The sequence below is a fragment of the Mustela erminea genome, chromosome X (assembly GCF_009829155.1).
Source record: "Mustela erminea isolate mMusErm1 chromosome X, mMusErm1.Pri, whole genome shotgun sequence".
Classification (NCBI taxonomy): domain Eukaryota; kingdom Metazoa; phylum Chordata; class Mammalia; order Carnivora; family Mustelidae; genus Mustela; species Mustela erminea.
This window is the reverse complement of record NC_045635.1, coordinates 29,584,716-29,656,804: the sequence shown is the minus strand read 5'-3', so window position 1 is coordinate 29,656,804 and position 72,089 is coordinate 29,584,716. Positions and strand designations below refer to the sequence as shown.

The window sequence follows — 72,089 nt, the reverse complement described above, 5'->3', positions numbered from 1 at the left end:
GACCAGTTTTTTGTTCTATCACATTGATTGATTTGCGAATGTTGAACCATCCTTATAGCCCAGGGATGAATCCCACCTGGTCACGGTGGATAATCTTTTTAATGTGCTGTTGGTTCCTGTTTGCTAGGATCTTGTTGAGAGTCTTAGCATCCATATTCATCAGTGATATTGGTCTGAAATTCTCCTTTTTGGTAGGGTCTTTGCCTGGTTTGGGGATCAGGGTAATGCTGGCTTCATAGAAAGAGTCTGTAAGTTTTCCTTCTGCTTCAATTTTTTGAAACAGCTTCAGGAGAATAGGTGTTATTTTGTCTTTGAAAGTTTGGTAGAATTCCCCAGGGAATCCGTCAGGTCCTGGGCTCTTGTTTTTTGGGAGGTTTTTGATCACTGCTTCAATCTCATTACTAGATATTGATCTATTCAGGTTGTCAATTCTGCAGGTAATGAGTCTTTTGTTTCTTCTTTTGTGATTATGAAATATTTTTCTCTATCTACTGAATAGAAGTAAATATAAAAAACATAAAATTTATTCTGGTCTTGATATTTTTATTCAGGGAAAATTATCAACTTATCTTTATGATGCATGCTCAATTTTTTGGTTTTGTTTTTTTGAATTTAAGAAAACTTTTATTATTCTTGCCTTGCTAATAGCTTTTTGTCATGAATGGATATTCATAAGTAGATATTGAGTTTTATAAAATGCTTTTTCATGAAACTGTTTGATAATCATAGGATACACATACTTTTGAAATTTTTCTTTTAATGTGAATTGTATTGAATAATTTTCAATTTATTGATATTTATTTAGACTTTTGCATTTATAGTCATGAGAAAAATTGGTCTGCTCTTTCCTTTTTTTTCAACATCTTTGTCAGGTTTTGTTATCTAGGTTATATAGATCTCATTAAATGATTTGAAATATGATCCTCCCATCTCATACTTTTGGATAATCTGGATGAGTCTGAATAGTTTGGTATTTTTTTCCCTAAATATTCGAGAGAATTAACCAATGAAGCCATATATTCAAAAGTTTGTGTTTGTGCGTGTGTGTGCAAAAGTCTCTAAGTACAGATTAAAATAATGTAATAGATATAACACTGCTCTGTTTTGTTTTGTTTTCTTGTGCCAGTCTTAGTAAATTGTGTGTTTCTGGGGATATTTTCTCATGTAAATTTCCATACTTATCTGTATAAATATATTCATAAAATATTCTTATTTTATTTTTTAAATCTTTAAAATCTTCATTTATGCTCTCTTTTTCATCTTGATAATGGTTATTTGTCCCTTATACTTATTTTTATTTTCTTTCTTGAAGTCAATGTTTCCATTTTCTCTGACCTTGAATTTTCTCTTTGACTTTGTTTTTCAATTTCATTGTGCTATGACTATAGGTTGGCTTTTATATTTACCCTGCTTAGGGTGTAGAATTTCTTGAACTTGTGTTTTGATGCTGTTAATCAATTTGGGAGAAAACTCAGTCCTAATCTTTTGCATTACTACCCTACACTTTCCTCTCTCTTTCATGACTCTAACTGCTTTATCTTAATCATTTTCAGGTGTCTTATATGTCTCATGCTCGGTTCTATATTTGTCACTGTTTTTGCTGTTGTCTGTTTTATTTGACTTTTGATCTTTTTTTGATATACTGGAAATTGTTCTTAGGAATTCTACACATTGTGTTAAGTCTAAGTCTCTGCACAATGCTCTTTTCCTCTAGAGTGGCTTTACTCCATCATATCCTGATAAACTAAGTGTAGGATGATCTTAATTTGAACAAGGACTCAGAAGAGTAAGACTGGGTTACAGTTTCTGACAGGTTTATTCTATTTTCATTTCCCATCTCTCCCTCAAGATAGTATTCTTACAGTTCCAACTAACCCCCTAGGGCATTTTCTAGGACTCCTTTTTCCATGGTATGTTCTGATTACCATTTGTACCTTCTTAACATCAAGAGATTGTTGAAACCTCTACTTGAATTTTAGCCACTTTAGCTTAGTTTCTCTGCCTTTTGTCCACAAACAGCTTAATTATTAAGCAATATCTCAAGTGAAACTTGACTTCATATTCTGCCTCTTCTTTCTTATTAGGTATGTTGGTCTCTCAGGTCCTGGAAGCCTTAATAGCCCCAAACTTACATGTTTTTCCTCTCTTTTTGAGGCTGCCAAAAGCTCTTCTGGCTCTACTGCCTCTAAGGAAAAAAAAAAAAAGTGGTGGTTGAGTAGATTTGCAGCATCTTCCTCCATGCCAAGAATTAGCAAATGTTCTCTAAAAAAATTCAGTTCACAGAATATCTGCTCACTTACCTGCAGTTGACTTATTAGTAGGGATTTGGTTCCTCAGTTTCTATCAGATTCAGTAGTAATCTGATGAGATGCCATTGAAGATATATGTTTGAATATATCTTTTTAAAAATCTGGCTTTTTTACGTGTTTTGTAGCAGGAACATTGGTTTTTCACAAGCTATTTTTTTTAAATTAACACACAATTTATTATTTTCCCCAGGGATACAGGTCTGTGAATCATCAGGCTTATACATATAAAACCACTTACCATAGCACATACCCTCCCCAATGCCCATAACCCAACCACCCTATCCCTACTGCCACACCATCCAGCAACCTTGTTTGTTTCGTGAGATTAAGATTCTCCTATGGTTTCACTACCTCCTGACTCCCAGCACTGCCTCTCAAATTCCTCATATCTGAGAGATAATGTGATAATTGTCTTTCTCTGATTGACTTATTTTGCTTAGTGTGGTACCCTCTAGTTACATGCACGTCACTGCAAATGGCAATGTTTTATTTCTTTTGATGGCTACATTTTATATATATATGTTTATATTTATATATAAATATATTTATATTTATATAGATATTTATATATTTATATTTATATATTTATATTTATATAATATATGTTATATAAATATAATACATATATTATATTTATTATGCTATATATTATATTATAATATTATATATTATCTCTATCCTGTTCCATGGATCTATGTGTCTGGCCAAACTATGGAAAGAGCCTAGATGTCCATCACCAGATGAATGGATAAAGAAGATATATTTATCACATCTTCTTTATCCATTCATCTGGTGATGGACATCTAGGCTCTTTCCATAGTTTGGCTATTGTGGACATTGCTGCTATAAACATTCAGGTGCATGTGCCCCTTCAGATCACTACATTTGTATCTCTAGGGTAAATACCCAGTAGTGTGATTGCTGGGTTGTAGAGTAGCTTTACGTTCAACTTCTTGAGGCACCGCCATACTGTTTTCCAGAGTGGCTACACCAGCTTGCATTCCCAACAAGAGTATAAGAGGGTACCCCTCTCTCCACATCCTCACCAACATCTGTTGTTTCCTGACTGATTAATTTTAGCTATTCTGACTAGTGTGAGGTGGTATCTCACTGTGGCTTTTATTTTTATTCCCCAATGCCAAGGGATGTTGAGTACTTTTTCATGTGTCTGTTGGCCACCTGGATGTCTTCTTTGCAGAAATGTCTGTTCATGTCTTCTGCCTGTTTCTTGATTGCATTATTTGTTCTTTTCTTTGGGTATTGAGTTTGATGAGTTCTTTATAGATTTTGGATACTAGCCCTTTATCTGACTTATCATTTGCAAATATCTTCTCCCATTCTGTCAGTTGTCTTTTGGTTTTGATGACTGTTTCATTTGCTGTGCCAAAGCTTTAGATCTTGATGAAGTCCCAATAGTTCATTTTTTGCCCTTAATTCTCTTACCTTTGGCAATGTTTCTAGGAAGAAGTTGCTGCAGCTGAGGTCGAAGAGGTTGCTGCTTGTGTTCTCAAGGATTTTTGATGGATTCCTGTCTCACATTGAGGTCTTTCATCCATTTTGAGTCTACTTTTGTGTGTGGTGGAAGGAAATGGTTCAGTTCATCCTTCTGCATGTGGCTGTCCAATTTTCCCAACACCATTTGTTGAAGAGGCTGTCTTTTTTCCATTGGATATTCTTTCCTGCTATGTTGAAGATTAGTTGACCATGGAGTTGAGGGTTCGTTTCTGGGCTCTCTATTCTGTTCCATGGATCTATGTGTCTGTTTTTGTATCAGTACCATACTGTCTTGATGATGACAGGTTTGTAATAGAGCTTGAAGTCAGGAATTGTGATGCCACCACCTCTGGTTTTCTTTTTCAACATTCCTCTGGGTATTTGGGGTCTTTTCTCATTCTATATACATTTTAGGATTATTTGTACCATTTCTGAGAAAAAAAAATGGTGGTACTTTGATAGAGATTGCATTAAATGTGTAGATTACTTTAGGTAGCGTAGACATTTTCACAATATTTGTTCTTCCAATCCAGGAACATGGAACATTTTTCCATTTCTTTGTGTCTTCCTCAATTTCTTTCATGAATACTTTATAGTTTTTTGAGTAAAGATTCTTTACCTCTTTCGTTAGGTTTATTCCTAGGTACCTTCTGGTTTGGGGTGCAATGGTAAATGGAATGGACTCCTTAATTTCTCTTTGTTCTGTCTTGCTGTTGGTGAATAGAAATGCAAGTGATTTATGTGCATTGATTTTATATCCTGACACCTTACTGAATTCCTGTATGAGTTCTAGCAGTTTTGGAGTGGGGTCTTTTGGGTTTTCCACATAAAGTGTCATATCATCTGCAAAGAGTGAGAGTTTGACTTCTTTGCCGATTCGGATGTCTTTTATTTATTTTTGTTGCCTGATTGCCAAGGGTAGGACTTCTAGTACTGTGTTGAATAGCAGTTTTGATAGTGGATATCCTTAGCAGAAAAACTCTCAGTTTTTCCCCATTGAGAATGATATTCACTGTGGGTTTTTCATTGATGCCTTTGATGATATTGAGGTATGTGCCCTGTATCCCTACACTGTGAAGAGTTTTGATCAGGAAGGAATGCTGTACTTTGTCAAGTGCTTTTTTTCAGCATCTATTGAGAGTACCATATGGCTCTTGTTCATTCTTTTATTAATGTGTTGTATCACATTGATTGATTTGTGGATGTTGAACCAACCTTGCAGCCCGGAATAAATCCCACTTGGTTGTGGTTGGTGAATAATCCTTATAAGGTACTGTGGATCCTACTGGCTAGCAGTTTGGTGAAAATATTTGCATCTGTGTTTGTCAGGGATATTGGTCTGTAATTCTCCTTTTCGATGGGGTCTTTGTCTGGTTTGGGGATCAAGGTAATGCTGGCCTCATAAAATGGCTGTGGAAGTTTTCCTTCCAATTCCATTTTTGGGAACAGTTTCAGGAGAATAGGTATTGGTTTTTCTTTAAATGTTTGGTAGAATTCCCCTGGGACGCCATCTAGCTCTAGGTTTGTTGGGAGATTTTTGATGACTACTTCAATCCGCTTACTGGTTATAGGTCTGTTTAGGTTTCCTATTTCTTCCTGGTTCAGTTTTGGTAGTTTATAGGTCTCTAGGAATACATCCATTTCTTCCAGATTGTCCAATTTGCTGGTGTATAGTTGCTCGTAATATGTTGTTTTGATAGTTTGTACCTCTTTAGTGTTGGTTGTGATCTGTCCTTTTTCATTCATGATTTTATTAATTTGAGTCCTTTCTATTTTCTTTTTAATAAGTTTTGTCAGGGGTTTATCAGTCTTATTAATTCTTTCAAAGGACCAACTCCTAGTTTCGTTGATTTGTTCAACTGTTCTTTGGGTTTCTATTTCACTGATATCTTCTTTTTCTTCTTCTTCTTTTTCTTTTTTTAAATTTCTTTTCAGAGTAACAGTATTCATTGTTTTTTGCACCACACCCAGTGCTCCATGCAATATATGCCCTCTCAAATACCCACCACCTGGATCCCCCAACCCCCACGCCCCGCCCCTTCAGAACCCTCAGGTTGTTTTTCAGAGTCCATAGTCTCTCATGATTCACCTCCCCCTTCCAATTTCCCTCAACCCCCTTCTCCTCTCCATCTCCCCTTGTCCTCCATGCTATTAGTTATGCTCCACAAATAAGTGAAACCGTATGATAATTGACTTTCTCTGCTTGACTTATTTCACTCAGCATAATCTCTTCCAGTCCTGTCCATGTTAATAAAAAAGTTGGGTATTCATCCTTTCTGATGGAGGTCTAATACTCTGTAGTGTATAGACCACATCTCCTTATCCATTCGTCAGTTGAAGCGCATCTTGGTTCTTTCCACAGTTTGGCGACTGTGGCCATTGCTGCTATAAATATTGGAATACAGACGGCCCTTCTTTTCACTACATCTGTATCTTTGGGATAAATACTCAGTAGTGCAATGGCAGGGTCATAGCGAAGCCCTCTTTTTAATTTCTTGAGGAATCTCCACACTGTTCTCCAAAGTGGCTGAACCAACTTGCATTCCCACCAACAGTGTAAGAGGGCTCCCCTTTCTCCACATCCTCTCCAATACATGTTGTTTCCTGTCTTGCTAATTTTGCCATTCTAACCAGTGTAAGGTGGTATCTCAATGTGGTTTTAATTTGAATCTCCCTGATGGCTAGTTATGATGAACATTTTTTCATGTATCTGATAGCCATTTGTATGTCTTCATTGGAGAAGTGTCTGTAAATATCTTCTGCCCATTTTTTTATATGATTATCTGTTTTGTGTGTGTTGAGTTTGAGAAGTTCTTTATAGATCCTGGATATCAACCTTTTGTCTGTACTGTCATTTGCAAATATCTTCTCCCATCCCGTGGGTTGCCTCTTTGTTTTCTTGACTCTTTCCTTTGCTGTGCAGAAGCTTTTGATCTTGATGAAGTCCCAAAAGTTCATTTTCGCTTTTGTTTCCTTTGCCTTTGGAGACATATCTTGAAAGAAGTTGCTGTGGCTGATATCAAAGAGGTTACTACCTATGTTCTCCTCTAGGATTCTGATGGATTCCTGTCTCACATTGAGGTCTTTTATCCATTTTGGGTTTATCTTTGTGTACGGTGTAAGAGAATGGTCGAGTTTCATTCTTCTACATATAACTGTCCAATTTTCCCAGCACCATTTATTGAAGAGACTGTCTTTTTTCCACTGTATATTTTTTGCTGTTTTGTCTAAGATTATTTGACTGTAGAGTTGAGGGTCCATATCTGGGCTCTCTACTCTGTTCCACTGGTCTATGTGTCTGTTTTTATGCCAGTACCATGCTGTCTTGGTGATCACAGCTTTGTAGTAAAGCTTGAAATCAGGTAATGTGATGTCCCCAGTTTTATTTTTGTTTTTCAACATTTCCTTAGCAATTCGGGGTCTCTTCTGATTCCATACAAATTTTAGGATTATTTGCTCCAACTCTTTGAAAAATACCGGTGGAATTTTGATCGGAATGGCATTAAAAGTATAGATTGCTCTAGGCAGTGTACACATATTAACAATTTTATTCTTCCAATCCATGAGCATGGAATGGTCTCCCAACTTTTTGTGTCCTGTTCAATTTCTTTCATGAGTGTTCTGTAGTTCCTTGAGTACAGATCCTTTCCCTCTTTGGTTAGGTTTATTCCCAGGTATCTTATGGTTCTTGGTGCTATAGTAAATGGAATCGATTCTCTAATTTCCCTTTTTGTATTTTCATTGTTAGTGTATAAGAAAGCCACTGATTGAGATACCAATCTTGAGATACCACCTTATACCAGTTAGAATGGCCAATATTAGCAAGACAGGAAACAACGTATGTTGGAGAGGATGTGGAGAAAGGGCAACACTCTTACACTGTTGGTCGGAATGCAAGTTGGTGCAGCCACTTTGGAGAACACTGTGGAGATTCCTCACGAAATTTAAAAGAGAGCTTCCCTATGACCCTGCCATTGCACAACTGGGTATTTACCCCAAAGATACAGATGTAGTGAAAAGAAGGGTCATCTGTACCCCAATGTTTATAGCAGCAATGGCCACGGTCACCAAACTGTGGAAAGAACCAAAGTGTCCTTTACTGGATGAATGGATAAGGAAGATGTGATCCATATACACTATGGAATATTATACCTCCATCGGAAAGGATGAATACCCAGCTTTTGTATCAGTATGGACGGGACTGGGAGAGATTATGCTGAGTGAAATAAGTCAATCAGAGAGAGTCAATTATCATATGGTTTCACTTATTTGTGGAGCATCACAAATAACATGGAGGACACGGGGAGATGGAGAGGAGAAGGGAGTTGAGGGAAATTGGAAGGGGAGTTGAACCATGAGAGACTATGGACTCTGAAAAACAACCTGAGGGTTTTGAAGGGGTGGGGGTGGGAGGTTGGGGAGCCAAGTGGTGGGTATTAAGGAGGGCACATATGGCACGGAGCACTGGGTGTGGTGCAAAAACAATGAATACTGTTATGCTGAAAAGAAATAAAGAAAAACACTTAAAAAAAGATTTTTAAAAAGTATTGATAAGATAAAATAGTTCAAAAACCTTAAAATAGGAAAGAGGAAAAACTAAATAAATAGAATTAAAAAATAAAGTTAAAAACATTTAACTTTCGGGCGCCTGGGTGGCTCAGTGGGTTAAGCCGCTGCCTTCGGCTCAGGTCATGATCTCAGGGTCCTGGGATCGAGTCCTGCATCGGGCTCTCTGCTCAGCGGGGAGCCTGCTTCCCTCTCTCTCTCTCTGCCTGCCTCTCTGACTACTTGTGATTTCTCTCTGTCAAATAAATAAATAAAATCTTTAAAAAAAAAAAAAACATTTAACTTTGACAGACTAAAGTTTCATGGGAAAAAAATGCCATGAATTCTATTTGTTGCTTTCCCCTAGCTCTGGAGTTCCATAGTTCTCATTTATTAGTAAACTTGGTCTTGGCTGTAGGTTCTTGCCGATCTCTGGTAAAGAGGCCTGTTGCCATGATTCTCAAATGTCTTTGCCTAAGGAGGAATTGCATTACCCTTGCCAGGGGCCAGGCTAAACAATTCATTTGGGTTTGTTCTCAGTAGTTTTGTTACCTGAATGCTTTTTGTATATCTTTGGAGGAGGAGAATAAAGATAAAAGCCTCCCAATCTCCAGTTTGTTGGAGCCGAGAGCCCTCAGAGGAAACCAATGAGTCCCATTTCCCTGGTCTCTGGCCGTGCTCCATCTCACCCTGCCTGTGACTGAGAATTTCTATCTCCGGTGCCTGGCCTGCTTGGAGTCTCCAACCCCAGCTGATTCCTGCAGCACTCTGCTGCACTGCTATTCCTGGGGGAAGAAGGAGGGAGTCTCTCTGTATCTTCTGCTTGTGGAGTCCCTGCTTGAAGAGCAGTGGTCCGACTGTGCCTCCGATCACAGTTTAAGGTAAGCCTGAACTGAGAGCCCACTGCTAGGCTCTGTCTCTGGCTTCTCTTCTCTGGTACCTGGGGTCTCTGCCACACTGAGACACCTCTGCTCTTTTTGTGTTCCCATGTGTCCTGAGACCACCCTGTTCTAGTAACTGCTCCACATCCAGTTAGCCTCTGGAGCAACGTCCCTCAGTGGAGCAGACTTCTAAATGTTCAGATTTTGTGGCAGCTGGCACCTCCTCACCATGGACTATCTTCCTGTTGCTTTGGATTCACTTCACTGCATGTCCTACCTTCCAGCAAGTGGTCAATTTTCTCTTCCTAGAATTGCTGCTCTTCTTTTCTTCTATCTCCTGTTGAGTTTGTAGGTGTTCAGAATGATTTAATAACTATGTAGCTGAACTCCTGGGACCTGAGGATATCTCAGTCTCCCACTCCTCTGCAATCTTCTTTCTTTTTTTTCACAAGCTGTTTTTGGGTTTTTGTTTGTTTGTTTGTTTATTTGAGGATCAGAAACACAAGTGTCATCAAGGCACACTTGATATTATTTGACTGACACCCCACCAGGTAACGGACATAGTCATTAAATTTATCTTTAAAACTCTAGGCAAAATCAACCTTAGAAGCAGGTACACTCCCTGTTTTCCAGTGTAAAGGCCAGAGAAAGAATGCCTTAGGGTGGCTAGAAAGTTCTTACCAGTGTTTATTACTTTCTATCTTTGCTGTTTTTTTTTTTTTGTTTGTTTGTTTGTTTTTAGTTACCCTTACTACATTATAGGCAATAACACTAGTGGCCCCAATGATTTGGACCATTCTGTAGCTGAAAAACATGTTAAAATTTTCCCAATGTGTCGTAGTTCATTTGGGCTGCTCTAAGAAAACACCACAGATTGATTAGCTTATTTTCCACAGTTTCAGGGCCTGGAAATCCAGTATCAGGATGCTGGCATGATTGGGTGAAAGCCCTCTTCCAGGTCATAGACTTTTTGTATCTTCACATGATGGAAGAGGCTAGGAAGCTCTGTGAAGGACCCAGCATGGAGCCTGACATGGGGCTTCATTTCAGAACCTTTCGATCATGACCTGAGCCAAAAATAAAGAGTCAAAGCTTAACTGACTCAGGTGTCCCTACAGCCTCTTGGTTTAAGATCACTAATTTCATTTATGAGAGTTCCACCCTCATGACCTATGTATAACCCAAAAGCTCTATCTCTATTACTATCATATTGGGCATCAGAATTTCAACATATAAATTTGGGATGGCACAAATATTTAGACAATAACACAAGGAAATGAGAAACAGCAGTGGTGGGAGGTTTTTTTTTTTAAGACTTTATTTATTTGACAGAGAAAGTGTGCACGGAAGTGGGGAAGAGCAGGCAGAGGGAGAGAGAGAAGCAGACTTCCTACTGAGCAGGGAACCAGACGTGGGGCTCTATCCCAGGACCCTAGGATCATGACCTGAGCTGAAGGAAGAGACTTTAGCCCACTGAGCCACCCCGGTGCCTCCTGTAGTCAGTTTCTTGTACTATCAACCTCAGCTCCTTCCTAGCTCAGACTAAAAGCGTACAACCCCTCAAACTTCACCCCTGCACACTAGGGCAAAAGGATCTTTAGTCTCCTTAGTGGTTTCTCATGAAATTATAGGTTAGTTCTTGAAATGTTTATCTTCTTCCCCATTCTAAAATTTCCATGTAATTTTTTGGTGATGTAACCAGTACTTTTAAACATCTTGGCAAGAAGTTGAGACTTCTGTGCAATGATTTCCTTTTATTTGTTTCCCCTCCCATGGTCTACAGAAAGCAGTGTTCCTCTTTGTGGTAGGAAAAAAATGACTCTCCAACAATGTTCATGCCCTAATCTTCATCCCCAGAACCTATGAATATGTTATGTTACACAACAAAAGAAACTTTAAAGATGTAAATAAGATTAACAATCAGTGACATTAAGGAAGAGACAGTCTCTGAGATTATCCAAGTAGGCCAAATCTAACTATTTGTATCCTTAAAAGCAAAAGAACTGGGACACCTGCATGCCTCAGTAAGTTGAGTGTCTACCTGAAGCTCAGGTCATGATCCCAGGCACTGGGATCAAGCCCCATGTCTGGCAACCTGTTCAGCGGGGAGCCTACTTCTCCCTCTCCTGCTCCCCCTGCTTGTGCTTTCTCTCTCTCTGTCAAATAAATGAATAAAATCTTAAAAAAAAAAAAAGCAAAATAACCTTCTCCAGCTGTGGGCAGAAGAGATGCAACAGAAGGATGAGTCCAAAATATTTGAAGCAGGAGAAGGTGTTGACTGTAGTTTCTGATTGGAAGATAGAGAGGCAACATGTTGAGGTAGCCATTAAGTTAAGTGCCCAGCTGAGAGCCAGGAGGAAAATAGGAACTTGGCCTTTGAAGAGGAACTAAATTCTGCCAACAACTTACATAAATTTGGAAAAAGATTCTTTCTTAGAGCCTTCAGAAAAAAGCTTAAGCCAGTCAATCCCTTGATCTTACCCTTCTGAAAACTTAAGCAAGGAATCAGTCAAGACTACTATGATGTGGATGGCTGAGCTCAGTGGTCAAGAAAGAATTCTTAAGGTGTTTTATGGTGCAAAAAAGTGCTTTTAGCATGGGGATGGGACCATGGGCAGAAAGAGCTACAGTTGTGACTGAAAGAGAATGGTTATATACTTTTGAGTTTGGGGTGGAGGAGGGGGATTTCTGTATGTTAAAGAAGAATTATAGGATCCTGGAGGTCTGGCTATTATCAAGATAAGTTTGCTTTTAGACTCTAGCAAAACATTAACACTAAAGTAGTCATGCATTAAGAAGAGCACATGATGGAACTATCACCGGGTGTTTATGCAACTGATTAAATGGTGTAGTATGTATTGGCTAATTGAATTTAAATTTTTAAAAAGGAAAAAAGAAAAAAAAAGAAAAGAAAATATCCATCAGTTCCTGGAGGAATGCTAAGTTCTGCATATCTCAGGTAATCAACTTGGCAATCTACCTCATTATTTATCAGTGGGCTGAAGGTTTTGAGAAAATTTAATTTTATCTACATTTCCCTTGGCTTTGTTCTTCTGATCATATACCGGACTTGTGATCTATAGAAACAGTGAGATAATAAGTGTGTGTTGCTTGGAGCTATTAAATTTGTGTTAATTTATTATTGCACTCATAGAAAACTCATACAGTCATATGCAACCCACTCCTAGCATTCCCCATATTCAATCAAGCAACCTAGAGTCAATATAATCCCTATCAATATTGCAGTTATGTTTTTGCATAAAAAGAAAAATCCTTTCGAAAATTCATATGGAACCTCAAAGTACCCCAAATAGCGAAAATAATCTTGAAAAAAAGAGCAAAGCTAGAGAGGTTGCATACTTCCTGATTTCAATATTTATTACAACACTTCAGTAATCAAAACAGTGTAGTATAGGCTTAAACGTAGACATACAAGCCAATAGAACAGGATGCCAAGAATTTAAAATGGGGAAAGAGACAGCCTTTGCAACAAATGGTATTAGTAAACCTGGCTTTTTACATAGAAACATGTTGCGGCCAGCGTGACAAATCGACCAGGAAGGTGAGGGTAAGAGGATGGTGAAAAGAAATTAAGAGACAAAGAGATGGGGGCAGGAGGAGCACTGAGGAGGTTGTCCAACAGTGCCGATTTTACTCAAGTCTGTGAGGCATTATATAGTTAACAGAAACAATTATAAGGAAGTATCTATTCTTGGTTGATTGTTCATACACACGTAACATTCACGTGAAACCCCTTAAGCTTTTACGAAACCCATTTCCCAAGCGCTGGTAGCGGATCTTGTGACGCCAGTAACTTTTGTCTACTTAGCTTATTTTTAACTAGCAATTCACAAGGTTACAATGGTGCAATTTATAATCCATGCAAGTACAGGGAAATCTTGTAACAGTTAAATGTACGACCCAGTTTTGCCGCTTAATACATGCAGGCAGTCAGGTCAGCGAGTCTTAGGGTCCATAGGTCAGGCTCTTTCTCAAGAGCAGCTCAACTGCTATTCAGGAGGCACGAGACAGCTCAGGCTTTTTCTCAAGCGCAGCTCAAGTGATACTCAGGAGGCACGAGTCAGGGCCTGGTTTGATCCCTCGCCTCTAGCTGGGTCCGTGGCTGCCTACAGAAACAAATAAAGTTAAACGTTTATCCCATATGTAAAAATTAGGATCAAGAATCTGAATGTAAGGGGCGCCTGGGTGGCTCAGTGGGTTAAAGCCTCTGCCTTCGGCTCAGGTCATGATCCCAGGGTCCTGGGATCGAGCCCTGCATCGGGCTCTCTGCTCAGCAGGGAGCCTGCTTCCTCCTCTCTCTCTCTCTGCCTGCCTCTCTGCCTACTTGTGATCTCTGTCTGTCAAATAAACAAATAAAATCTTTAAAAAAAAAAAAAAGAATCTGAATGTAAGACCTAAAATTATAAAATCCTTAGAATAAAACAGGGGAAAAATTTATGACATTGGATCCAGCAATGATTTATTTGATGTGACACTAAAATCACAGGTAACAAAAGTAGAAGTTAATTGTACCACTATTATATATCAAAATAAGAACTCTGTGCATAGGGGCGCCTGGGTGGCTCAGTGGATTAAGCCGCTGCCTTCGGCTCAGGTCATGATCTCAGTGTCCTGGGATCGAGCCCCGCATGGGGCTCTTTGCTCAGCGGGAGCCTGCTTCTCTCTCTCTCTCTCTCTCTCTCTCTCTCTGCCTGACTCTCCGCCTACTTGTGATCTCTCTCTCTGCCAAATAAATAAATAAAATCTTTAAAAAAAAAAAAAAAAAACTCTGTGCATAAAAGGAAACAGCCAATAGAGTAAAAAGGCAACCTATAGAATCAAAAAAAATCTGAAAATCATATATCTGATAAAGAATGAATATTCAGAATATAAAGAGAACTCCTACAACTCAACATCAATAAAACACTCAAAATAACCTGAGTAAAAAAGTGTCAAAGTCTCAAATAGACATTTCTTCAAAGAAAATACACAAATGTGCAATAATCACATAAAAAAATGGTCAGTATCACTAATCATTAGGAAAATGCAAATCAAAATTGCCATGAGATACCCTCTCATACCAATTGGGATGGCTACATCACTAGAGAGAAGAATGAAGAATTATTACTTAATAGTTACAGAGTTTGGTTTTACAAGATGAGAAGATTCCAGGAGATAGAGTAGTGATGTACACTGTACAACATGAGCATATTTAATACCACTGAACTGTATACCTAAAAATGGCTAAATAGTAAATTCAATGCTATGTGTATTTCACCACAATTTTTTTTAAAAAATGGAAAAGTTCATAGAGCTAAATATTGATTCTTTGAAGAGAATAACAAAATTGATAAACTTAGGGCTAGACTGATTAATAAAAGAAATAGAAGGCATACATTATTAATAAATGTAAAGCACAACACTAAAAATTGTCCTTATAAGAAAATTAGAATAGTTTATGTATAACTTGATGTCAATGTATTTAACAATTAACTACTCAGATAACTTCACAAGTAAATTCTTATATGTATTTTAACATAAATATCACCAATTTTTAAAATTTAAATTCAATTAACCAACAAATATATCATTAGTTTCAAATGTAGAGTTCAGTAATTCATCAGTTGCGTAAGCACCTCATGCTTATCACATCAATGCCCTCCTTAATATTACCAATTTTTAAATAAGCCCTTTAAGACAGGAAAATGGAAAAATATTTATTTTATTGTATAGTTATAGCATAATTATCTCAAAACCTAATATAGGACATTATAAGAAGGAAAAATCCCAACTCATGCTATTTTTTCTCATGAATATGTGCCAAATCATAAACAAAATAATTGATAAAACAATACAGTGTTAGATGAAAATTCACACATAACGGTCAAGTTGGTTATGTTTCAGGAATCAATGTAATCCTCCATATTACAAGAAGAAAATTTAAAAAGAATATTATTATATATATATATATATATATATATATATATATATATATATATATATATGGCAAACAAAAAATAGCAACTAGAAGGAAAATCTGTTAGCAAGGGATAAAGAAGAGTGGGCATAAAGAGTTAAAATACTGCTGTCTGTGTATATAGTTGAAAAGTTTCTACTGATGAACCCTTAGGATGAAGAAGTCAATCAAATACCTAATTATACAGTATAGAAAGTGAAAAATTCTGCCCAGGAAACTGTGAAACATTTTGAGAAATTTAAGTACATATGTCCTAATAAAAATAGCAGTTCCTTAGATTGGAAGATTTGGTGTATAAAGATGTAAGTTTTGAATTCCAAAACTCAGCAAAATAATGAAAAGATACCTCACTATATACATATATATTATATAAAGATATATACATCTTTATGTACCTGTATAGATTAAATATAGCTATTAACATAATAAACATATATATTTGTTCTCCCAATGGCTAATAAACTTAAGTACTGGCGATCAAATTCATTATTCATCAGAGAAATGAAAAATTAAGTCTTTTTTTTTTTATTTCCAGCATAACAGTATTCATTATTTTTGCACCACACCCCGTGCTCCATGCAATCCGTGCCCTCTATAATACTCACCACCTGGTACCCCAACCTCCCACCCCCCGTCCCTTCAAAACCCTCAGATTGTTTTTCAGAGTCCATAGTCTCTCATGGTTCACCTCCCCTTCCAATTTCCCCCAACTCCCTTCTCCACTCTAAGTCCCCATGTCCTCCATGCTATTTGTTATGCTCCACAAATAAGTGAAACCATATGATAATTGACTCTCTCTGCTTGACTTATTTCACTCAGCATAATCTCTTCCAGTCCCGTCCATGTTGCTACAAAAGTTGGGTATTCATCCTTTCTGATGGAGGCATAATACTCTATCCCCAGGGGAACAGGTCTGTGAATCACCAGGTTCACACATTTCACAGCACTCACCAAAGCACATACCCTCCCCAATGTCCATAATCCCACCCCCTTCTCCCAAACCCCCTCCCCCCAGCAACCCTCAGTTTGTTTTGTGAGATTAAAAGTCACTTATGGTTTGTCTCCCTCCCAATCCCATCTTGTTTCATTTATTCTTCTCCTACCCACTTAAGCCCCCATGTTGCATAACCACTTCCTCATATCAGGGAGATCATATGATAGTTGTCTTTCTCTGCTTGACTTATTTCGCTAAGCATGATACGCTCTAGTTCCATCCATGTTGTCGCAAATGGCAAGATTTCATTTCTTTTGATGGCTGCATAGTATTCCATTGTGTATATATACCACATCTTCTTGATCCATTCATCTGTTGATGGACATCTAGGTTCTTTCCATAGTTTGGCTATTGTGGACATTGCTGCTATAAACATTCGGGTGCATGTGCCCCTTTGGATCACTACGTTTGTATCCTTAGGGTAAATATCCAATAGTGCAATTGCTGGGTCATAGGGCAGTTCTATTTTCAACATTTTGAGGAACCTCCATGCTGTTTTCCAGAGTGGCTGCACCAGCTTGCATTCCCACCAACAGTGTAGGAGGGTTCCCCTTTCTCCGCATCCTCGCCAGCATCTGTCATTTCCTGACTTGTTGATTTTAGCCATTCTGACTGGTGTGAGGTGATATCTCATTGTGGTTTTGATTTGTATTTCCCTGATGCCGAGTGATATGGAGCACTTTTTCATGTGTCTGTTGGCCATCTGGATGTCTTCTTTGCAGAAATGTCTGTTCATGTCCTCTGCCCATTTCTTGATTGGATTATTTGTTCTTTGGGTGTTGAGTTTGCTAAGTTCTTTATAGATTCTGGACACTAGTCCTTTATCTGATATGTCATTTGCAAATATCTTCTCCCATTCTGTCAGTTGTCTTTTGATTTTGTTAACTGTTTCCTTTGCTGTGCAAAAGCTTTTGATCTTGATGAAATCCCAATAGTTCATTTTTTCCCTTGCTTCCCTTGCCTTTTGCGTTGTTCCTAGGAAGATGTTGCTGCGGTTGAGGTCGAAGAGGTTGCTGCCTGTGTTCTCCTCAAGGATTTTGATGGATTCCTTTCGCACATTGAGGTCCTTCATCCATTTTGAGTCTGTTTTTGTGTGTGGTGTAAGGAAATGGTCCAATTTCATTTTTCTGCATGTGGCTGTCCAATTTTCCCAGCACCATTTATTGAAGAGGCTGTCTTTTTGCCATTGGACATTCTTTCCTGCTTTGTCGAAGATTAGTTGACCATAGAGTTGAGGGTCTATTTCTGGGCTCTCTATTCTGTTCCATTGATCTATGTGTCTGTTTTTGTGCCAGTACCATGCTGTCTTGATGATGACAGCTTTGTAATAGAGCTTGAAGTCCGGAATTGTGATGCCACCAACGTTGGCTTTCTTTTTCAATATCCCTTTGGCTATTCGAGGTCTTTTCTGGTTCCATATAAATTTTAGCATTATTTGTTCCATTTCTTTGAAAAAGATGGATGGTACTTTGATAGGAATTGCATTAAATGTGTAGATTGCTTTAGGTAGCATAGACATTTTCACAATATTTATTCTTCCAATCCAGGAGCATGGAACATTTTTCCATTTCTTTGTGTCTTCCTCAATTTCTTTCATGAGTACTTTATAGTTTTCTGAGTATAGATTCTTAGCCTCTTTGGTTAGGTTTATTCCTAGGTATCTTATGGTTTTGGGTGCAATTGTAAATGGGATTGACTCCTTAATTTCTCTTTCTTCTGTCTTGCTGTTGGTGTAGAGAAATGCAACTGATTTCTGTGCATTGATTTTATATCCTGACACTTTACTGAATTCCTGTATAAGTTCTAGCAGTTTTGGAGTGGAGTCTTTTGGGTTTTCCACATATAGTATCATATCATCTGCGAAGAGTGATAATTTGACTTCTTCTTTGCCGATTTGGATGCCTTTAATTTCCTTTTGTTGTCTGATTGCTGAGGCTAGGACCTCTAGTACTATGTTGAATAGCAGTGGTGATAATGGACATCCCTGCCGTGTTCCTGACCTTAGTGGAAAAGCTTTCAGTTTTTCTCCATTGAGAATGATATTTGCGGTGGGTTTTTCATAGATGGCTTTGATGATATTGAGGTATGTGCCCTCTATCCCTACACTTTGAAGAGTTTTGATCAGGAAGGGATGCTGTACTTTGTCAAATGCTTTTTCAGCTTCTATTGAGAGTATCATATGGTTCTTGTTCTTTCTTTTATTGATGTGTTGTATCACATTGACTGATTTGCGGATGTTGAACCAACCTTGCAGCCCTGGAATAAATCCCACTTGGTCGTGGTGAATAATCTTTTTAATGTACTGTTGAATCCTATTGGCTAGTATTTTGTTGAGTATTTTCGCATCTGTGTTCATCAAGGATATCGGTCTATAGCTCTCTTTTTTGGTGGGATCCTTGTCTGGTTTTAGGATCAAGGTGATGCTGGCCTCATAAAATGAGTTTGGAAGTTTTCCTTCCATTTCTATTTTTTGGAACAGTTTCAGGAGAATAGGAATTAGTTCTTCTTTAAATGTTTGGTATAATTCCCCCGGGAAGCCGTCTGGCCCTGGGCTTTTGTTTGTTTGGAGATTTTTAATGACTGTTTCAATCTCCTTACTGGTTATGGGTCTGTTCAGGCTTTCTATTTCTTCCTGGTTCAGTTGTGGTAGTTTATATGTTTCTAGGAATGCATCCATTTCTTCCAGATTGTCAAATTTATTGGCGTAGAGTTGCTCATAGTATGTTCTTATAATAGTTTGTATTTCTTTGGTGTTAGTTGTGATCTCTCCTCTTTCATTCATGATTTTATTTATTTGGGTCCTTTCTCTTTTTCTTTTTGATAAGTCGGGCCAGGGGTTTATCAATTTTATTAATTCTTTCAAAGAACCAGCTCCTAGTTTCGTTGATTTGTTCTATTGTTTTTTTGGTTTCTATTTCATTGATTTCTGCTCTGATCTTTATGATTTCTCTTCTCCTGCTGGGCTTAGGGTTTCTATCTTGTTCTTTCTCCAGCTCCTTTAGGTGTAGGGTTAGGTTGTGTACCTGAGACCTTTCTTGTTTCTTGAGAAAGGCTTGTACCGCTATATATTTTCCTCTCAGGACTGCCTTTGTTGTGTCCCACAGATTTTGAACCGTTGTATTTTCATTATCATTTGTTTCCTTGATTTTTTTCAATTCTTCTTTAATTTCCCGGTTGACCCATTCATTCTTTAGAAGGATGTTGTTTAGTCTCCATGTATTTGGGTTCTTTCCAAACTTCTTTTTGTGGTTGAGTTCTAGCTTTAGAGCATTGTGGTCTGAAAATATGCAGGGAATGATCCCAATCTTTTGATACCGGTTGAGTCCTGATTTAGGACCGAGGATGTGATCTATTCTGGAGAATGTTCCATGTGCACTAGAGAAGAATGTGTATTCTGTTGCTTTGGGATGAAATATTCTGAATATATCTGTGATGTCCATCTGGTCCAGTGTGTCGTTTAAGGCCTTTATTTCCTTGCTGATCTTTTGCTTGGATGATCTGTCCATTTCAGTGAGGGGAGTGTTAAAGTCCCCTACTATTAGTGTATTATTGTTGATGTGTTTCTTTGATTTTGTTATTAATTGGTTTATATAGTTGGCTGCTCCCACGTTGGGGGCATAGATATTTAAAATTGTTAAATCTTCTTGTTGGACAGACCCTTTGAGTATGATATAGTGTCCTTCCTCATCTCTTATTATAGTCTTTGGCTTAAAATCTAATTGATCTGATATAAGGATTGCCACTCCTGCTTTCTTCTGATGTCCATTAGCATGGTAAATTCTTTTCCACCCCCTCACTTTAAATCTGGAGGTGTCTTCGGGCTTAAAATGAGTTTCTTGGAGGCAACATATAGATGGGTTTTGTTTTTTTATCCATTCTGATACCCTGTGTCTTTTGACAGGGGCATTTAGCCCATTAACTTTCAGGGTAACTATTGAGAGATATGAATTTAGTGCCATTGTATTGCCTGTAAGTTGACTGTTACTGTATATGGTCTCTGTTCCTTTCTGATCTACCACTTGTAGGCTCTCTCTTTGCTTAGAGGACCCCTTTCAATATTTCCTGTAGAGCTGGTTTGGTATTTGCAAATTCTTTCAGTTTTTGTTTGTCCTGGAAGCTTTTAATCTCTCCTTCTATTTTCAATGATAGCCTAGCTGGATATAGTATTCTTGGCTGCATGTTTTTCTTGTTTAGTGCTCTGAAAATATCATGCCAGCTCTTTCTGGCCTGCCAGGTCTCTGTGGATAAGTCAGTTGCCAATCTAATATTTTTACCATTGTATGTTACAGACTTCTTTTCCCGGGCTGCTTTCAGGATTTTCTCTTTGTCACTGAGGCTTGTAAATTTTACTATTAGGTGACGGGGTGTGGGCCTATTCCTATTGATTTTGAGGGGCGTTCTCTGAACCTCCTGAATTTTGATGCTCGTTCCCTTTGCCATATTGGGGAAATTCTCCCCAATAATTCTCTCCAGTATACCTTCTGCTCCCCTCTCTCTTTCTTCTTCTTCTGGAATCCCAATTATTCTAATGTTGTTTCGTCTTATGGTGTCACTTATCTCTCTAATTCTCCCCTCGTGGTCCAGTAGCTGTTTGTCCCTCTTTTGCTCAGCTTCTTTATTCTCTGTCATTTGGTCTTCTATATCACTAATTCTTTCTTCCACCTCATTTATCCTAGCAGTGAGAGCCTCCATTTTTGATTGCACTTCATTAATAGCTTTTTTTATTTCAACTTGGTTAGATTTTAGTTCTTTTATTTCTCCAGAAAGGGCTTTTATATCTCTCGAGAGGGTTTCTCTAATATCTTCCATGCCTTTTTCGAGCCCGGCTAGAACCTTGAGAATTGTCATTCTGAACTCTAGATCTGACATCTTACCAATGTCTGTATTGATTAGGTCCCTAGCCTTCGGTACTGCCTCTTGTTCTTTTTTTTGTGTTGAATTTTTCCGTCTTGTCATTTTGTCCAGATAAGAGTATATGAAGGGGCAAGTAAAATACTAAAAGGGTGGCAACAACCCCAGGAAAAAATGCTTTAACCAAATTAGAAGAGATCCCAAATCGTGAGGGGGGAGAAAGGGGATAAAAAGAGGTTCAAAAATGAAGAAAGAAAAAAAAAGAAAAAAGAAAAAAAAAAAGAAAAAAGAAAAGAAAAGAATTTTAAAAAAAGGAAAACACCTAAGAAAAATGTAAAAAAGAAAAAATATATATGTTAGATAAACTAGTAAAAAATCGTTAAAAAAGAAAAAGGTAACAGTTAAAAAAAAAAAATTTTACCCAAAGGCGAGAAAAAAAAAAAAATGAAAAAGAAAAAAATTAAATTAACTGCAAGACTAAAAAAAAAATCACAGGGAAAAAGCCATGAGTTCCGTGCTTGGCTTTCTCCTCCTCTGGAATTCTGCTGCTCTCCTTGGTATTGAAACCGTACTCCTTGGTAGGTGAACTTGGTCTCGGCTGGATTTCTTGTTGATCTTCTGGGGGAGGGGCCTGTTGTAGTGATTCTCAAGTGTCTTTGCCCCAGGCGGAATTACACCGCCCTTACCCGGGGCCGGGGTGAGTAATCCGCTGGGGTTTGCTTTCAGGAGCTTTTGTTCCCTGAGCGCTTTCCGTAGAGTTCCAGAGGACGGGAATACAAATGGCGGCCTCCTGGTCTCCGGCCCGGAGGAGCCGAGAGCCCAGGGCCGCACTCCTCAGTGCGCCCTCAGAGAACAGCGCCCAGTTACTCCCGTCTGCCTGACCTCCGGCTGCGCTCCGAGCTCTCCGAGCCTGCGACCAGTTCAAGGTAACACCAAGCTGTGAGCTTACTGTCGGCTCTGTCTCTGTAGCCGGCTTTCCCGTTCCAATACCCGCAAGGTCTGCGACACTCAGACACCCCTGATCCTTCTGTGACCCTGCGGGACCTGAGGCCACGCTAACCCCGCGTGGGCTTCGCCCCAGTTTAGCCTCTGGAGCGATGTCCCTCAGCGGAACAGACTTTTAAAAGTCCTGATTTTGTGCGCCGTTGCTCCGCCGCTTGCCGGGAGCCGGCCCCTCCCCCCGGGGTCTATCTTCCCGTCGCTTTGGATTCACTTCTCCGCCGGTCCTACCTTTCAGAAAGTGGTTGTTTTTCTGTTTCCAGAATTGCTGTTCTTCTTCTCTTCGATCTGCCGATGGATTTTCAGGTGTTTGCAATCTTTAGATAAGCTATCTAGCTGATCTCCGGCTAGCTGAAGCAGTCTCAGCCTGCTACTTCTCCGCCATCTTGACTCCTCCCCCCTGAAAAATTAAGTCTTAATGAGGAACTCCTACACACCCCCCAGCATGGCTCAAAAGAAAAGAAAACTAACAACACCAAATTCTGTCAAAGATGCAGTGCAAATGAAATTCTCACACACTTTTGGAAGTTTAAATAGATAAATACATAGAATCACTATAGGAATCTGCTTTCTATTAAAGTTTAATATTTAAATTTTTAAATTAAATTTTAAAATTTAATATTAAAGTCATTCGTTCTAACAATTTTATTCCTACACAAATACACAAAAGAAATGCATGCATGTATTGACCAAAATGTATGCACAGTAATGTTCATAGCACCATTATTTATAATAGTTCCCAATTGACACCGTCCTAAACACCTTTCAGTGATAGAATGTATAAATATATAATGGAATATTCTTACATTGGAATATCAACAGGCAATGCAAATGTACTTTATAAACTGGCAATATTTTATGACAGATGACTAAGAATAATGTTTATACAGTGCAGGAGAAGAGATGTTTGTTTTAAGAGAGGAGGATTACCAGGATAGAGAATAATTTTACAAATTACTATGAGTATTTTTGTTCATAAATATTTTTGTACTTTTTTAAAAATGTTTTCCCAAACACAACCTTATTAAGCAGAGGAATTTTATGAGTCCTCAGAAAAATGGAAATTCTACTATGCCTTCACTAAGCAATATACACAGGGCATATATAGTTCTGACTAGAGCAAAAACAGTTAAATATAAGATTGTTGGGTAAATTTTCACAAATAAACATCACCAATGAGAATCAGACAATCAGACACTGCAAATCCAATAAGTTATCATGTATGACTTATGACAGTTAGTTTTGTGTCAACTTGCCTAAACTATAGTGCACAGTTCAAACACTAACCTAGATACTGCTGTGAAGATATTTTGTAGATGTAGTGATGATGTGGTGGATGATGTATGATCTATAATCAGTAGATTTTAAGTAAAGGAGATTATTGTCAATATTGTAAGTGGGCCTCATCCAATCACTGGAAATACTGTAAAAGCAAAACCAAAGCTTCCCTGAAGAAAAAGAAATTCTGCCTCATATAGCAGCATCACCTGTTGCTTGAGTTTCAAGCAACTCATAAAATTGCTCTGCTAACCTATGGGCTTGCCCTAAACTTTTCAGATTTGCTAGCCTGCACAAACTGCCAGCCAATTTCCTGAAATAGATTCATCTATCTACATCTGTATCACTATCAAGATGTATATAACATGTTTATCTACACGTATCTCCTATTGTTTCTGTTTATTTCTATTTCTCTGGAGAACCATGACTGATACAGATTTTGGTACCAAGAGTTGTTCTAAAGGAACATAACTTTCAGAATGAGTTTAGGAAATTGATTTTCGGGTTTCTGAAATTGGTTCTGTAACCTGATTAGATTCAAAGCACAAATGACTCTATTTCTAGGGTAAAGATGGCACTAAAAGTGCATGCTGAAATGTGGCAATAGATATATGTAATATATCACTATTGGGTACTTAAAATAAAATATTTATGAAAAGGCAAGTTTCTGAGTTATAAACTTGATACCTTCGAACATTTTTGTCAAACTCACAAGTATAAGGAGACTGGCTGCTTAGTCCTAATTGTACTGAAGGAAGTGGGGAAAGACAAGGATAAATCTAGGGCTTCAAATTTCCCACTCAAGCACCTTATAAATGAAGGAAAATGTCTGTATTAGTTAGCTTCATCTTAATCCTTTCAGGCTGCTATTTTTAAAATATTATAGATTGGCTTAAACAATAGATCTTTGTTCTCAGAGTTCTTGAGGCTGGAAAGTCCAAGATCGAGGTCTCACAGGGACTTCGGATAAGGGTTCTGTTCTTGACTTGTAGACAGTCTTGCTGTGTCCTCAACATGGTCTTTCCTTGATGCATATGCATACAGATAGAAACAGATGTCTCTCTCCCCCTCTTCTTTATAAGGTAATCAATTCTTTTAGTATAGGACCCCACCCGTAGGAACTTGTTTAATCTTAATTACCTCCTAAAAGCCCTATTTCCAAATAATAGGGCTTCAATATATGAGTTTGGAGAAGGGTACAATTCAGTCCATATGAGTAATTTTGTCTGACCTGAAAGGCATATTTATCTCCTATAGCCACAGGGCTGACATTGCTGAAAACCAAACACAGAACCTCATCCTGTGAGTAGTTAAATTTATCACAAATTGAATAACTAACATTGTAGGTATTTTCTATTAAAGTGTCATATATCAGTTCATATGTCAGGAAAGAACCAGATAGTAAATATTGGAATGGGCACATATGAGTAGATCCCAAATAAAGCTGGGGACATCAAATCCCTAAGTTCTGTTAAACCTACTTTGCCAGTAGAGGCAGTCTTTCTATCCCCATCTAAGGAGGTTAACACTGCTTTTTGTGAGGAACCATAAAGTACACCCACAACAAGGTAACTGCCTTGCAAGGGATTGTTGATTCTCTTCTGGACCCACTCTGTTGTCTTTGATTCTAGACCTAAAGATTCAATTTCCAGCAAGACTTAAAAGGTGAAGATGAAATAATGTTTTGACCCATGAGGAAGTGTGCATCAAAAGAATTGGATGATTTTTTCCAATTTATATAGATAAAGACATGGAGACTATATGTGAGAGTGGAAATTAAGGGTGTGAAGTAAGGGTAGAAAAAAAATGTGGGTCAGGCTAATTTACTGATGGGCCCACTAAAGAGAGACTTTGAATTCAATGTTGTAGCTTGAAGGTTTAGAAAGGGATCTAACAGTTTATTTAGTTGGTTGGCTGAAATATGAACCAAATGGTGCCTATTAATCATGAATTTCAGTACCATAATTGCACTGGTATACTGTAGGTTAAAGTATTAGAGAGATTGGGATATTTGACCTGGTTTTATTATGCAAGAAATGCTCACCCCCTGGGTAGGGTCCAGAGGACACACATTTTACCACAACTATGTGACATAAATTTATGAGGGGAGCCACAGCATTTAAAAAAAAAAGATTTTATTTATTTGACAGAGAGAGATCACAAGTAGGCAGAGGCAGGCAGAGAGAGAGAGAGGAACCAGGCTCCCCACTGAGCCCAGTGTGGGACTCGATCCCAGGACCCTGAGATCATGACTTGAGCCAAAGGCAGAGGCTTAACCCACTGAGCCACCCAGGCGCCCTAAGCCACAGCATTCTTGAAGAGCTCTATATTCACTCTTCTGTAGGTCAGAAATTACAACAGAAACTGATGTCAGTTAACTGGGATTCTTACATGCAATTGTGGTAATTGTATACCAAAGTAGCAGGCAGCAAGTGGTAGCATTTATTCACCAAAAATAGGTAGGTGTGGTTACCATAATGGAAAGTAGAGTCAAAACAATAATCAGAATAGTCTAACTCACAAAGACCTATGGCATTGGCTAGTTAATTACGGCATCCCCAGAAGAGAAATAGATGGGCAGATTAGAAAATTCTTATTTGACCTGGATATATGGGAGAGTTCTATGTGGAATGAACAGAAGTCTAACTTGAATCACCAAAACAGAGAATCACAACCCTTCAATATATTCCCAGAGGTGAGCCAGTTTATGGAACCAGAGCTCTTTGAATGAAGGAGAGGCTGGTTACCCTTGTAGAAGGATTCTGCTATACTGTTTATACCTTTAATCTTTTCCCAGCCTTCTTCAAGGTACCTACAAATTTTACAGAGTAACTCTGCTTTGAGGAAAAGAAGATAATTTTTTCAGTGATTACTGGACCCTGGCACTGAATTTATGCTAATTCCAAGAGAGCTGAAACATTGTCATGGTCTACCAGTTAGGGTAGGGGCTATGGAGCTAAGTGATCAATGAGTTTTAGGTCATGACCATCTCACAGTGGGTCTAATGAGTCCCAAAAGATATCCTGTGGTTATTTGCACACTTCAGGAATGCATAATTGGAAGAGACATGCTCAACAACTGACAGAAATCAAATACTAGTTCCCTCACTTATGGAGTGAGGGATGTAATAGCAGGAAAGGCCAAGTGGAACTACTAGAATTGTTTCCACTAAGGAAAATAGTAAACCCAAATCAATACCTCATTCCTGGATAGATAGAAAAATTAGTGCCACCCTCAAGGACTAGAAGAAAACACGGGTCATGATTTTCACCTCTTCCCCATTAAATCTGCCTATTTGGCCTCTGTAAAAAGCAGATGGATCTGGAAAAAAAGCAGTGGATTACCATAAACATAACCAGGTGATGACAGTAATCACAGCTACCATTCCAGATGTGGTTTTGTTACCTGAGAAAATTAACATATCCCTGGTACCTGGTATATAGAATTGATCTGACAAATGCTTTTTTCCCTAATGCTGTTGTAAAGACCACCAGAGACAGGTTGTTTTCATCTGGCAAACAACAAACCTTCACTCTCTTAACTCAGAGGTATAGTGACTCCCCAGACCTCTGTCATAATTTACTCCACAGAGATCTTCCTCACTTTTGCTTTCCACAAGACATCATTACACTATTCTATTAAGTTGATGACATTCTGCTGATTGGACCTAGTGAATAAGCAGTAACAACAACTCTGGCCAAACTCTACCAAATGGTGGGGAATAAATCTAACAAAAATTAGGTACCTTCCACTCTGGTGAAATTTCTAGGTGTCTAGAGGTGAGCGACATATTGAGATACCTTTCTAAGGTGTTGAATCTGATTCTTCCTATGATTAAGAAAAAAAAAAAAAAAAAGGAGCCCAATGCCAAATAGGCTTCTGGATTTTGGAGGTAATGGATTATTCATTTGGTTGTACTAGACCATCCCATTTACTGAGTGGCTCCAAAAGCCTGCTAGGTCTGCATGGGGCTAGTTTTGAAAAGGAGAAAGGGGTCAGTAACAGCTCCAAGCCACCATGCAAGCTGCTCTACCATGGGGATCATATTATCCAGCAGATCCAATGATACTTGAGGTTTTAGTGGAAGGTGGAGATACTATTTGGAGCTTTTGGGAGGCCCCTATAAATAGATCATAGTGCAGATTCTTATGAATTTGGAGTAAAGCGCTGCCATCCTCCACAGATAACTACTCTTCTTTAAGGAAGCAGCTTTTGGCTCACTACTACATCTTGTAGAGACCCACTTTATCATGGGTCACCAAATTTCCATGGAACCTGAGCTGCTCATTATGAACTGGGTGTTACCTGACCCACTAAGCTACACAAACTTGGGGATGCACAACAGTATTCCATTATCAAATGGAAGTGATATAGAAAACACTGGGCCTGACCGGGTCCTGAAGGCATAATAAATAAATGAAGATGTGGCCTAAATGCCCATGGTTCCCACTTCTGCTGCACTGTCTTCTCTCTCCTAGCCTGCATCTATGTGCTTATGGGGAGTTCATTACTCTCAGTTGGCTGATGAGGAGAAAACTCAGCCCTGATTTACAGATAGTTCTGTGCAATATATAGCACCACCCCAAAGAGGACAGCCACAGCACTAAAGCCCTTTTCTGGAAACTTGCTAAAATGCAGTGTTATACAGAAATCCTTCCAGTGGGCAGAACTTAAAGAAGTGTGTCTTGTGGTTATATATATTTTTTTTTTCAAGAGTTAAATTGAATTTTTTTTAATTTATTTTCAGCGTAACAGTATTCATTGTTTTTTGCACCACACCCAGTGCTCTATACAATCCGTGCCCTCTCCAATACCCACCACCTGGTTCCCCCAACCTCTCACCCCCCCACCCCTTCAAAACTCTCAGATTGTTTTTCAGAGTCCATAGTCTCTCATGGTTCACCTCCCCTTCGTTGTTATATATTTTTTTTTTGAAAGAAAAATGTCCACATGTGTTATTTGTATACTTCTTCATGGGCTGTGCCAGTGGTTTGTCTGGATGGTCAGGGACTTGGAAGGATTTGCTTCCACATGACAGAAGTAAAGAAGAATATGTCTGGAATATAGGAGATTCCTTAGGGTATTTTAGTACTGCCATGCCCTATGATTATAATCAACAGAAAACTTCAACAACCCCAAATCAAGACACATCATGAATGAAAACCTCAACAACCTTAGACACGTCATGAATGAAGGTTTGGGGCACCCCATTAGGCACAGAACCATTACTAGCTACGGGACTTGCTGAGGACAAAAGAAATGTAGAATGGGTAGAGAAAGAAAGCAGTTATAAATACCAGCTACAATCATGTGACTAGTTGAGGATATGAAGACTATAAGTGTTATGAGTATTTTTCCTTATTTTGTTGTAAATATATTGACATATGTATATAATATATAACAAATGTTTTATTATCTTCCTTTTCTTAACTACTTATACATCATAATATGTATTCATAATAGTTAGGTTTATGTGACAGAATTTGTTACAGAATAACATGGAGAAAAATGAACATCTCCTAAAGATTTCAAATCCTTTTCTGGGGAAAGAGTTATACATTCTTGTTTGTACACAAACAGTTGTCTCATGTTAGATGGAATTATGGCATTGTTAATGTGTTTATTTAAATAATAAATATGGTTAAGAAGATGTATATGGGTGCCAAGTTGACAAGGGATAGACTGATGGGTAGTTTTATATATCAGTTTGGCTAGGCTGTAGTACCTAGTTATTCAAGTACTAATCAGTTGTGTTGGTGTGAAGGTATTTTGTAGTTGTGGTTAACATCTATTATAAATTGACTTCAAGCAAAAGAGATAATTCTTATAACATGGGATGGCCTCAATCTATTAGTGGGAAGTCCTTAAAAGCAAAACTAAGTTTTCTTTAGGGAAGAAAAATTCTGCCTCAAAACTCCAGCATTAACGCCTACCTGAAAGTTTCATCTGTCAGCCTGCCATACAGATTTCAGAGTTGCTAGTCCCCACAATTATGTATTTCAATGTCTTGACATTGACATTTCTCCCTCTCTCTGTCTACACACACACACACACACACACACACACACACACACACACACTGGTTCTGTTTCTGTGGAGATCGCTAACACAGTAGTCCTGAATGTTTTTTATATTACTCAGTTAGTTACCTATTAATCTAGTGTGCTGTGTAGAATTTTTTACTGGCACCAAGCTATTAACCTAACATTCAAGTGCATGAAAATGTTCACAAGGCTTGAATTTTGTGGAGGACTGTATTTCCTCTTAAATAATTCCTCTTTCATGTTATTGTTTCAAAAGGTAAAAGGAATGGAACATTTTTAGATAAAGGATGTTTATTACTTGAAATTCATGGAGAGAGCTCTTACACTGTGAAAGCCCTCAACTCGGCTAACTTTACTGCATTTGGAGCAAGCATAATATAGACATGGATATAACAATATTTTTAGACTGACATCTCAGAAGACAGTATATATTTTAAAATGAAATAGTGAAGAAATTATCAGTAGAGTGTCAAAATTGAAGAAAAAATATTACCAATCAATTTAATGTGTTTGTAGTTATATTGTATTTTCCTTTTCATATAATTATTTTATAACCTCCAAACTCTAATCACACTTGTCTCCTGATACACGTAGCTAAAGTTTAAGTAATAAATAATATAAAATATATACATAGAAAAATCATTCCTCATCCTCACTATAGCCTCCTAGTCCCAAATCCCAGACATAATTACAATCAGTTGCTTTATAAAAATCTTTAAATGCTCAATTTTAAGGCTGCAACAATAGAAAAAATAATCTTGAAAAATGAAAAAGGAAACCAGTTGTGATCTCCCAAGTTAAAAACAACAGTTTTCATTTTTGTATATAAGCTTTACATTTTTTATGTACATAGATATTCTGCATAACTTGTCATGTTACATGTGATGCATATATTATGTAATACCTAAATACGTTACATAATATAAATATATAATATTTTATGCATCTACATACTCCATAATTGTTATATTAAAAGCTGCATAGAAACAAGATTAAGCAGGAGTTCAGAGTGTAGGTCACATTCAAGAAAGGGGAAAGAGCTATCCCATGCAAAATTCTTTTCCTGGATCTTTTGACCAAAATCTATAATGTTCATTGAGCATAATGTGCAAAACCAAATACCTATTAATGGTTATTTCCAATTTAATGCAATTTAGATCATGTTGTATCATAGGTAAGAATAGCTTATGGCTACTTTTATCAGAAACCTAAATACATTTTCTTAGGAAGAACAACAACAACAAAAAACCCTGAGCTGCTCAGTCCAGCTCTAATCTTCTTTTCTAAGTATACAACAATGATTTAGGCTTTTTCTATATTTCTGCCTTTTAACCTTTTTCACATGACACCCATATTCAATATCATAAGATGGCTGTAAGAATCCCAGCCATCATGTGTAATGCCAGACAAAAGGCCATCAACTATTTCTTTTTTAAATTTTTTTGTTGTTGTTTGTTTTTAATATTTTCTTTATTTTTTTTTATTTTTTTAATTTATTCTTCAGAGAGAGAGGGAGAGAGAGCGAGCACAGGCAGACAGAATGGCAGGCAGAGGCTGAGGGGGAAGCCACCCAGGTGTCCCAATATTTTCTTTATTTGACAGAGGCAAGCAGAGGCAGAAGAGAAGCAGGCTCTCTGCTGAGCAGGGAGCCTAATGCAGGGCTTGATCCCAGAACTCCGGGATTATGACATGGGCCAAAGGCAGGCACTTAATCAACTGAGCCACCTGGGCGCCTTGCCATCAAATATTTCTTGAGAGATTTCCATATGTATAACTTGTGTGTTATTTGTTTTGTATGCAAATATAATTAAGTAATCATAGCTCTAGCAACACATTTCTATGAAAAGCTTATATGGATATATGTGTGTGTATGTATAAATGCACACATACATGTATATATAATTTAAAAAGTAATTATTGCTCAATAACATATTTATATGAAAAGATATATCTGAAGGAGAGGACTCAAGGAAGTTGACAAGAAAATAGAAGCTGACAGATTAGGAAATGAACTACACCATTCAGCATAAGCCTTTGATGATAGTAGCCCTGTACATCCCTGTAGATTGAAGATAATGCCTACCCTTGGAACATCAGTAGTGATGCTGAGTCTTTTAGCCTTATGGATGAAGTGAAGGTGCCTGATAAAGGAGATTTTTGAAAACTTCTGAGACTGTTTTCCATGAGAAGAATTTGTATTAAAGTTGATATTATATTGTAAGGACAGTTTAACATGGGCTATTTGGGATGACCTTGAAGTAATGAAGACTGATAAAAAATATCCAGTTAATAATCTGTATAATAATCCAGATATAAGCTAACATAATTCAGTACAAAGACAATGGCAAGGAAAAAAGAAGGGAGACAAACTTAAGAGGAAATTCAAGGAAAGAATTTTTAAACTTTTTTTTTTTTAAGATTTTATTTATTTTTTTGACAGAGAGAGATTACAAGTAGGCAGAGAGGCAGGCAGAGAGAGAGAGGAGGAAGCAGGCTCCCTGCTGAGCAGAGAGCCCGATGCGGGACTCGATCCCAGGACCCTGAGATCATGACCTGAGCCGAAGGCAGCGGCTTAACCCACTGAGCCACCCAGGCACCCGATTTTTAAACTTTTAACAGCTTGTATGTAGGGAACATATTAAATTCATTTAAAAAATGACATCAAGATATCCACTCTTGATTGCCTAAAAAAAAAAAGTCAGACTCTTGAGCAAAAATATACCAGTATTTATATTTGCAATTTTTTTCAGAAAGCTATATCTTAAATGTAAAGGATTAATGGGCATTAATTGTATATGTGGCCTATAGTTTATACATTTAATTCATTTTACATTTAAAATAATTTTCAAACCTTTATTAAAAGTCAGTGAATCCCTACTCATTTGTACTGCTTTCAGCTTTCTCTAGATTTTTAGATGTACCTTTCCAGCTATTTTATTCTTTATTAGACTAAGACAACCACATCTGGAAGTCTCAAAATGCCAGGCAAGGAGGTTTTAAGACATTCAGATTTTCTGTGTCAAGACCATTGTTCCTAGTTTCTTTACTGAACATAGCATCATGGTGAATAATTTTAACCTCCAACTGATTAATTTTCCTGTTTGGACAAGAATATTTTCTGCAGTAAATTAATTCCTCTCAAAACCCATAGGAGAAGCAAACCTGCCTTGACACTTTCATTTTACTCCATAAGATGAGTGATTTGTGAGTGAATTGAGGGAATTCTACAGAACCATTTTTAAAACAGTTGTGTAAAAATGTCTCATTGTGTAGATCATTGCATACCTTCCAACAGTTATTGGATCCTTGGGAAATGGGGGAGGAAGCTGTTTCATTACTATTTCAGTTTCTTTAAAGTTTAAAGTTAAAAGTACAGTTGGTTACTTGGAAATTAATAATTAATTAGCTTTTGACAAAAAAAACCCCATCCTTACAAATTATAAGAAATTCCAAATTTATCTAAACATTTCTGCTTTTTATTTAAACTTTTTATGGATTTCAATTTTTCAAAAAGTGAAAATTTCTCTCTTGAGGTGATCACTTTTAAGCTGTAACTACTAAACAGTGTTTTATGTAATGCCTACCTTATACAAATAAGGCTGTCAGAAAGAGATCAGGTGGAAATTTCCTATGCCATGTGAAAAAAATTATCAATACTCACCTTAAATAAGAAAGGGCTATTCAATAAAATGAGAATAGCGATCACCCAGAAAGGACAAGTGTAACCACACATTACCTATACAGTTACATAGTTGAAAATATACAGCCTTAAAAAACCCAAATGGAATCCCATTTGGGATTTTTATGTTATGCTATTTGGTTTCAAATTTTATATATCTTCTCTTTAATCCATAAGGTATTTAGATGAGTATTCATTATTTTCCAGTAGAGAAAATTGTTTTCAGAAGATCATGTCTTTTTTGGGGGGGTTCTTTGCTTTTGACATCTGATTTTTTAAGTTCTGGGAATATGGGCTATAAAAATTGGGGAGAATATATTCAATTTTTTGTTTGCAGCCAAACTCAAAATTGAATTAATTTATGCAAATGAAATAAATTAATATATACTCTCATATAGGATAAAAACTTACCTTCTTACAGAGGCTAATCCCTTCCCCTCACTGTCTCTACTCTTAAAAAAAATGTTACTGTATTGCTTAAATCCCAAGCAGCCATACTCCTTTGGCTTAAATAAATATATCAAAACATTTTTCTATGATGTTTCTGGATTTCAGTATTGTCTAGGTATTTTTGCTTTATGTATTTTATTGCTTTTTTGTTTGGTGCATTAAAAATTGTGGCAGTTTTATATTCTCTGTTGATTATTAATTGTGTTATTATAAAAAACTGTATGAGTTTTATATTTCTGTTGTAAAAATTACAACTAAAAATGATGCACACTTATTATGTTACAGTTTTGTAGATTAGAAGTTTGACATGGGTTTCACTGTATTTCAGTCAACCACATTTCTTCTTGAAGGCTTTAAGGGGAAAGCACTGTCTCTGACACTTCCAGCTTCCAGTGGCCACCCACATTCCTTGATTCATAGCCCTCTTCCTTCATCTTCAAAGCCAGTAACATTATAACTCTGATCCTTCTTGTAATCACATCTCCATCTTACCACATCCAGAAAGTGTTCTCTGCTTTTAAGGACTCAGGTGATTAGGTTGGGTCATCCCGGATAATCCAAAATAATCTCCCCTTCTCCAGATCCTCAAGCTGAGTCACATTTCCAAAGTCTCTCTTTTTAGTTTAAGTTAACATATTCACAAATTACAGGGATTGGAGCATCCACATTTTGGGATAGGGGAATATTCTCTCTTTTATCATAATTAATGATTTTGGTTCTGGTATTGAATGCTGCCTTTTATGATAAAAATATTGCCTCTTTTAATTAATTTTTGTTCATTTTTCTGGTGAATTATTTCTCATTCCTTCTTTTTTTCAGCATTTCTGTGTTACCTTTCAAAAGTGATGTTTGGGAACTAAATATTTGCCCAAATATTTCTGGCATTTAGGATGAGTTAGTCTAGTCTAACTTATTATGGTAATGGATATAATTGATTTTTTTTTCTTTCATCTTATTTTAGGTAAACCATCTCATAATTTTTATTTTATTAGTACAAAAGAAAGGCAATGTCCTGACTAGGATCAGTTTAGTTTGTTAGGATAAATAACTTTGGAGGCTGCCTGTGTTTCCATGATGAGGTAGTTTTTTCAAGGATTGCATGTAGTAATTTATACTGCCTAGAGTTCCTGTACACTGAAACTTTGGGTCTCTGGAATAACTGGGAAACTATATTTTTCACCCCAAGCTCTAAAAGAGAAATACAAATTATTACAAACAATAAACTTTAAGACCTATGCTCTTTTGTACGAAACTTTCCACAAATACATCTAAAATTTCCAACAAATATATATTACCATGAAGCATATTTTAGTTAAAACCTTCCATCTAAGGAGCTGAATATAAGAACAGATGAAGAACACATATTCAAAAAATATTTTCAGTTAAAAAATGATAAGCATAACCTGTATTCTGATCACCATATCCTCAAATTTCCTTTCTATATTCACTTTCTGGCCAACGAAAAACAGGTTTCTGTCCCAAGATTTTTTTTTTCTGAATACAATGGACATTTTACTGCACTTATGTTAAATTATTTTGCTATATTTTAAAATAACTATTTCTACCTTTTTTTTTTTAGAACAATAAGCATCCTTACTACATGACTGAAGACAGGAGGGAGATTTATTTGCCTTTCCAGGCTTTGATTTTCTTCAGCTAGAACTCTAGCTCTTTGCCCTTCAGCACATAGCCATCTGCTCATCCACACTGCACTGGTCTTAAAGAGATGCATGCAAGAAGCTTGTTCTGATGAAACTACTCCTCCAGAAGACTGTTGGTTTTGACATTCTTTTTCCTTCATCATATTTTTTCTGAATTTTCTTTGATCATTTTTTGTTTAAAATCTCTTCTTCCTAGGGAGTCCTTCTTGAGGCCCAGGGGCAGTGTACAATGGGACCTTTCCATGCTCTTGCTGCTGACCAGTACATTGTTGGATGCACTGTAGACAACATCAATAATCCTTGTTTTGCACATAAATCACTTGGAGCCTCAGGAGAAGTTCCCCATCATTTCCCATGTCCAGCCCCTAGGCAAGGTACCTTTTTTTTTTTTAAGATTTTATTTATTTATTTGAGAGAGAGATAGAGAGAAAGAGAAAGAGTATGAGCTGGGGGAGGAGCAAGGGGTGAGGGACAAACAGACTGCCTGCTGAGTAGGGAGCCCAACGCAAGGATCTATTGCAGGACCCTGAGATCATGACCTGAGCTGAAGGCAGATGCTTAACCGACTGAGCCACCCAGGCCCCCAGCATGGTACTTCTTACTGACTCCCAGACTATAGACTGTGTGTGTGCGCATTGGGGGCCAATCTTACTGTTGGCAGCAGGGCACCCCAGTCATACTTTGACTTCTTGTGGAAGGTCTTTCTCCTGCCCCTGGTCTTGCAGCTATTGTGTCACTAATCCTGAGAGATGCCCACCCCTACTGGCATAGGCTGCCAAAGAGTTATTTCTACCTTCCTGAAAGTCTTTTTTTCACTTTGCTTTCAGAAAGTCATATTTTTCTCTTTATACCTATTTTTTGTCACTTAGGTATATTCTTTATTTTTAAATTTTTTTTCCAGCTTTATTAGATATGTTTGACAAAATAAAAAAGTGTATGTACTTAAAGTGTACAATATGGTGTTTTGAAGTAAATATACCTTGTGTAATGATTACATACTTAATATATCCATCACCTCACATAGTTCCATTTTGTGTGTGTGATGAGAGCACTTAATATCTATTCTACTAACAAATTTCAATTATACAATACATTATTATTTATAATTACTATGCATTCTTTTGTAGTTCCTCTTGATGGCTATTCTTTAGATATTAACATTTCTTAAACTTATTACTAGGTCTATTTCTTACTCTATATATTCCTTTGGTTAATCTTACCTTCTCCTACCTTTTCAAAATAAGATTTATCCTGACTTGATAATTATCTGGATGTAGAGACTGAGGAAAGATAGGAATTTAGGATGGCACCTACGGTCCTTGATTGAGCAGTTTAATGAATTGCTATTATAATGAAAACAGAAGAAACAGGCTTTATAAGAAAAAATGTTAGTTTTTATCATGATGAGTTTGCAATGCCTGTTGTTCAAAGTTAGAGATATTCAGTAGCTAGCTGGCTGTACAGTCCTAAATAGTAAAATATATTCAGTGGAGGTGTGTGTGTGTGTGCATATACATATATATATATATATATATATATATGACATATATATAACAACTGTCAGCACTTAGGAAGCAACTGAAACCATGAAACTAGATGACTATATTGTAGAATAATCTGTAGGGTAGGAAAATGGGAGAGAAAAAAAAGCAAAAGCCAGCGCTCTATAAAACACCAGTATTTAAGAGTTAAACAGAAGCAAGCTTCATAAAATAAATATGAGCAGTCAGAGTAATGGGAGAAAACTCAGGAGACTGTGATATAATGAAATCAAAGAAAATATATGCTTGATACAGAGTTGGTTGCTTACTTAACAGCAATTCCTTCAATATAATTTTATAAAATCTAAATTGTGTTAAGTCAGCAATATGCCCAGGGAAGTGTTGGGGGGATATCCATAGCCACAGAGGATGAATCATGATTGGTCTTAACAAAGCATGCTAATCTCATACTCCTTTGCTGGTGATTTCATAGATTTGTTTGTGACAAAATGCTAGTCAATGAGAAGTTAAGAGAAATCTTCTGGAGGATTCTAAGAAAGGACTACAGTTCTGTGATTGTATATAATTAGAGATATTTATTACTTAAGCCACTAATAGTAACATTTGCTATTAATTTTGTCCAAGCATCTCATATGTGATAAATACCTTGATTACTAAAAAGTTGGGAGCTATAAACAACAGTCCCTAAATTGTGAAAAGTAGATAAGGAAAGGAGGGCAAATGAGGGCATGTAGTGACCCAGTCATATCAGGATGAGAAACTTACTACTCTTTCTGTTTGGAACAAAACATGTGGTCAATTTTTTCCTGTTATATCATATCATTCAATCTATATGCCAAATGATGACATATCCTAAGAAGTGTGAGTTAATTTCAGGATATTGTCATGTGTTGTCTCTTTCTTGAAGCTTCTAGAAGAGAGAGGGGTGCTTAGGTTAAATAGGAATAGTCAGATAGAACTAAAAAAATAAGAACAAGTGAAAAGATAGAAGCTAGAAGAAGGAAATAAATAATAAAAATTAGAGCATAGATAAATGACAGAGAAGAGAAAAACAATGGAGAAAATCAAAAAACTCAAATTGGAGAACTTTTTAAAAATTTTTTTATTTTTTATAAACATATAATGTATTTTTATCCCTAGGGGTACAGGTCTGTGAATCATCAGGTTTATACACTTCACAGCACTCACCATAGCACATACCCTCCCCAATGTCCATAACCCCACCCCCCTTCTCACAACCTCCCTCCCCTCAGCAACCCTCAGTTTGTTTTGTGAGATTAAGAATCACTTATGGTTTGTCTCCCTCCCAATCCCAACTTGTTTCATTTATTCTTCTCCTACCCCCTTAACCTCCATGTTGCATCTCCACTTCCTCATATCCTCAGATCATATGATAGTTGACTTTCTCCGCTTGACTTATTTCGCTAAGCATGATAACCTCTAGTTCCATCCACGTCGTCGTAAATGGCAAGATTTCATTTCTTTTGATGGCTGCATAGTATTCCATTGTGTATATATACCACATCTTCTTGATCCATTCATCTGTTGATGGACATCTAGGTTCTTTCTATAGTTTGGCTATTGTAGACATTGCTGCTATAAACATTTGGGTGCACGTGCCCTTTCAGATCACTATGTTTGTATTGTTAGGATAAATACCCAGTAGTGCAATTGCTAGGTCATAGGGTAGTTCTATTTTCAACATTTTGAGGAACCTCCATGTTGTTTTCCAGTGTGGTTGCACCAGCTTGCATTCCCACCAACAGTGTAGGAGGGTTCCCCTTTCTCTGCATCCTCACCAGCATCTGTCATTTCCTAACTTGTCAATTTTAGTCATTCTGACTGGTGTGAGGTGATATCTCATTGTGGTTTTGATTTGTATTTCCCTGATGCTGAGTGATATGGGTCACTTTTTCATGTGTCTGTTGGTCCTCTGGATGTCTTCTTTGCAGAAATGTCTGTTCATGTCTTCTGCCCATTTCTTGATTAGATTATTTGTTCTTTGGGTGTTGAGTTTGCTAAGTTCTTTATAAATTTTCGACACTAGCCCTTTATCTGATATGTCATTTGCAAATATCTTCTCCCATTCTGTCAGTTGTCTTTTGGTTTTGTTAATGGTTTCCTTTGCTGTGCAAAAGCTTTTGATCTTGATGAAATCCCAATAGTTCATTTTTGCCCTTGCTTCGCTTGCCTTTGGCGATGTTCCTAGGAAGATGTTGCTGTGGCTGAGGTCGAAGAGGTTGCTGCCTGTGTTCTCCTCAAGGATTTTGATGGATTCCTTTCTCACATTGAGGTCCTTCATCCATTTTGAGTCTATTTTTGTGTGTGGTGTAAGGAAATGGTCCAATTTAATTTTTCTGCATGTGGCTGTCCAATTTTCCCAACACCATTTATTGAAGAGGCTGTCTTTTTTCCATTAGACATTCTTTCCTGCTTTGGCAAGATTAGTTGACCATAGAGTTGAGGGTCTATTTCTGGGCTCTCTATTCTGTTCCATTGATCTATGTGTCTGTTTTTGTGCCAGTACCATGCTGTCTTGATGACGACAGCTTTGTAATAGAGCTTGAAGTCCGGAATTGTGATGCCACCAAGCTTGGCTTTCTTTTTCAATATTCCTTTGGCTATTCGAGGTCTTTGCTGGTTCCATATAAATTGTAGGATTTTTTGTTCCATTTCTTTGAAAAAGATGGATGGTACTTTGATAGGAATTGCATTAAATGTGTAGATTTCTTTAGGTAGCATAGACATTTTCACAATATTTATTCTTCCAATCCATCAACATGGAACATTTTTCCATTTCTTTGTGTCTTCCTCAATTTCTTTCATGAGTACTTTATAGTTTTCTGAGTATAGATTTAATGCCTCTTTGGCTAGGTTTATTCCTAGTTATCCTATGGTTTTGGGTGCAATTATAAATGGGATTGACTCCTTAATTTCTCTTTCTTCTGACTTGTTGGTGGTGTAGAGAAATGCAACTGATTTCTGTGCATTGATTTTATATCCTGACACTTTACTGAATTCCTGTCCAAGTTCTAGCAGTTTTGGAGTGGAGTCTTTTGGGTTTTCCACATATAGTATCATATCATCTGCGAAGAGTTTTGATCAGGAAGGAAAGCTGTACTTTGTCAAATGCTTTTTCAGCATCTATTGAGAGGATCATATGGTTCTTGTTCTTTCATTTATTAATGTGTTGTATCACATTGATTTGCATATGTTGAACCAACCTAGAATAAATCCCACTTAGTCATGGTGAATGATCCTCTTAATGTACTGTTGAATCCTATTGGCTAGTATTTTGGTGAGAATTTTCGTGTCTGTGTTCATCAAGGATGTTGGTCTGTAGATCTCTTTTTTGATGGGATCCTTGACTGGTTTGGGGATCAAGGTGATGCTGGCCTCATAAAATGAGTTTGGAAGTTTTCCTTCCATTTCTATTTTTTGGAACAGTTTCAGGAGAATAGGAATTAGTTCTTCTTTAAATGTTTGGTAGAATTCCCCCGGGAAGCCGTCTGGCCCTGGGCTTTTGTTTGTTTGGAGATTTTTGATGGCTGTTTCAATCTCCTTACTGGTTATGGGCTGTTCAGGCTTTCTATTTCTTCCTGGTTCAGTTGTGGTAGTTTATGTGTCCCTAGGAATGCATCCATTTCTTCCAGATTGTCGAATTTGTTGGCATAGAGTTGCTCATAATATGTTCTTATAATTGTCTGTGTTTCTTTGGTGTTAGTTGTGATCTCTCCTCTTTCATTCATGATTTTATTTATTTGGGTCCTTTCACTTTTCTTTTTGATAAGTCTGGCCAGGGGTTTATCAATATTATTAATTCTTTCAAAGAACCAGCTCCTTGTTTCGTTGATTTGCTCTATTGTTTTCTTTTTTTTTTTTTTTTGGTTTCTATTTCATTGATTTCTTCTCTGATCTTTATGATTTCTCTTCTCCTGCTGGGTTTAGGGTTCCTTTCTTGTTCTTTCTCCAGCTCCTTTAGGTGTAGGGTTAGGTTATGTACCTGAGACCTTTCTTGTTTCTTGAGAAAGGCTCGTACCACTATATATTTTCCTCTCAGGACTGCCTTTGTTCTGTCCCACATATTTTGAACCATTGTGTTTTCATTATCATTTGTTTCCATGAATTTTTTCAATTCTTATTTAATTTCCTGGTTGACCCATTCATTCTTTAGTAGGATGCTCTTTAGCCTCCATGTATTTGAGTTCTTTCCAACTTTCCTCTTGTGATTGGGTTCTAGCTTCAGAGCACTGTGGTCTGAAAATATGCAGGGAATGATCCCAATCTTTTGATACCGGTTGAGACCTGATTTAGGACCCAGGATGTGATCTATTCTGGAGAATGTTCCATGTGCACTAGAGAAGAATGTGTATTCTGTTGCTTTGGGATGAAATATTCTGAATATATCTTTGATGTCCATCTGGTCCAGAGTGTCGTTTAAGGCCTTTATTTCCTTGTTGATCTTTTGCTTGGATGATCTGTCCATTTCAGTGAGGGGAGTGTTAAAGTCCTCTACTATTATTGTATTATTGCTGATTTGTTTCTTTAATTTTGTTATTAATTGGTTTATATAGTTGGCCACTCCCACGTTGAGAGCATAGGTATTTAAAATTGTTAGATCTTTTTGTTGGACAGATCCTCTGAGTATGGTATAGTGTCCATCCTCATCTTTTATTATAGTCTTTGGCTTAAAATCTAATTGATCTGATATAAGGATTGCCACTCCTGCTTTCTTCTGATGTTCATTAGCATGGTAAATTCTTTTCCACCCCCTCACTTTAAATCTGGAGGTGTCTTTGGGTTTAAAATGAGTTTCATGTAGGCAACATATAGATTTTTTTTTTTATCCATTCTGATACCATGTCTTTTGATTGGGGCATTTAGCCCATTAACATTCAGGGTAACTATTGAGAGTTATGAACTTAGTGACATTGTATTGCCTAGAAGGTGACTGTTAATGTATATTGTCTCTGTTCCTTTTTAATCTACTACTTTTAGGCTCTCTCTTTGCTTAGAGGATGCCTTTCAATATTTCCTGTAGAGCTGGTTTGGTGTTTGCAAATTCTTTCAGTTTTTGTTTGTCCTGGAAGCTTTTAATCTCTCCTATTTTCAATGATAGCCTAGCTGGATATAGTATTCTTGGCTGCATGTTTTTCTCATTTAGTGCTCTGAATATATCATGCCAGCTCTTTCTGGCCTGCCAGGTCTCTGTGGATAAGTCTGCTGCCAATCTAATATTTTTACCATTGTATGTTACAGACTTCTTTTCCAGGGCTGCTTTCAGGATTTTCTCTTTATCACTAAAACTTGTAAATTTTACTATTAGGTGACGGGGTGTGGACCTATTCTTATTGATTTTGAGGGGTGTTTTTTGCACCTCCTGGATTTTGATGCTTGTTCCCTTTGCCATATTGGGGAAATTCTCCCCAATAATTCTCTCCAGTATACCTTCTGCTCCCCTCTCTCTTTCTTCTTCTCCTGGAATCCCTATTATTCTAATGTGTTTTGTCTTATGGTGTCACTTTTCTCTCGAATTCTCCCCTCATGGTCCAGTTGTTGTTTGTCTCTCTTTTTCTCAGTTTCTTTATTCTCTGTCATTTGGTCTTCTATATCTCTAATTCTTTCTTCTGCCTCATTTATCCTAGCAATGAGAGCCTCCATTTTTAATTACACCTCATTAATAGCTTTTGTTATTTCAACTTGGTTAGATTTTAGTTCTTTTATTTCTCCAGAAAGGGCTTATATATCTCCCGAGAGGGTTTCTCTAATATCTTCCATGCCTTTTTCGAGCCTGGCTAGAACCTTGAGAATTATCATTCTGAACTTTAGATCTGACATATTACCAATGTCTGTATTGATTAGGTCCCTAGACTTCGGTACTGCCTCTTGTTCGTTTTTTTGTGGTGAATTTTTCCACCTTGTCATTTTGTCCAGATAAGAGTATATGAAAGAGCAAGTAAAATACTAAAAGGGTGGCAACAACCCCAGGAAAATATGCTTTAACCAAATCAGAAGAGATCCATAAAGAGAGGTTCAGAAAGAAAAAAAGAAAGGAAGAAAGAAAGAAAGAAAGAAAAGAAACAATTAAAAAAAGAAAATGAATAAAGTAAAAGTATAAAAAGAAAAAAAAAATATAGATATATTAGATAAACTAGTAAAAATGTGTTAAAAAAGAAAAGGGTAAAAGTTAAAAAAGTTTAGCAGAAGGCGAGGGAAAAAATTGAAAAAGAAAAAAAATTAAATTAACTACAAGACTAAAGAATCATGTGGAGAAAGCCATGAGTTCTGTGCTTTGCTTTCTCCTCCTCTGGAATTCTGCTGGTCTCCTTGGTATTGAAACTGCACTCCTTGGTAGGTGAACTTGGTCTTGGCTGGATTTTTTGTTGATCTTCTGGGGGAGGGGCCTGTTGTAGTGATTCTCAAGTGTCTTTGCCCCAGCAGAATTGCACCGCCCTTACCGGGGGCCGGGCTGAGTAATCTGCTCAGGTTTGCTTTCGGGAGCTTTTGTTCCCTGAGTGCTTTCCATAGAGTTCTGGAGGATGGGAATGAAAATGGTGGCCTCTCGGTCTCTGGCCCTGAGGAGCTGAGAGCCCGGGAACCCCTTCTCAGTGCGCCCTCAGAGAACAGTGCCCAATTACTCCCATCTCCGTGGTCTCTGGCCGTGCTTCTTGCTCAACAAGTCTGTGACTGGTTCAAGGTAACCCCGAGCTGGGAGCTCACTCCTCAGCTCTGTCTCTGTAGCTGCCTACCCGTTCTAATACCTGTAAGTTCTGCAACACTCAGACACCTCCGATCCTTCTGTGACCCTGCGAGACCTGAGGCCATGCTGACCCCGTGTAGACTTCACCCCAGTTTAGCCTCTGGAGCGATGTCCCTCAGCAGAACAGACTTTTAAAAGTCCCAATTTTGTGCTCCGTTGCTCTGCTGCTTGCCGGGAGCTGGCCCCTCCCCCCAGGGTCTATCTTCCCCTCGCCTTGGATTCATTTCTCTGCCAGTCCTACCTTTCAGAAAGTGGTTGATTTTCTGTTTCTAGAATTGCTGTTCTTCTCTTTGATCTGCCGTTGAATCTGTACGTGTTTGCAATCTTTAGATAAGCTATCTAGCTGATCTCCTGCTACCTGAAGTATTCTCAGCCTGCTACTTCTCCGCCATCTTGACTTCTCCTCTCTCAAATTGGAGAACTTTGATGAAATAGACAAATTCTTAGGAACACAAATATACCATTACTAAATTATGAAGAAATGGAAAATCTGGGTGTGGTGCATACACAATGAATCTCTGAACACTGAAAAATAAAATTAAAAGAAAAGAACTTGGAGAAAAAAAAAGAAATGGAAAATCTGAATAGACTTATAATTAGTAAGGAGGTTAAATCAGTAATCAGAAATTTCCCAGTAACAAAAAGCCCTGGGTCTGATAGTTTCATGGGCAAATTCTACCAAACATTTAAAGAAGAATTAATAATAATACTTCTCAAATTTTCCAGAAAATCCAGGAATAGAGAATGCTACAAAAAAAATTTCCAAAGGAGTATAATTAACAAGGTAGGAGAAGAGAAAAAGTGGAATCATATAAAATAATTAAAACCAAAGAAGCAGAAAAGTGTGGACAAAAAATAAGGAAAGTAGAAAATAGTTATACATATGGCACATATTAATTAACATAATTAATTAAATACATAATTAATAATAATTAATCAATAATCACTTTAAATTTCAATGTTCTACATATGCCAAATAAAAAACAGAAACTTAAAGAATGGATAAAAAGACAAGACCCAACCACGTGTTGTTTACAAGAAACCCACTTCTATTTTTTTAAAATATTTTATTTATTTATTTCAGAGAGAGAGAGAGAGAGAGACACACACACAGGGAGCATAAGCATGAGCGGTGGGGAGGGCCAGAGGGAGAAGAATCCCTGCAAAGCAGAGATCCTGATGTGGGGCTCAATCCCAGGACCCAAGGATCATAACCTACCTAAGGTGAAGGCAGATGCTTAACCTACTAAGCCACCCATACACCTCAAGAATTCCACTTTAAACATAACATACAGCTATATTAAAAGTGAAAGGATGGAGAATGATAGATAATGCTAACGCTAATCTAAAAAGCTTGCATAGCCATATTAATGTCAAGTAAACCGCACATTAGAACAAGGAAAATTTTCAGGAATTAAAAAGGACATTTTATCATGATAAACTGGTCATTTCCCCAAAATGAAATAATGTAACAATCTTAATCTGCTTGTGCTTAATGGGAGAATGTCAAAATGAGTGAAGTAAAACTGATAGAACTGCAAGGAAATATAAATAAATCTACTATTACAGTTGGAGACTTCAACACCCCTCTATCAGTAATTGACAGACCAGCAGGCAGAAAATCAGTGAGGTTACAGTTGAATAGAGCAGTGCCATCAATCAACTGAATCTAATTGACATTTATAAAACTCTTCATCCAACAACAGGAAAATACACATTCTTCTCAAGCTCACATGAAACATTCAACAAAATAGACTACCTTCTGGATTATAAAACACACTTTAAGAAATTTTTTAAAAAGAGAGATCATAGGGGCGCCTGGGTGGCTCAGTGGGTTAAGCCTCTGCCTTCGGCTCAGGTCATGATCTCGGGGTCCTGGGATCGAGCCCCACATCGGGCTCTCTGCTCGGTGGGGAGCCTGCTTCCTCCTCTCTCTGCCTGCCTCTCTGCCTACTTGTGACCTCTGTCCGTCAGATGAATAGATCAATAAAATCTTAAAAAAAAAGAGAGATCATACTTTCAAACCACAGTGGTATTAAGCTACAAAATAAAAGGAAGGTAACTAGAAAATAATTGGAGAGTAAACAACACACTTATAAATAGCAAATGGGTCAAAGATGTCCCAAAAGAAGTTTAAATTTTTTTTGAACTAAGTGAAAGTGAAAATACAACTCACCAAAATGTGTGTGATTTGGTAAACAGCATGCTTAAGGGGACATTTATAACATTGAATGCATATGTTGGTAAAGAAAAAAAATCTAATTTTAATACTACAAGCTTTCACCTTAGGAAACTAGAGGAGAAAGGAAATAAACCTGAAGCAAAGAGAAGAAAAGAAAAAGTAGAGGAGAAATGAAAGAAATTGAAAACATGAAAGCAATAGAAAACTAGTAAAACTAAAGTTGGTACTTGGAAAAGATTTGGGACATTGATAAAACTCTAGCCAGGCTGACCCACAGGGGGAAAAAAGGACCCATATTCCTAATATCAGAAAAAAGGAAGATATCATTACTGATCCCAAATCATTAAAGGGATAACAGAATATTCTGAAGAAGTCTATGCCCACAAATTTGATAATCTGGATAATATGGACAAGTTACTTGAAAAAGGTAGCTACCACAATTCACACAAGCAGAAGTATATAACTGAAATAAGTCTATATCTATGAAAGGAATTTAATTAATAATTAATTACCTTCCAAAACAAAGCACCAGGCCCAGATGGTTGCACTGGTAAATTCTACTGTAATTTAAGAAATGATACCAATTCTTTACAATCTCGCCCAGCCAATGGAAGCAGAGGGAATACTCTCTGACTCACTCTATAAAGCCAGCATTTTTCTAATATCAAAAGCTCATAGTGCTCACTTTGGCAGCACATATACTAAAATTGGAACGATACAGAGAAGATTAGCATGGCCCCTGCGCAAGGATGACATGCAAATTCGTGAAGTGTTCCATATTAAAAAAAAAAAAAAAAGCTCATAAAAACATTACAAGAAAGGAAAAGTGCAGACCAGTATCTGTAATGAACATAAATGCAAAAATCCTCAACACAATATTTACAAATTGACTTCAACAATGTATAAAATGAATAATACATAATGACCAAGTCAGATTTATTCCATATAAAAAAATCTCATTCATTATTCAAAAATAAATTAATATAATTAATCCAGCATATCAACAACAAATAGTTCATCCCCCTGAAGGCAGAAAATCAATACTAACACTTTCCAGTAAGTTTTGATGTATACTGTGGACCAAACAACAACAACAACAAAACAAAAACAAACCAAAAACAAACCTGTGAATCCCTTCCCCCCCAACTTAAAATAAAGTTATTTTATTCATTCTCCATCACTGTATAATGAATACATTGGGGACAGGAAATTTATATTTTTTAGATAGAGGAGGCACACCTGAACTTAATAAATAAGTGCAAAAAACAAACATCATTTCTTTCAAGCTAGATTTGTTAACTAGATAAGCTTTCTCACTTTGAAAGGCTATAAATGCATTGATAAAGAAAAGAAAAAAATTAATATGTACATATTGGGCAAAAGCACCTGTATATTTAAATAGGAAATCAGTGGGCATGTCACTGTTGGTAGCTTTCCCAAAGTCCCAATAGCCTCCCCATTCCTTAGTTTATAGAAATTCAATTTATTCAGGTAGCAGTATGTCTGTCATTCTCCAAGCCTTAGGGAAACCATGATTGACATAAACCAAGCAAAATAATCCCATTACGATGTCTGTTGATGTCTTCTGCCTGTTTCTTGATTGCATTATTTGTTCTTTTATTTGGGTATAGCGTTTGATAAGTTCTTTATAGATTTTGGATACTAGCCCTTTATCTGGCTTGTCGTTTGCAAATATCTTATCCCATTCTGTCACTTGTCTTTTGGTTTTGTTGACTGTTTCATTTGCTGTGCCAAAGGTTTAGATCTTGATGAAGTCCCAGTAGTTCATTTTTTGCCCTTAATTCTCTTACCTTTGGCAATGTTTCTAGGAAGAAGTTGCTGCAGCTGAGGTCGAAGAGGTTGCTGCTTGTGTTCTCAAGGATTTTGATGGATTCCTGTCTCACATTGAGGTCTTTCATCCATTTTGAGTCTACTTTTGTGTGTGGTGGAAGGAAATGGTCCAGTTCATCCTTCTGCATGTGGCTGTCCAATTTTCCCAACACCATTTGTTGAAGAGGCTCTCTTTTTTCCATTGGATATTCTTTCCTGGTATGTTGAAGATTAGTTGACCATGGAGTTGAGGGTTCGTTTCTGGGCTCTCTATTCTGTTCCATGGATCTATGTGTCTGTTTTTGTATCAGTACCATACTGTCTTGATGATGACAGGTTTGTAATAGAGCTTGAAGTCAGGAATTGTGATGCCACCACCTCTGGTTTTCTTTTTCAACATTCCTCTGGGTATTTGGGGTCTTTTCTCATTCTATATACATTTTAGGATTATTTGTACCATTTCTGAGAAAAAAAATGGTGGTACTTTGATAGGGATTGCATTAAATGTGTAGATTGCTTTAGGTAGCCTAGACATTTTCACAATGTTTGTTCTTCCAATCCAGGAACATGGAACATTTTTCCATTTCTTTGTGTCTTCCTCAATTTCTTTCATGAATACTTTATAGTTTTTTGAGTAAAGATTCTTTGCCTCTTTCGTTAGGTTTATTCCTAGGTACCTTCTGGTTTGGGGTGCAACGGTAAATGGTATGGACTCCTTAATTTCTCTTTGTTCTGTCTTGCTGTTGGTGAATAGAAATGAAAGTGATTTATGTGCATTGATTTTATATCCTGACACCTTACTGAATTCCTGTATGAGTTCTAGCAGTTTTGGAATGGGGTCTTTTGGGTTTTCCACATAAAGTGTCTCATCATCTGCAAAGAGTGAGAGTTTGACTTCTTTGCCGATTCGGATGTCTTTTATTTCTTTTTGTTGCCAAGGCTAGGACTTCTAGTACTGTGTTGAATAGCAGTGGTGATAGTGGATATCCTTAGCAGAAAAACTCTCAGTTTTTCTCCATTGAGAATGATATTCACTGTGGGTTTTTCATTGATGCCTTTGATGATATTGAGGTATGTGCGCTGTATCCCTACACTTTGAAGAGTTTTGATCAGGAAGGAATGCTGTACTTTGTCAAGTGCTTTTTTCAGCATCTATTGAGAGTACCATATGGCTCTTGTTCATTCTTTTATTAATGTGTTGTATCACATTGATTGATTTGTGGATGTTGAACCAACCTTGCAGCCCGGAATAAATCCCACTTGGTTGTGGTTGGTGAATAATCCTTATAAGGTACTGTGGATCCTACTGGCTAGCAGTTTGGTGAAAATATTTGCATCTGTGTTTGTCAGGGATATTGGTCTGTAATTCTCCTTTTTGATGGGGTCTTTGTCTGGTTTGGGGATCAAGGTAATGCTGGCCTCATAAAATGGCTGTGGAAGTTTTCCTTCCAATTCCATTTTTGGGAACAGTTTCAGGAGAATAGGTATTGGTTCTTCTTTAAATGCTTGGTAGAATTCCCCTGGGACGCCATCTAGCTCTAGGCTCTTGTTTGTTGGGAGATTTTTGATGACTACTTCAATTTCTTCCTATAGATCTCTAGGAATACATCCATTTCTTCCAGATTGTCCAATTTGCTGGTGTATAGTTGCTCGAAATATGTTGTTTTGATTGTTTGTATCTATTTAGTGTTGGTTGTGATCTGTCCTCTTTCATTCATGATTTTATTAATTCGAGTCCTTTCTATTTTTTTTAAATAAGTTTTGTCAGGGGTTTATCAGTCTTATTATTCTTTCAAAGGACCAACTCCTAGTTTCATTGATTTGTTCAACTATTCTTTGAGTTTCTATTTCATTGATTTCTTTTTTTCTTTTTTTTTTTTTACTTCTTTTATTTTTTTAATTTCTTTTCAGTGTAACAGTATTCATTGCTTTTGCACCACACCCAGTGCCCCATGTAATATGTGCCCTCTCTAATACCCACAACCTGGTTCCCCCAACCTCTCACCCCCCGCCCCTTAAGAACCCACAGATTGTTTTTCAGAGTCCATAGTCTCTCATGGTTCTCCTCCCCTTCCAATTTCCCCCAATGCCCTTCTCCTCTCCATCTCCCCTTGTCCTCCATGCTATTAGTTATGCTCCACAAATAAGTAAAACCATATGATAATTGACGCTGTTTGCTTGACTTATTTCACTCAGCATAATCTCTTCCAGTCCATTCCATGTTGCTACAAAAGTTGGTTATTTGTCCTTTCTGATGGAGGCATACTACTCCATAGTGTATATGGACCACATCTTCCCTATCCATTTGTCCATTGAAGGGCATCTTGGTTCTTTCCACAGTTTGGCGACTGTGGCCATTGCTGCTATAAACATTGGGGTACAGATGGCCCTTCTTTTACAAAGATACAAATGCATCTTTGGGGTAAATGCCCAGGAGTGCAATTGCAGGGTCATAGGGAAGCATTCTTTTTAATTTCTTGAGGAATCTCTACACTGTTCTCCATAGTGGCTGCACCAACTTGCATTCCCACCAACAGTGTAAGAGGGTTCCCCTTTCTCCACATCCTCTCCAACACATGTTGTTTCCTGTCTGCTAATTTTGCCATTTTAACTGGTGTAAGGTGGTATCTCAATGTGGTTTTAATTTGAATCTCCCAAATGGCTAGTGATGATGAACATTTTTTCATGTGTCTGATAACCATTTGTATGTCTTCATTGGAGAAGTGCCTGTTCATATCTTCTGCCCATTTTTTGATATGATTATATGTTTTGTTTGTGTTGAGTTTGAAAAGTTCTTTATACATCCTAGATATCAACCTTTTTTCTGTACTGTCATTTGCAAATACCTTCTCCCATTCCGTGGGTTGCCTCTTTGTTTTCTTGACTGTTTCCTTTGCTGTGCAGAAGCTTTTGATCTTGATGAAGTCCCAAAAGTTCATCTTTGCTTTTGTTTCCTTTGCCTTTGGAGACATATCTTGAAAGAAGTTGCTGTGGCTGATACCGAAGAGGCTACTACCTATGTTCTCCTCTAGGATTCTGATGGATTCCTTTCTCACGTTGAGCTCTTTTATCCATTTTGAGTTTATCTTTGTGTATGATGTAAGAAAGTGGTCGTTTCATTCTTCTATATATAGCTGTCCAGTTTTCCCAATACCATGTACTGAAGAGACTTTTTCCCACTGTATATTTTTTCCTGTTTTGTCGAAGATTATTTGACCATAGAGTTGAAGGTCCATATCTGGGCTCTCTACTCTCATCCACTGGTCTATGTGTCTGTTTTTATGCCAGTACCATGCTGTTTTGGTGATTACAGCTTTATAGTAAAGCTTGAAATCAGGTAACGTGATGCCCGCGGTTTTATTTTTGTTTTTCAACATTTCCTTATTGATTCGGGGTCTCTTCTGATTCCATACAAATTTTAGGATTATTTGCTCCAGCTCTTTGAAAAATACCGGTGGAATTTTTATCAGAATGGCATTAAAAGTATAGATTGCTCTAGGCAATATAGACATTTTATCAATGTTTATTCTTCCGATCCAAGAGCATGGAATGGTCTTTCAACTTTTTGTGTGCTCTTCAATTTCTTTCATGAATGTTCTGTAGTTCCTTGAGTACAGATCCTTTACCTCTTTGGTTAGGTTTGTTCCCAGGTATCTTATGGTTCTTGGTGCTATAGTAAAGGGAATCGATACTCTATTTTCCCTTTCTGTATTTCCATTTTATGTGTATAAGAAAGCCACTGATATCTGTACATTTACTTTGTATCCTGCCACATTACTGAATTGCTGTATGAGTTCTAGTAGGTTGGGGGTGGAGTCTTTTGAGTTTTCCATATAAAGTATCATGTCATCCTTGAACGGAGAATGTTTGACTTCTTCTTTGCCCAATTGAATATCTTTTATTTCTCTTTGTTGTCTGATTGTTGTTGCTAGGACTTCTAATACTATGTTGACCAAGAGTGGCGACAGTGGGCATCCTTGTCATGTTCCTGATCTCAGAGGGAAGGCTGTCAGCTTTTCCCATTAAGGATGATATTTGCTGTGGTTCTTTCATAGATAGATTTGATGAAGTTCAGGAATGTTCCCTCTATCCTTATACTTTGAAGTGTTGTAATCAGGAATGGATGCTGGATTTTGTCAAATACTTTTTCTGCATCAATTGAGAGGACCATGTGGTTCTTCTCTCTTCTTTAATTGATTTGCTCAATCACATTGATTGATTTGCAAATGTTGAACCATCCTTGTAACCCAGGGATGAATTCCACCTGGACATGGTGGATAATCTTTTTAATGTGCTGTTGGATCCTGTTGGCTAGGATCTTGTTGATTGTAGCATCTACATTCATCAGTGATATTGGTCTGAAATTCTCATTTTTGGTAGGGTCTTTGCCTGGTTTGGGGATCAGGGTAATGCTGGCTTCATAGAAAGACTGTGGAAGTTTCCTTCTGCTTCAATTTTTTGAAACAGCTTCAGGATAATAGGTGTTATTTCTTCCTTGAAAGTTTGATAGAATTCTATAAGGAATCCATAAGGTCCTGGACTCTTGTTTTTTTGGAAGTTTTTGATCACTGCTTCAATCTTGTTACTAGATATTGGTCTATTCAGGTTGTCAATTTCTTCCTGGTTCAATTTTGGGAGTTTGTAGTTTTCCAGGAATGCATCCGTTTCATCTAGGTCGCTTAGCTTATTGGCATATAACTGTTGATAGTAACTTCTGATGATTGTTTCTACTTCCTTGGTGTTAGTTGTGATCTCTCCCTTTTCATTCATAATTTTATCAATTTGTGCTTTCTCTCTTTTCTTTTGGATTAGTGTGGCCAATGATTTATCGATCTTATTGATTCTTTCAAAAAACCAACTTCTAGTTTTATTGATACTTTCTACTGTATCTCTGGTTTCTACTTCATTGATCCCTGCTCTAATCTTGATTATTTCCCTTCTTATGTGTGGAATTGGTTTGATTTGTTGTTGATTCTCCAGTTCTTTAGGGTGTAGAGACAGCTGGTGTATTCTGGATTTTTCAATTTTTTTGAGGGAGGCTTGGATGGCTATGTATTTCCCCCTTAGGACCACCTTTGCTGTATCCCAGAGGTTTTGGACCAAAGTGTCTTCATTCTCATTGGTTTCCATGAATTGTTTCAGTTCTTCTTTGATCTCTTGGTTAATCTAAGCATTCTTTTTTTTCTTAAAGATTTTATTTTATTTGACAGATAGAGATCACAAGTAGGCAGAGAGGCAGGAAGAGAGAGAGGGAGGAGGAAGCAGTCTCCCTGCTGAGCAGAGAGCTCGATGAGGGACTCGATCCCACGACCCTGGGATCATGACCTGAGCCGAAGGCAGAGGCTTTAACCCACTGAGCCACCCAGGTGCCCCTAATCCAAGCATTCTTAAGCAAGGTGGTCTTTAGCTTCCAGGTGTTAGAGTTCTTTCCGAACTTTTCCTTGTGATTGAGCTCCAGTTTCAAAGCATTGTGATCTGAGAATGTGCAGGGAATAATCTCAGTCTTTTGGTATCAGTTGAGTCCCGATTTGTGACCCAGTATGTGGTCTATTCTGGAGAAGGTTCCATGTGCACTTGAGAAGAATGAGTATTCTGTTGTTTTAGGGTGGAATGTTCTGTATATATCTATGAGGTCTATCTGGTCCAATGTGTCATTCAATGTTCTTGTTTCTTTATTGATTTTCGGCTTCGATGATCTGTCTATTCCTGAGAGAGGCGTTTTAAGATCTCCTACTATTAATTTATTCATATCAATATGACTCTTTATCTTGAGTAACAGTTTTCTTATGTAATTGGCTGTTCCTGTATTGGGGGCATAGATATTTACAATTGTTAGATCATCTTGGTGGATAGTCCCTTTAAGAATGATGTAGTGTCCTTCTGTATCTCTGACTACAGTCTTTAGTTTAAAATCTAATTTATGTGATATGAGAATCACTACCCCAGCCTTCTTTTGAGGCCCATTAGCATGAAAGATGCTTCTCCATCCCTTCACTTTCAGTCTGAGTGTATCTTTAGGTTCAAAATGGGTCTCTTGTAGACAACGTATGGATGGGTCCTGTCATTTTATCCAATCTGCAACCCTGTGCCATTTTATGGGCGCATTTAGGCCATTCACAGTGAGTGATGTTTGTTAGATACGTTTTTATCGACATCGTGTTACCTTTGAAGTCTTTCTTTCTGTAGATTGTCTCTATATTTCTGCTCAGTGCTATTCTTGGGATTTTTCCTCTTTTATAGAACCCCCCTTAATATTTCCTGCAGTGTTGGCTTGGTGGTTGCATAGTCTTTTAAGCCTTGCCGGTCTTGGAAACTCTTTATCTCTCCATCCATTTTGAATGTCAGTCTTGCTGGATAAAGTATTCTTGGCTGCATGTTCTTCTCACTTAGTGCGCTGAATATATCTTCCCAGCCCTTTTTGGCTTGCCAGGTCTCTGTGGACAGGTCTGATATTATTCTGATGGGCTTTCCTCTGTACGTAAGGAGCCTCATTGTCCTAGTGGCTTTCAAGAGATTGTATCTACAATTATGATTCTTCAGTTTGACTACGAGGTGCCTTGATGTTTTTTTGGAATCTATAATCTTGGGTGGAGATCGTTTGGCCTCTATTACATGAATGCTGGCTCCGTTCACGAGACTGGGAAAATTTTCATGAAGAACTTGTTCCACTATATCTTCTAGATTTCTTTCTTTCTCCTCCCCTTCAGGAATTCCAATAATTCTGACATTGGAATGTTTCATGGCATCATTTATTTCCCTGATTCTGTTTTTGTGGCTTCTAAGCTGTTTGTTCCAGGCTTCCTCCTGATCCTTTCTCTCTATATGTTTGTCCTCCAGATCACTAATTCTATCTTCTGTCTCAGTTACCCTAGCTTTGAGAGAACTTAGATTAGATTGGAACTCATTTAGAGCATTGTGAGCCTCAGCCCGGGTAGCTTTTAGCTCTGCCCTAACATTGTGAACATCCTGTCGGCTTGCTTTCAGCTCAGCCCTAATCAATTCCGTTTGGTCTTCCATGGCTTTCTCCAACCTAGCTATTTCCTGGATAATTGTTAGCCTGAATTCTCTTTCCGTCATATTGTCTATGTTGATAGCCGTTAGCTCTGTTGCAGGAGGCCCATCCTCTTTATTTTTCTTCTGTTGGGCATTCCTCCTCCTAGTCATTTTGTTGAGAGATTACTGAATGGATGTAGCTGGATGTATCAACCATGGTGCAGTCAAGGTGCACCCTGGAAAGCTTCTGAGCAATCAGGTATCCCCACCCAAATGAGAGAAAAAAGAAAAGAAAAAGAAAAAAAGAGAGAGAGAGAGACAGAGGAAAAAAGGGAAGATAAAAGAGATGGTTCAGCCCAAATGGGCCACAAGGTAAGATATATGAAGTATACAAACAAAAACAGACAAACAAAAAGACTGATAAAAGTATATGACAAGAGAAAAATATATATGTATATGTAAATAAAGGATGAACCTCATCAAAAAAACCCCAAGTATAAGATTTATGTACTATCAGGAGAAACAGAAAAACACAGAAACACTGGCACAAGAAAAAGATGGGAGAGTGGTTATAAATTCTCAGTGTTCATGAGGAAGCTTGTTTTGATTCTTCCTGGATGTATCTTGATATCTTTGTTAAAGGGCTCAACTTTCCTAAGATAAAGGGTGATTAAAAATTGGTTTACCTATAGTGGTAGCATGGATTCGGGAAAGGGGATTAACTTGAAGTTTAACTCTATATGAATATTAGAAATTAAAAAAGAAATAAATGAGACAACTAAACTAAAATTTAGAAAAAAAATTTTAAAAATAGAAATGCAAAAGAAAAACACAGGTGTGTGTATCAAAAAGTTCAGGTTAGGAGGTTATTATGGAATTTGATGTACTGGACAGCTCACTGTGATGATAAATAGGTTAAAATATTACCTATATAAAAAAATGAATCAGAATAGTGAGAACGAGTTAAAAATAAAAGTTGTGCTATGAAGTAGTGGTGGTTGTTCTCTAGTAGTCTTTTTTTTCCCCCCCTGGTTGGTTTTCTGGGGGAGGGGCCTGCCACATGGGTTTTCAGTCAGTGATGTTACCTGAGTTAAGTCCTCCTGCCCCCCTCAAGTGGGTGGGCTCTGAGGAAACTGGGTTTTTTTCAGGCTTTTGTTCTCTGGAGGTTTTTATGTTTGTTCACTTTTTTTTCTCTTGCCTTAACCACTTTGGATGATTTTTGTAGGTTTAGAGGAAAGCAAACTGCACCCTGACCTCCCTCTCAGAGAGAAACCTCAGCCTGGTCCCCTGTGGGTGCTGCAGAGCCCATATAAACTCCCCCTTGGCCGCTGGCAGAGCAGGTTCCGAGTCGCGGTCCCTGGTGACTCAGGATCTTCTGCTTGTACCCAAAGCCACAGCAGTGGTGGCTGTCTGGGCAGCTCCAGACCGCCGGAGAGGTTCCAAGCAGTGATTGCACACTGAGATTTTCCCGCTGGCCGGGGCTGGTAGTGCCTGGTCTTTCTGGGTCTAAGAGCACTGGGCTTGCGCGCACCTCTCTCAGGGGAGGCTGTAGGCCACGCATCAGTGTCTCAGGCTCTGGTAGCAGGGCGCAGGTCCGAGAGCACCAGGCTGGGCCTTCACGCACCTTTCTCAGGGTAGGGTTTGGGGCACGCGTGTGTCTCAGACTCTGAAACAATGGCGCAGGTCTAAGAGCGCCGGGCTCGGCCTTCATGCTCCTCTCTCAGGAGAGTGTGAGGGGCGCGCGCATCTCAGGCTCTGTAGCATGGCTCAGCTCAGTGTTCTGCCATTTGGCGAGGCTCCCAGCCCCTCACAGGAGCTGGACCCCACGCGTTCTCGGGCGCACTGGTGGTTCAGGGACCAGGACCTGGTTTTTCCGCCGCACTCTCTCTGGCTCAGCACCAGGGGAGGCTGTCCTGGGTCCGGGGACTTAAGCCCCTGTCCCTAGCTGCCCCGATTCCCACAATTCCCCCCCTCACCATGATCCTTTCCTCTTTCTGAGTGCTTTCAACCAGTCTCCAAGTTAATGTTGGTCCCCAGATTCAGGGCACTCTCGTACTGGGGTATTACTTTCCAATCGGTCGCCTCTGGTGGCTCCTTCCCCCTTTTGTTTATCTTCCTATATCAGTCCGGCGTTCCCACACCACTTTACCTGCCCACTGGCACCTTCTGCCCCTGTAGAGATCCAGACGTGTATAATTCTGATCTCAGGCTGATTTCATGGGTGATCAGAGTTCTTTGGTAGGTAATCAGCTCACTTTAGGGTACAGGTTGAAATGGTGCCTCTTCCTACTTCCCCACCATCTTGTCTTCCCCTATTTCATTGATTTCTGCTCTGATCTTTATGACTTCTCTTCTCCTGCTTGGTTATTATTTCTCTTATTTGCTGTTCTTTCTCCAGCTCTTTTAGGTGTAGGGTTAAGTTGTGTATTTGAGCTCTTCCTTGTTTCTTGAGAAAGGCTTGTATTGCTATACGCTTTCCTCTCAGGACTGCCCTTGCTATGTCCCACAGATTTTGAAAAGCTATGTTTTCATTTTCATTTGTTTGCAAGAAATTTTTAATGCTTCTTTAATGTACTGGTTGACCCATTCATTCTTTAGTAGGATGCTCTTTAGCCTCCATGTATTTGAGTTCTTTCCAACTTTCTTCTTGTGGTTTAGTTCTATTTTCAGAGCATTGTGGTCTGAAAATTATGCAATGAATGATCCCAATCTTTTGGTACTGGTTGAGACCTGATTTGTGACCCAGGATGTGATCTATTCTGGAGAATGTTCCATGTGCACTAGAGAAGAATGTGTACTCTGTTGCTTTGGAATGGATTGTTCTAAATATACCTGTGATGTCCATCTTGTCCCATGCGTCATTTAAAGCCTTTATTTCCTTGTGGATCTTTTGCTTGGATGATCTGTCCCTTTCAGTGAGGGGGTGTTAAAATGTCCCCAACTATTATTGTATCATTGTCTATGTGTTTCTTTTATTTTATTATTAATTGGGTTATATTGTTGGCTGCTCCCATGTTAGGGGCATAGATATTTAAAATTATTAGATCTTGTTGGACAGACCCTTTAACTATGATATAGTGTCCTTCCTCATCTCTTATTATAGTCTTTGGCTTAAAGGCTAACTTATCTGGTATAAGTATTGCCACCCAATCTTTCTTTTGATGTCCATTAGCATGGTAAATTGTTTTCAAACCCCTCACTTTAAACCTGGAGGTGTCTTTGGGTCTAAAATGAGTTTCTTGTAGACAGCATATCAATGGGTCTTTTTTTTTATCCATTCTGATACCTGTGTCTTTTGACTGGGGACATTTAGCCCATTTGCATTCAGGGTAACTATTGAGCGATATGAATTTAGCAGCATTATATTATGTACAAGGTGGTGGTTACTGTATATTTTCCCTGTTCCTTTCTGGTCTTTGTTATTTTTAGGCTCTCTCTTTGCTTAGCGTACCCCTTTCAATATTTCCTGTAGGACTGGTTTGGTGTTTGCCAATTCTTTTAGTTTTGTTTTCCCTGGAAGCTTTTTATTTGTCCTTCTATTTTCAGTGACAGCCTAGCTGGATGTAATATGCTTGGCTGCGTATTTTTCTCATTCAGTGCTCTGAATATATCATGTCAGTCCTTTCTGGCCTGCTGGTCTCTGTGGATAGGTCTGTTGCCAACCTAATATTTCTACGATTGTATGTTACGGACTTCTTGTCCTGAGCTACTTTTAGGACTTTTTCTTTGTCCCTGAGACTTGTGAGTTTTACCATCGGATGATGGGGTGTGGACCTATTTTTATTGATTTTGAGGGGGCTCTCTGTGCCTCCTAGATTTTGGTGCTTTTTCCCTTCACCAAATTTAGGGAAATTCTCTGCTATAATTTGCTCCAATATACCTTCTGCCCCTCTCTCTCTTTCTTCATCTTCTGGGATACTAATTATTCTAATATTGTTTCATTTTATGGTATCACATATCTCTGAAATTCTTCCCCATGTCCAGTAGTTATTTGTCTCTCTGTTGCTCAACTTCTTTATTCTCTTTCATTTTGTCTTCTGTATCACTAATTCTTCTTCCTCATTTGTCCTATCAATAAGAGCCTTCATTTTTGATTGTGCCACATTAATGGCTTTTTAAATTTCAACTAGGTTTGATTTTAGTTCTTTTATTTCTCCAGAAAGAGATTCTCTAATATCTTACACGCTTTTTTCAAGCCCAGATAGCACCTTGATAATCATCATTCTGAGCTCTAGTTCTGACATATTACTAATATCTGTATTGATTAGGTCCCTAGCCATTGGTACTGCCTCTAGTTCTTTTTTTTTTTTTTTTGTGGTAAGTTTTTCTGCCTTGTCATTTCATCCAGGTAAGAATAGATGAAGAAGAAAACAAAATACTGAACGGGTAGCAATGACCTCAGAAAAATATACAGTAATGAAATCAGAAGACACCTGAAATTGCAGGAAGAAGATAGGGGGAGAAAAGAAAAGAAAAGAAAAAAAAATATATATATATAATAGAATGAGCTACACAGCTGATTTTGGATGTATTTTGGTTTGTTAGATGACACTGCCTCCCAAATTTTTTTTAAAGATTTTATTTATTTATTTGGCAGACAGAGATCACAAGTAGGCAGAGAGGCAGGCAGAGAGAGAGAGGGGGAGGCAGGCTCCCTGTTGAGCTGAGAGCCTGATGTGGGGCTCAATCCCAGGACCTTGGGATCATGACCTGAACTGAAGGCAGAGGCTTTAACCCACTGAGCTACCCAGTGCCTCCCAAAATTTTAAAGAGAGAAAAACATATATATATATATATATATATATATGTATAATATATTAAAATATATAAAATATATAAAAGTATATATACATATTTATACACAAAATTTAGGGTAAATACAATGGAAGAATAGAATATGACTGTAAAGATTAAAATTAAAGAATATTCTAAAAAAGGAATTGATAACAAGACGGTTGATAAAAGAAAAACAAAGAGGAAAGAATGTGATCAGGCTTGAGACTAAAACAAAGTCATGTGGTACATTTAGGGTATATCTTGATCTATTAGAAGAAACTGTATCCCAAAATTTTAAGGGAAAAAAATACCTATATATATAACAAAAAATAAGGTTAAATACAATGAAGAGATAAAATATGACTATAACAATGAAAATTTAAAAAGATTTTAATAGAGTTATTGATAAGATAAAGTAGTTAAAAACTTTAAACTAGAAGAGAGGAAACATTAAAAAATATAGAATAAGAAAAAAATGAAATAAAAAAAGTTAACTTTGAAAGACCAAAAGATCATTGGAAAAAAGCCATGAATTCTATGTGTTGCTTTCTCCTAGATCTGGAGTTCCACATTTCTCATTGTTTGGTGAACTTGGTCTTGTCTGGATGTTCTTGCTGATCTTCTGCAGGAGGGGTCTTTTGCAGTGATTCTCAAATGTCTTTTCCCATGGCAGAATTGCAATGCCCTTGCCAGCGGCCATGTTAAGCAATCCCCTCTCAGTAACTTTTGTTCCCTGAACACTTTAATGTACAGCTTTGGAGGATGGGAATGAAAATGGCAGCCTCCCAATCTCCAGTCCCATAGGAACCGAAAGCTCAGGGCCCCACTCCTCAGTGCATCCTCAGAAGAAAGCAGTCAGTCCTTCCTGTCTCCCTGGTCCCTGGCCCCACTCAGAGCTCACCCAGCCTGTGACTAGGCATTTCTATCTCTGGCGCATGGCCCCATTGGAGTCTCCAAACCCAGCAGATTCCTGCAGCATGCTTCCCCCCCCCCACTCTCCCAGGATCTGCTTCTTGTGGGGTCCCTGCTCAGAGAGCAGTGGTCTGACTGTGCCTTGGATCACAGTTTAAGGTAATCCCAAGCTGAGAGCCCACTCCTTGGCTCCGTCTTTGTAGATGGCTTCCCTGCTCTGATACCTAGGAACTCTGCAACACTTAGATACCCCTGGTCTTTTTTTGTTCTCTCAGGTCCTGAGACCACCCTGTCCCTGTGAGGGTTCCACCCTCTGCTTAGCCTCTGGAGCGATGTCCCTCAGTGGAGCAGACTTCTAAATGTTCTGATTTTGTGCTCTGTTGCTCCACCCCTTACCAGGAACTGGCCCCTCCCACTGTGGTTTCTCTTCTTGTATATTGCCTCAGATTCACCTCTCTGCATGTCCTACCATCTGGCAAGTGGTCAATTTTTTGTTCCTAGAATTGCTGCTTTTTCTCTTCTATCTCCTGTTGAATTTGTAGGTGTTCAGAATGGTTTGATAACTATCTAGCTTAATTCCTGGGACCTGATCATATTTAGATCTCATACTCTGCCTTTTTGCTCCTTCCCTCCTTGTCTCTTTCTCTTTTCTATCAGTTTGCTGGCTTTCTTCAGTAATATGCTTGGATTCCTTTTTATTTTTTTGCATATCTTTTACTGGTTTTTGATGGGTGATATCTTTTGATTTGTATATAACATCTTCTGCATACAGCAATCTATATTATGTTGATAGTTCCTTACATTTGACCCCATTCTTTATTCTTTTTCCCACCATGTTTTTGGCATATGGTGTCATAATTTACAACCTTTTATTTTGTGAGTCCCTTGACTTATTTTTATAGATAGACTTATTTTTACTGCTTTTGTGCTTCCTACTTTTCTTACTCTTATTTATGGTCTTTCTTTTCCCCTCAAAGAGTCCTCTAACATTTCCTATAGGGTTGGTTTAGTGATCATGAACTCCTTTAGCTATGTTTGTCTGGGAAACTCTATCTCTCTTATTCTGAATGAGAGCCTTGCTGAATAGAGTATTCTTGGCTGTATATATTTTTTTTCTGTTCAGCTCTTTGTATATATCATACCATTCCCTTCTGGCTTGCAAAGTTTCCGCTAAAAAAAAAAAAAAAAATTGACAGCCTTTTGGGGATTCCCTTATATGTAACTGTCTTCTTTTTTCTTGGTGGTTTTAAAATTTTCTCTTTATCACTACTTATTGCCATTTTAATTACTATGTGTGTTGGTGTGGGTCTACTTGAGTTGATTTTGTTAGGAGCTGTCTTTGCCTCCTGGATCTGGATATCTATTTCCTTCCCCTGATTAAAGAAGTTTTCAGCTATTATTTTTTTCTGCCCCGTTTTCTCTCTCTTCAGCTTCTGGGATTCCTATAATATGAATGTGATTGATTGTGATTACACTTTATAGATTTGCGGAGTTCCTTAAATCTATTCGCATTTTGCATAATTTTTTTTCCTTACCTGCTCAGTTTGATTTCTTTCCATTACTCTGTCTTCTAGGTCACTAATCCATTTCTCTGCTTCTTCTAGTCTTCTATTTGTTCCATTTAATATATTTTTAATTACATTTTTTGTGTTATTCATCTCTGACTGGTACTTTTCTTATGTTTCCTATCTCTTTGAGGGGGTCTCACTGATGTTCTCCACTCTTTTCTCAAGCTCAATATCTTTATGACCATTACTTTGAATTGTTATCAGGCATATTGCACATATTTGTCTCACTTTAGTCTCCTGATGTGGTTTTGTCCTGTTCTTTCACTTGGGACATACTCCTCTGTCTCCTCATTTTGTCTAAATCTTTATGCCTGTTTCCATGTGTTAGGGAAGTCAGCTATGTCCCCTGATCTGTCCTGTAGTGCTCTGCAGTACAATGCCCCCTGTTCACCAAAACCTGTCACTTCAGGGGTGTCCCCCATATGTGGTGTGTGTACCCTGCTCTTGTGTTCTGCCTGCTTTTTCCTTCAGTACACCTCTTCTGGGACCTTGGCTGTGTGGCCAGGGCATGAACTTTTAACAGCTGCACCCTTAGATAATGTGTGCATTGGCAGGTGTGGTGTTGGCAAGATTTGTGGCAGTGTTGTAGGGGAGAGAACACAGAGCACGGCGACTGAGGCAAAGGTGACTAGGAAGGGTAGGTCTGCCAAAGCTCAAAGAGGTGGGGCTTGGTGTAATTAAGTTAGGGAGAATAAATGTGGGTACTGTGCTATTTCCCACAGGTGGTCGGTCATGTGTTTAGTTGGAGGGTGGGGGAAGAATATGATGTCTGCTAGCTCCTTTGTTCATGGAGAAGTCCCTCAATGAACCCTGCCCTTGTGGGACATGCTGTGAGATGTATAGATAACGCTCCCTCCCATGTGCCCTGGATGTTTCTCAAACTCTTGCTTCTATGCTGTCACTCTATAAGCTGTTTGTAGTGCTGTCTCTTTAAGTGTTGGGACTCAACTTCCTGTTGTTCTCTGGGCTCTCCCAGAGCCAAGGCCTTTGATTTTTAAGATTCTAGGGTTTAAGTCTTGCTGTTTATAAGAACTCATGAAACTCAGCCCCTCTAGTTTTCTAAGTCATGTATTCTGGGGATTCATCTTCTCTATCTGGGCTCCCCCATGTGAAAATCTGTTTCTCTCCTTTCTTTCTGTTTGTGGCTCCATCCCATGCATTGATGGCTATGGTCCCTTTAGCTCCCCACCTCATCTCTGCCCTCCCTACCCTCTTCACTGTGGCCTTTTCTCTACCTTAACTGTGGACTTTGTTCTGCCAGACTATGGGTCATCTTCTGTGTTATTTACACTACTCAGAGTATTATCTAGTTGTATCTGTAGGACAAGGTGAACTTAGGATCCTCTTATTCTGTGATCTTCATCCCCTTCCTCCTGTTTATTTAAATACTAATTTGGCTTGATCTGGCTGGCTAAATATTTTTCTCTTCTCTACTGCAATTTTTTTGTGTCCTTCTTGAAACTATTTATTCAAGAAGGACCTCTCTGAAAATAAAAATATTTTCTTTCAATGACCTATGGGGAAGGGCCATGTCAACATTTCAGTAAAGATAGAGAATGCATACTTCTGGTTTGGAAAAAGAATTAGCAGTTGAACTTAAACCACGTATTGCCATACTCTTACACCTATCATTGATCTGGATTGTCACCACTCAAATTTTGAAGTTGTTGGTGCTATATGTCACCAACGGCTAGGTTGGGGGGATATAAGGTCATATATATGTAGTGATCCCAAAAACCAAATGCACTTTTTAAAAGTTCAAGCTTTGTGGGGATTGATGATATTCTAAACTGAAGTCGTGACACTTTTATTAAAATTCTTAACACAATTTATCTACCACTTCACTGATTAGCATTACCCCAATACAAATGTCATGCATCTTTTTCTGACTTCTCCTGCCTTCTAGAAATACAGATCCATAAAATACCCCAATGCTAATGTGAGCCCTCATGTGACTTTACTTTGGAATTTCAGACATTTACCAGATTCTTTTTGCGGTGTTATTCTAGGAATTCTAAAGTTATTCTTGCATGTTCCACAAAGAAGTCCTGATTTTGGATTGTTACTTTTTGGACTCCTACTTCTCTATATTGGAGAATCACTTCTTGCCTTGATACTGATTTTCCTTCATCTATTATTGCTACACTCCTATGGACACATGCTTTTCTCCATACATGGACATATGTCCAGACTTTTATTTCCCAAAGCAGAGCTATAAAATTTAGCAGTCTGTGAAACCTTACTGAAACATTGGAGATATCAAACACTGTCACCATCAACAACAACAGAGCCAACTTAAGACTATGTAAGGAATAACTGCTTCCCAAGTGCATTGGCCAAGGAACCCCACACATTTCCTAAATAAATCTATCTATCCTTAGCTTTAGGTGTGACATAATACTGTAGAAGCCATCTTGTTTCTTTCACATGAGAGATCAGACTTCAGTCCTAATTTTAGAGGAAACCAAAGGCAGAAAAAAAGTCATTTAGTTTTCAAAAGGGAAAGATGTCTTCAAGGGCCTCAGAAATGTTTACTTTGCAAGTAATGAAGATAACATTTTATTTGGAATTTTTCATAAATTTTGATATCAACTTGAATTATCAGTAGTTTTTCTTTGTTTAGATCAAATATCTGGTCTCAGTCCCTATATAATGAATCAGAATTCCAGGTTGTCAGTATTTCTGACAAATTATCCATGTTATTTTCATGTAGAACACATTTGAGAGCTGCTACAGATTACTGTGCAGAATAGCAGACTCTTTCTTGCCTGGGTCTTCACTAGAGACTATTTGTCTAATATATGTATAAATATTTTACCCAACATAGGAGCCTCTACATCTTAACCTCCAAATAAATGCACATTGCTGGTAGGGTTTAACTGATGATTTCCACCTGGAAGTGGAAACTACAGGAAGTATCTCTATCTTCATAATATATGTTACATGTCTTATAGGGTTTGAATGACCAGCAAAAGGGTGTTTTTGACCAGATGGGAGGACTGATTCACTTGTCTCTATTATTAAATATATCCTCTTCTTTTTTATAGACTGCACTAAACTTAGATTTATTTCCATGAATGGAATTAAAAAAAAAAAAGCTTGTTCTTCTCAAGGGACACTCCTTTTTGAACCTTGCTCCTTTCTGAAAGACATGGTATATAATCATTTTCACACTATGACTCTCATTTAGAGAATAATATCAGAGGATTAAGATCTTAGAGTCTTGTCAGCTTCTGGTTCAAGGGTCTTCCTAGATTTTCTATCTTCTCCATCCAGAATCCTTCAGGTCTTTGAGACAGAAGTAACTGTGTTAACTCAGTCTGTTGGCTTGGGTAGTTTGGGTGGCTTATTTCTCCAGTTGCTACTTTTGGTTCTTGTTTCAGCCTCTAGCATTTCACTGAGCATACAAAAATGGTCACAAAGTGGAGTCTTCAAGATAATTAACAAGATTTACCTGACAACTCATTGTTATCACATACAAAACATCATCTCTGATTTACCAAGTGTAATCAAAACATTTGTTAAAACATTTGTTTTATGTGTCCTTCAACAGAATTAAAGAGTAGTTGAACATCTAGAGAAATAAAAGAAAACAGCATTTAAATCAACACACTGTTGGCATTTCCCACAAACCCCACCCTGTTATAAACATAACAACTAAACATATTTTTATTTGTCAAAACTAGAGTAATTTATGGTGTTTTAAAAAAAATTTTCTATGTGTATAATTCCCTACACCCTTATTTTTCTAACAGTTTAAATCATTCTAATCCAATAGGGTCAAAATCTATCTAAAGTGTGATCTTCTTCATTCCTGGAATTGTAAATTATTTTTCCATAACTTATGGTTTACAATACTATTGAGATTATTAAATGAAGTAACCTTCATTAGCTTTATTCTCTATTATTATTTGAAATCTATCATGAATACAGGAATTGTCATGTTAGCAAGAGTGTTGACTCTAGCATAGCATAGACTTCATATACGATGTAGTGAAAGGTAGAAAATGACTAAATTTTTCATAAATCCATTGGGCATGTATATTAATTTTGGTTGATCCTACCAACTCTATTTGTCTTAAGTGAATGCTCATTTATCTTCACAGTTTAACTTTTGTTTCTGTTCTGAAATATGGTGTCTAATATCAGTTATGGTATTCTAACCAAGACTAATGATTTTCTAGATCAAATAATTCTCATGCATCAGCTTTCTAGAGATGATTTTTGTCTTTTCTCTTCAAGAAAACACCTTCATTTTTTTTGTAATCTTGATTTACAAGGCCACCATATGTAATTATGGAAGTTGGGTTTTATGAAAATCCAGAAGATGTCATTCACAAGGACTCTTAAGTGAGTGGCAGCACACAGAATTGTGGAACAAGCAAGTTACTCAATCATAATGATTGCTTTCAAGGTCTTTCAACTAGAACTATTTGCCACCATACTGTCTAGTTTGTGAGTCAAACTATAATGAGTTAAGATATATTTGTGTGACACTCAGACTATATCACTAAGTCCAATGTATTAACTCATAATCCCAGTAAATTTATTTCTAATTAAACTTATCCAGTATTTGAGTCATGTTAGTTCTTACAAGAAAAAAAAATTCTTTTACCATCCATTAGAGGACTACAGGGTAGAAAGAACCACAGTGCGTGTTTATGTGACTCCTAACACAGGGCTCCTCTCTTTTTCCCTAGGAGTTTTACTTATAGTTGACAATCTGTGGGGGTTGGGAAAAAACAGTGGTAGACCTCACCTGACTTAACCCCTACTCCTTCCTTAAAAACGTTAAGTTAGATCTGTATTGTCAGCTTGTTCCTTTGACAAGACTTTGAAAGCTGCTCTTCTATGACCTCCTGTGTGCTGTACTCATTCATCTTCAACTGATAATTCAGCTCTCACCACAAACACACAGAGATAGCACCTAGCAACATCCAAATACATATTTCCTACTAAAAAGTGAGTTTCACATGATGGGCAGAATTCTAAAAATGGTCTCCACAAGATTCCCATCCCCAAGTTGTTCAGTAGCTTTAGGTTTTGTACACATCTGATGAATCATTGAACACTACATCTAGAACTAATGATGTACTATGCATTGGCTAATTGAATTTAAATTTAAAAAAAACCTAGTCTAAGTACTTCCGTGAAAGGATTTTTTAAAATTTAATTCTAGTCAGTTGTCTTTAAAACATGGAGATTCTAGGGTTAGGCCTCACCTAAATCCCTTTAAAAGAAAAGCCTCCTCCAGCTGGTGGCAAGGAAGAAATCAGAGAAATTTGCAGGCATGAGAAGGATTTGATAAGCTGTTATTTGCTTTGAAGGAAAAGGAGGCCATAGCCAATGCTCAGGTAAAAAGCAAATGGGAAACTCAACCCTATAAGGATAGGACTGAATTATTCCAATTGTAGGTCTGAGATTGAGAGAAGAACCTAAGAACCAATTGAAAAGACAGCCTGACCAACATCTTTGAACTCTTGTGGGACCCTGAGCTAAGCAGTACATGAATTTCTGATCTGTAGAAATTGTGAGAAAACAAATGACTGCATTTTAAGCTCTGAGTTTATGGTAATTTGTTATGCAGTGTAGTTAACTAATGTACTTATGAACTAGGTTCACCTAACATGATACTATTATTTGTTATGAAATATGTGTAATCTATTTTTTTTCTTTCTTTTCTCTTTCTTTCTCTCTTAAAAAAAAATTCTTTTCTGTTTACAGTATAGGACAGTTTCTCTATCCTCTTTGCTGCTTTGAATGTGCCCATATGATTGTGTCACATGTTATGCATGGTAAACTATGTCACATCCTTCATTTATAGCACAGTATTTGTGCATCATTTTCTGAGTGCCTGATATATGTAAGAAACAAAAATGAATTTAAAACGAGAAAAAAAAAACACTTTATTGTCTTCCAAATAAACATGTCAATTTGTTTAAATCTCTCTAAAGATCAACAGATTAGCATAAGAAACAAGGTCTAGAGATTATTTATTAAAGGATAATTCAGAGCATACATTTGGTAAACAATATAAATTTGTTAATTAGTGTAATTCCATCACTTAGACCTAGAGATGCAAAAGGGCTGATGGTAAATAAGTGAAAATTTCTAAAAGTTGTTTATTCCTGATTTTATGCCTCATAGATAATTTGAATGAAACATTCAGTGAACAATTATTCTTACCATTCTGAAACAAAATACTGCCATATCCTAGGCATCTGCTGTCTTTGAGGAAAAGCCATGTCTGTTACTACCTTTGGCCCAATCTTCAGTGAGAGAAACAACTGGCTAAAATTACATTGTTATATAATTCAATGATCTGAAAAGGCCAGTATACTTGTTATTGAAAGAGAGTCTGTGACAATTCTTAGAGTGTATTAAATTGCAGATGACCATGGATAAAAATGTGTAATTTAAAGAACTTGTTAAAAAATTATATATAGATTATATGAGAGAATTATTCAAATGTAATGTGCATGGAAGGATAATGGGTTATAGGGTATTTATATGGATTTAGAATTTAAATTGTAAATTATCTTTCTAGGTTTTTCTTCCCTACCTGTAAAATGAGAGGCTAGATTTTGTGAGGGTCCCTTCAACTTCCAAAATTGAAAGATTCTAAAAAAAAATGAACAAAAATAAAAGAAAAAATCCAAATTAATAAGAAAATGTAAATCACTTACATACAGTGCTTTAAACCTAATAATTTAATCAAGCACTCAACAAATATTTATGGCTTTATAATAAATTATTTAAAATGTCTTTGGTTATCCTGCCTAATGATTCATGTTTATAAAGCAATCATAGTGCCCCCAGTCCACTACTAAAGAATAAAGTGTTATCCCCTTACTTAACACTTATTAAACAGACCTTAAGTTCTTAGACTCTCACAAGTTTGTCATTCCACTTCTGGCCCTGACTCTGTATTTAAGAGGATATTACCTAATGAACTTGTTCCAACCTGTATTTTTCTAGTGCTAAAAAGCCATTTCTACTCATTCCTTTATCTATTTTAGTGCTATGTTAAATTCATTCATTCATTCATTCATGTTTTGCTAATCAAACAAATGAAGAGACAAAATTATTGAATGCCTAACAATTGCCATTGGTCTTATCTTGCTTACCTCAGAAATAGACCGAGGCAGGGCTTCAGGTACATGTGTTTTACTGAGAAGTTTCCTGAGGGAAAACATACAAAAGGGATTTAAAAACCAAGCCCATCAAATATGCAGGTTCACCCCAAATCTGGGGTTCACCAGGTCCACTAAAGTGGGGGTAATAGGGGAGCTCTGGAGCAGAAATTATATCACAGTGTTTTCCTGCCTTGAGACAAAGAGGTTAGCTTTGTGTATCCTTGTATCAGTTAATCACTGTTGATGTGCAAGGGGGAGGGCTGATGGAGGAGCATTACCTCTCAGATGAAAGATTAGCCCCTACCAGCTGAGGGGGATTCTCTGGCAAAGGTTATATATATAAGACAATAATTAAAACCAACACTCACAGCAGTGTTGGTATATTAGTCTAGCAGTGTAAGTCTGGGTAGGGCTCCAGATGATAACTATTACAGTCTACCCTTTGCCCTTGCATTGCACAGATCCATCTGTTTTCCAATTTAAATTTACTCCATCCAGGCATTGCCCTCATAAATTCTATAGTCACAATTCCTGGAGATATGATGCAGAAGATGAAGTTTAGTGGGATGAGCTATCTCCATCACTCCTGTAGTTGGTCCTGAGCCCATAACTAATAAATCTTCCCCTTCCACATGTTCTAGATTTTCTTTTCACTGCTATGAGGAGACTTGCCTCATTTGGTAATCTAGAAGATCCTTGAGGAAGGTGAACCACTGGTTATTATGCCATTTTCAGGTATTACCTGCTGTACTTGTCTATTTGCTTTTATTGATTTTTTAAATTTTTTTAATTTTTTAAAATTTATTCTCAGTGTACCATAATTCATTATTTATGTACCACACCAGTGTTCCATGCAATATGTGCCTTCCATAATAACCACCACCAGGCTTGCCTAAACTCCCACACCCAGCCCCTTCAAAACCCTCAGAATGATTTTCAGAGTCCATAATCTCTCATGGTTCGTCTCCCCCTCCAATTTCCCCCAACTCCCTTCTCCTCTCCACCTGCCCATGTCCTCCATATTATTTGTTATGCTCCACAAATAAGTGAAACCATATGATAATTGACTCTCTCGGCTTGACTTATTTCACTCAGCATAATCTCTTACAGTCCATTCCATGTTGCTACAAAAGTTGGGTATTCATCCTTTCTGATGGAGGCATAATACTCCATAGTGTATATGGACCACATCTTCCTTATCCATTCGTCTGTTGGAGGGCATCTTGGTTCTTGCCACAGTTTGGCGACCATGGCCATTGCTGCTATGAACATTGGGGTACAGATGGCCCTTCTTTTCACTACATCTGTATCTTTGGGGTAAATACCCAGTAGTGCAATTGCAGGGTCACGGGGAAGCTCTATTTTTAATTTCTTAAGGAATCTCCACACTGTTTCCCAAAGTGGCTGCACCAACTTGCATTCCCACCAAAAGTCCAAGAGGGTTCCCCTTTCTCCACATCCTCTCCTACACACATTGTTTACTGTCTTGCTAATTTTGGCCATTTTAACTGGTGTAAGGTGATATCTCAATGTGGTTTTGATTTGAATCTCCCTGATGACTAGTGATGATGAAGATTTTTTCATGTGTCTGATAGCCATTTGTATGTCTTCATTGGAGAAGTGTCTGTTCATGTCATCTGCCCATTTTTTGACATGATTATCTGTTTTGTGTGTGTTGAGTTTGAGGGGTTCTTTATAGATCTTGGATATCAGCCCTTTGTCTGTAGTGTCATTTTCAAATATCTTCTCCCATTCTGTCGGTTGCCTCTTTGTTTTGCTAATCTCTGCTGATATCGAAAAAGTTACTGCCTATGCTCTCCTCTATGATTCTGATGGATTCCTGCCTCACGTTAAGGTCTTTTATCCATTTTGAGTTTATCTTTGTGTATGGTGTAAGAGAATGGTCGAGATTCATTCTTCTACATATAGCTGTCCAATTTTCCCAGCACCATTTATTGAAGAGACTGTCTTTTTTCCACTGTATATTTTTTCCTGCTTTGTTGAAGATTATTTGACCATAAAAGGTCCGTATCTGGGCTCTCTACTCTGTTCCACTAGTCTGTGTGTCTGTTTTTGTGCCAGTACCATGCTGTTTTGGTGATCACAGCTTTGTAGTAAAGCTTAAAATCAGGCAACTTGATGCCCCCATTTTTTTTTTCAACATTTCCTTAGCAATTTGGGATCTCTTCTGATGCCATACAAATTTTAGCATTGTTTGCTCCAGCTCTTTGAAAAATGCCAGTGGAATTTTGATCAGAATGGCATTGAAAGTATAGATTTCTCTAGGCAGTAAAGACATTTTAACAATGTTTATTCTTCTGATCCATGAGCATTGGATGCTCTTCCATCTTTTTGGGTCTTCTTCAATTTCTTTCATGAGTGTTCTGTAGTTCCTGGAGTACAGATACTTTACCTCTTTGGTTAGGTTTATTAGCAGGTATCTTATGGTTCTTGGTGCTATAGTAGATGGAATCGACTCTCTAATTCCCATTTCTATATATTTTTATTGTTAGTATATAAGAAAGCAACTGATTTCTGTACATTGACTTTGTATCCTGCCACATTACTGAATTGCTGTATGAGTTCTAGTAGTTTGGGGATGGAGTGTCATGTCATTTTTGAAAAGAAAGACTTTGAATTTGACTTCTTCATTGCCAATTTGAATACCTTTTATTTTTCTTTGTTGTCCAATTGCTGTTGCTAGGACTTCTAATACTATGCTGAACAAGAGTGGTGAGAGTGGGCATCCTTGTCGTGTTCCTGATCTCCATGGGAAGGCTGTGAGCTTTTTCCCATTTAGGATGACATTCACTGTGGGTTTTTCATAGATAGACTTTATGAAGTTGAGGAATATTCCCTCTATCCCTATCCTTTGAAACATTTTAATCAGGAACGGAGAGCTTTGAAGCTCTCTGGATTTTGTCAAATGCTTTTTCTGCATCAATTGAGAGGACCATGTGTTTCTTCTCTCTTCTCTTATTGATTTGTTGTATCACATTCATTGATTTGTGAATGTTGAACCATCCTTGCAACCCAGGGATGAATCCCACCTGGTCATGGTGGATAATCTTTTTAATGTACTGTTGGATCTTATTAGCTAGGGTCTTCTTGAGAATCTTGGCATCTCTATTCATCAGAGATATTGTTCTGAAATTTTCCTTTTTGGTGGGCTATTTGCCTGGTTTGGGGATCAGGGTAATAGAGTTTGGCTTCATAAAAATATTCTGGAATATTCAGGGATCAGGGTTTGGCTTCATAAAAATATTCT

General features: G+C 37.6%; 1 non-coding gene and 1 pseudogene across 1 annotated transcript; one reads left to right on the top strand and one right to left on the bottom strand.

The window, feature by feature from the left end:
• Nucleotides 1–35,124: 35,124 nt before the first annotated feature.
• On the bottom strand, nt 35,125–35,931 carry LOC116582220 (annotated as a pseudogene).
• Nucleotides 35,932–46,283: 10,352 nt separating this feature from the next.
• LOC116583746 lies at nt 46,284–46,390 on the top strand. Its single transcript, XR_004282860.1, has one exon. It is a non-coding gene; the product is annotated as a U6 spliceosomal RNA (small nuclear RNA).
• Nucleotides 46,391–72,089: the final 25,699 nt, after the last annotated feature.